The sequence below is a fragment of the Centruroides sculpturatus genome, unplaced genomic scaffold, assembly GCF_000671375.1.
Source record: "Centruroides sculpturatus isolate CEXI.00-Female unplaced genomic scaffold, Cexi_2.0 scaffold437, whole genome shotgun sequence".
NCBI lineage: Eukaryota > Metazoa > Arthropoda > Arachnida > Scorpiones > Buthidae > Centruroides > Centruroides sculpturatus.
The window spans coordinates 527159-599247 of record NW_019384692.1 but is presented as its reverse complement, the minus strand read 5'-3'; the positions used below and the strand labels follow the sequence as shown (position 1 = coordinate 599247).

Here is a 72089-nt window from a genome sequence, read left to right as displayed (position 1 = left end):
TTAATAAAAATCTAAATCATCTTTGCTTCAGGTTTCACATTGCCTTGCTTGAAATTGAATGATGATTGAATTGAAATATTTTAATTTTTGAAAAAATTAAAATATTTCAAAAATAGTTTATTTAACAAGATTACTTTAGAAATGCTTGATACTTTAATCAATAAAAAAATCTACATTTTTCTAAACCAGTGTTCTTCAACCTTGGGTCTGTGGACCGGGTTTTTTGTGGTGTCGGTCCACAAAAAATTTCAAAGATTGGCAGGAAATTTTGTAATAACAAAATATTAAGAGTTTAAACTTGTAATTAATATAAACAGTTTTTATTTATTTTTTATTATTGCAATTGTTTAAATAAAGTTACAACAGTCATGCGTATCACCCATGTCTAAGCAGTTTAAGTCTAGGAAAATTTATCTTTAGCTTTCTGCCTGTCCATGAAATATTATTCTTTTTGCCAGTCCACAGGTGTCAAAAAGTTGAAGAACACTGTTTTAAACAACAAGATTGTATAAACAAGTTTGATCAAATGCTAATATATTATGCTTACTAATGTAAAATATCTTTTATACTAAAGAGAATTATAACAAATATTTGCAATATTTTTCATTTTAAAAAAATTCCCAAATTTAAAAGAAATATTTTTTGAAGGAAAGAGAAATGAATTATGTATTTATACATAGATTAATTGAATAATACATATAAAATAAAGCTAGCTGATATCAAAAGAAAATGAGCATCTCAGTATTTAATAAGTTAATATTAAGCAATCTAAATTAAAAGAATTCTACAGTAATAACAAAAAATGTAAATAAAGAAAGCAAGATATAGTAGGAAGTATGAAATCATTAGAAGAAATAAGGAAACAATTTGAAGATTGCAGAGATAGCATATATGTACAAAATGGGTTTAAGAGGAGAAATAATTAATGGTAAGAACTGTGAAATGTTTCCAAATGCCTGGAAATGGTTCATAAACAATATGTATTTATGTTAAAACTACACTTTATTAAAATAAAGTGTAGTTTTTAGGGCTTTGGAGATGAATAAAAAACTAAGATGAAATGTGAGATTTGCATCCAGTGATTTTGTTGTTATTTTATAGTGTAGTGCTACAGCACTAATTGTATTGTACACAAATGTAATGTCTTGTTTCGGTTTATCTCGTATCAGATTATGGATCCGTGTATGTAAAATATTATTAATGTATAATTGTTTTACTTATATAAAACATACTGAGACCTTAATAAAAAAAAAAGTCAAAATTATATTTACAGATTATCCATACATAACTGTAATATATAGTTATCTGTAACATGTTACAATTGTATTAATAAAAAAAACTTAACCTAAATAAATTTTACTCATTATCTATAGACAGTTAAAGAAACTCCAGAAAAATATTCTACACAGGAATATATATACAGAGAATAAAATTTGCGACAACCGCAGTTTTTCTGCATATTATTTTTGATGAGGTATAGGCTATTACTGTAGTGTTGATTTTATTCTATTTAGTAACATAATTCAGTATATAGTAATAGTAGATTGGTAATATGATTTAAATTATTTGCTACTGACCAATGTTTTCAAATGAACTCATATCATTTGAAAACATGCTAATTATGAAAAATAATATTAAATGAAAACAAATAAATTATCTGCCATAATTCACTTTTTTCGAGAGAACCAATAATTAATGAAAAGGATTTGAATTGTTATCAAATCATTTTAAAATTTCAAAGATTTAAAGTCTGAATACATGATCTCACTTGATTAATATCATGGAAAACTTCACGAACTGATATTAATTAATTAATATCACATAGTAACTGTATGAAATGATATACTGTATACTTATGTTTGAAACAATTTTATTAATTCTTATAGTTAATAATTTTATTACCCAATATCAATTGATATTATTTCATGACATTTGTTTATTTTAAACCAACAAAAAAAAGAAAACTACTAAATAATACGATAACCGATAATAAACTATGATAAAATAATATTTTTACTACGGTGAAGCCAATATAATTTTATTTTCATTAATACTCTATAAATTTACTTTGTTTACCCTAAAATAAGCTCATCAAATAACATATAAAATGTGCATTTACCTGTGAAATTTGTAGCCAGTCTTCAATTAATTTATTATTACCGGAGAAAACCACAAAACTCGTCGGAATTTTAAGCGCAATATTAGCAAACATCTCCTTTTTAGATAACGGACAAATTGCATCGGACAGAATAGGCGCCTCAACACAAAACCGTCGCTCTTCTCTAACATACAATACTTCTCTTACCTGAAGTTTAACTATCATCTAAATACTTTCTTAGTGTTATTCTCTGTGTAACTCTACCCATATAATGTCGCTTCTAGCTACCTTTTACATACAGTCGTTATTAGAAAGTGAGAGTTTTAACTGTTTATGGCAAACATTTCTATTGCACGATTTATTATTTTATTGTCATCATTAATTAAATGCTTACTTTTTATACTTTATGGTGTTTTATTTTCCAACATCATTTTCTCTAATGTTGGTCCAACGTTATATATATGGTGGCGCTTTTCAGTGGTTTAAGAAGATTTTACTTATTTATTTTGATGGAATACGTAACTCGACACTTGGGCGATCTGCCAAGGAGGATGCCTCCCTAGAGACTTTGCACGGAAAACTGGTCCCTATTAAGATCTTAGTCACGTGAAGGAAATCCGGAAAATTTTACGCGACCAGCCCGTTAGTGAAGCACAAACCCGTGACCGACTACCACTACTCAGTGGTTTTATCCGCTCAGCTACTGGAAAGCGGTTCTGACATTACAAATTGGGAATGTTAATTATTTTCTTCCAGATCTCTATTTGCAAATGTTATTTCAACTATGATTTTATCAAGGTAGGTAGCAAGGCTTTTTCTGCTTGCTTAATTAGTGTAAGTATATATTCTTCAATTTATTTCTTTTACGTTTGTTTATGTAGGCCTATGCCTGTTATTTCATTTTAAAACAAACTTTTCTATCATAGTTGTATTATGCAAGATGGAACTTGTAACTAACGGAAACTACTGTTTACTTTGTAAATATTAAAGTGAAATAGGTAAGTGAACTTTAATAGTATTACTTTACAATAGTAATTTACATATTTTATTACATATTTATGGGCAACGATCTAGTTATATGTTAAAATGACTGATTAAAATTCATTTTGTGAATTATTTAAATTTAGCTAAACAGAATAAAATTATTTATAACTAAAAAATAAACATCGATTTCTCGCCAAGTGAAAAGTCACTGATATATATATATATATATATACAGGAGTCACAGTTATCAAAGGGTTAAATTTCTCTGCCCTCCTAACGCGTATAGTAATTGTGAATATCTGTTTGAAACATACCTTTTTTGTGCAAAATTTCAAATTTTTCTTTAAAGAGATTTCCGAAATATAAGGAATCGAAAAGAGCAAAAATCGTCAAAAAGCTGTATTTTCTTCTTTTTCTTCATCCGGCACTGCAGACGTTCGTAGAGAAAAACTACTGGGTCTAGAAAGCTCAAATTATAAACTTAAACCTCTCTCGTTATCAGTGAGAACTGATCTCGTTATCAGTGAGAACTGATCTCGTTATCAACTGGCAGAACTCCGAATCGATAGGTGAAAGTTCACGGGAGTTTCACCATAAGACTATATTACTTTTATCGCTTAAATTTATACTTGAAAGCATAAAATTGTATGGAAACAAATAATATTTTTTCAAAATGTTATCCAGAATAACAAAAGCTCTAATTTATGAGGATTAAAACTTTTAATAACGATTTTACTAACGGCGTTCGGCCTAAAGAACTACATCGTCTTCGGGTTTGATGTAATAACACAGTCATTATTTAAAAACTATTAATATCCAAACTAAAATATCTTAAATGTAAAAAATTGCTCCAAGTAAAAAATTATGACAATTTAGATGTCAGTCAAATGTTTTCTTCTGCCAGTTTTTCCCGTGGTAAAGATGAGCTAGGTGCTTTAAAGCGAAAAACTTTCATCTAAATTGTCATAAGTTTTATGTGGAGCAATATTTTTACAACTCAAATATTTTGATTGGATTTAATTTCATTTTGAATACAAAACAGTATAGAAACAATTAATTATAAAAGAAAAGCAAATTTAAATAAAAATATTAATACAAATAAGTCTTTCTGAATTATATAATCTGAGAAATTCTATAAACGTGTTTTCTGCTGAAATTTCTGTCAATAAGCAAAAATGTATGCAATTCTTAATGTTTTAGCTATTCTGAGATGCGAGTTTCACCTGAAATGTGAATATAAAGTCATTTGTTTTACATGAACATTACCGACACATGTCCTTATTGCACGAGGAAAAACATTATTCTAGTGTAGCGGATGGGGAATAGGTACAGAACGGGTACTATAAAATAATTAATATAAATGGTATTCCGGCGGAATTCCGAGAAATGATTTTCTGAGAAATAAACAAAGCAATAAACCTATTAAATTAGAAGGAAGTGGAATGCATCTATTATCATTTCCATCATTCCCGTATCGTATGTTTTTTAAAATCTCATGATTTATATTTAATTATTTTACATTTAACATTAACTCGACAATACCTAATTTGGAAACAAAATGATAATTGATTTAAACAATGCTGCTGTGAAAATATCTGTGATCATCCTGTCAGTTGACAGATCCTCTTCCACTTATTCTTTCTCTTTATTCCTTCTAACTTCTGAGTGATCCTGGTCTTTTGCCTCTTATGTTATCAATGTCAGTAGACATATAGGCTAGCTCTATATGGAAATCTAGATTTTATAAAGAGTTTCTCACCAGAAATTGGACATCTGATTTTTACGTTCTTAGTTGGGCTACAATATGAAAAAAATTACAGACCTATAAATTACAACTGTCAGATGTCTGTCTGTCTTTCCCTAACATCGAGAAAGGAGTTAGATAGATGAAATCCGAGACCACATACGGAAAGATAAGGGGCAGATGTCATGTAATTTTACTTCATAAATTTTCCCCTGAAAGGAGTTAGAGAGATTTTTGCCATTTTATAAAAACTAAAAATATAAAAAGCTTTTTAATAAAATATAACAGATGGCACCACCAAATGTTGCCGGGAAAGTTAAGCAACTCGTTGCTGGATTTTTTGTTGTATGCATCTGTACCCCAATTAGCGTGTACAAAACATACTAGAATGTTCCTGTTTTTTTAAACACTTTCCATGTGTTTGAAGGACTATGTTTATAGGACATTTCTGGATCTCTTCAGCTTTCAGAACAAGCTGTAAAATGTTGCTGTTACCTCGCAGAACGCTCTATACATGATATAGTGTTAATTAAATTACTTTTATGTTTCAATGCAGATTGTATTTCTTTTCCTCACATTTATACAATTACAAGGATTTTTTGGAATCCACATAAATCAATATATGTTATTGTCCATAAGTTATGTTACGCTATTTTTATCTATTTTTATACTTTTCCACAACAGTGTCGGATTAATTATCCGAATATCATAAACTCATCCAGGAATTATCAAAAACCTAGTTAAGTTTGAATTTGGCAGGTTGTAACACAACGTTGGTTCTTACATGGCCATTTTGTTTTGGTTTCCGTGGCACACACGTCGCACCACACGGTTCCATTGTGTTCTTTTCCTTTCTTCGTTTAATTTTCATCCTAAATATTACACTATATGTGGTATTCTATATTTTAAGAGGATTTATAATAATCAAACACACCCTGCTTTAGAAGTTTATTAGTTTGTATATGTTAAATACAATTTCGTTCTTAACTTTCCGTTTTTATTTTACATTTTAAGTATATATTTCGTCCATGTTCAGAATAACCGGAAATCCAGAAATCCGTATTAATTCTGATCTCAAAATTACAGGATAATTGCTCCGGTACTGTAACATGCCACCCCCTGTAAAGTGCATACCCACCCTCAAAATTACGTAACCCGTATCCTACATCGACCCCTTAATAGTACAAAATAATTATTGCGATATCACCACAATAACGGGATTCAATTTATAATCATCTTTTAAGTTAAAAAATCACATGATTTCCAGTTCAGATCGGAAATTCGTATTTAGGTAACCAGGGCCTCTGGTTTTACGCTTTCGACTTCTGGTCTTGAGTTTTAGTATCTAACTTCGTTCTCGAGGTAAACGAAGGATAGACAGGCAGACAACAGACGACAGCGAGAATGTATAAATCTACTTTAAACATTGCAGCGCAATAATACATAGCACGGGGTACTGAACGTTACATGTTTCTATTAATTGTGTATAAAGCGATGACACAAACAGCAATTTTTTGGAAAAAATGAATCATTCTACTACTCAAGGGTTGAGATTTTAGCATTACTAAATGCTTTTGTAAAAACGTAGATATTATATTTTAACTTTATAAAGTATACGTAGAAGAAAAACTTCAGTGAAATTGTTTACATTATTTGAACGTACTTCGGAAAATAAGAAAAACAAAGCACCAAATTTATTATTTTAAGCTGAGTTTAAGATTAAAATAATGCTATCAGGGCAAAAGCTTGTAACATGTTTGAAAAAAGGATAATATCTTAACATCAATAAGAGGACAGCTTAAATGATTTTGACATGTCGAAAGAGCAGATAGCATTGTCTAAACAAAACTTAAAAGAGTTTAAGACTGATTTTTGGTAGTAGAGAATACTTAGGCCGATCTGAAATTGATAACATGAAAAAACGAAAAAATGGTTTTATTTAATATCCTTATTGATCTGCTGGTTAAATGCAGCCAGACAAATTGGCCCAACAAGGTTAAAACAATTAGTTCTGAGTACCCCGATAATCCGTAAGAGGACTAACAGTAGAACATAAAGAAACAGAAAATGTAGCTAAGCTTTATTAAGTTTTTTCGGCTTTTAATTATTTCTCTATTACGTAATAGAAATATTGATTACTGAGATAATTAATAATTTGTAAAATAATCCGAAAAAGTTTATTTTTTTATTCAATAATTTAGTTATTAAATAAATAAATAAAAAACTAAGTTTTTTTAGTTTAAACTGTTTGTTTATAATAGAGTATATTTTCTTGAAAATCACAACTTTTTCTGAAAATTTTCATTAAAGTAATTCGTACTTAAAAGAATTAAACTAAACTAAATTTTATTTTTAAGACGGAATATATTTTATAAGCTTATTTTAAAATTTAATTTTTATTTAAATTCTTTTCTTTTTTATTCCTTAAAAACAAAAAACCAAAAAACTAAACTGGTTTATATGAAAGAGAATTAAAAGAAGTTGAAATATCTTCAATACTTTCTAATATTTAAAATCAATGAACCGAAACTTTCATGGCCATCGGCTCATTGATTCTAAAGTTAAAACTGTTAAAAGTTCATTGACTTTTTCATGATATTACATTTAATGCCTTTTTTTTTTATTATTTTTAATCTTTAACGAATTAATTTTAATTTTTGTTTTATTTAATTTGACAAAATTATAATGTTAATTATATATTTATTGCATATATAAATTGCATTATTATAAATTGATCTCGAATATTATCATAGAAAAAGTAGGTTGAAAATTAACTTGACGTACAAAAATCTTAATACTATAGGCTAATGCCTACGGGCAGAAAACTTTTGATAATAATCAGCAATTTCACAAATCTTTCTTGATCTTGGCAATTGACAGAAACGATTGGTTGAGTCTGTCGTTGTCGCTGTCTGTTTTCATTTTGCCGATCGTAATTTTCGGCCTTACACATCTTTTTCGTAGAATATTATCCTTGAAAAATAATTCTTTTGAAAATTAAATTTTTAAAAGTTATTATTTAAAATTATTGTGATGTTAAAATTGAGCGAAACAATTTTGATAAAACTAAAAGTTTATTTCTGAAAAACCATAAAAAGAAGTATAAAATTTTGTAGAATTTCAAAAAAATTGGCTAAAAAATATTTATCATTTATACTCACAAACTGTGCAGCTTAACGATGAAAAAAAGTTGTAGACAACGCTTTATAATAATTGTGCTGTCTGTAGAAAGAAAATGCGGCTGATTTTAAACTAAAACATAGCATATCGTTCACACGATGTCGTTACTGAAAATATGGTGAAAAAAGTGTAAGTGTATTGACTATTGCTCGAATAATAATAAAATGAAATAAGCTACCGACTTTATTACATTAATATGCTCTCGACTATATATTAAAATGAATATGGTAAATTGAACAATGATATTGAAGAAGTTACCTTAGATTATTTATCCTAATTTTTCTAAAATTGAATGATTTGTGACAATTTAGTGATTAAATATATTCATATGTTATAGGTTTTATAATATTGTCATGAAGCAAACGATGGAAAAGGTTTAAAACCAGTTTAGTACCATTAAAGTAATAGAAATATAAAAGGTAATATATTTGAGATAATATAAAATTAAATATTTCTATTCACAACGTAGAAATAAAACAATAACACCATACTGTTTTGAAACTACAAATAAACATTTAAAATTAAAAGTTGATATGGCTGGATGTGACTGGTCAAACGTTTATCTCTGTACGCAAAGTATGTTTGCGTCAATATTATAAAGTTGCTTCATAAATTATATTCAAACTTAATATATATTAATAGATTCGTGCTTTTTACTTAATTATAAGATGTCAAATGTTATATATTAATAATAATATTGTAATAACCGTCGATGGTTATATAGCTAGCTTATATACGCTGGAAGAGGAGATGGATTGGAAGTCCGGATAGCGTAACTGGCAACGTATCTGCACGATAAGCAGGAGTTGTGGGTTCGAGTCCCGCTCCGGGCCGGTTTTTTCTACCAGCGGTTCTAAATTATTTAAATTAATTTATTTATTAATATTAATAAGAGATGGCGCCTAACGCCTACCTCTAGAGACAAATTCGTTACGTAATTTATTTAGTAATTAGCCTAATATTAGCCCGATAGATTTTCGGCATATCGTTGGTGTTTAGTTATGTTATGTAACGGGTTTAGCGATGTTTGTTTATATTACGCCTTGCCGGGGCTTGCGATGGCCGGTTGAGTGCCTTGGTGGACGTGGGCACTGAATGTGTTATATATTAAATTAGTTTATTAAAAAATAAATAAAGGAAAACACCTTCATATGATTAAAATATAATAGTAATAACATTTTATGACATTTCATTGTTTTATCAGCTGTTTTACTGTATTGTAAGAATATTTTATAGAAATTGTGTTATATCATTACAAACGTAAGGGCATAAATCGCATTATAAAAATATATAAAATAGCTTTTATAAATTTATGATTAATTATCTTAATATTTTTAAATCGGATTTATTATATTCTTTGTCTTCAAAATTTATATAACTTTACAGTGATTGGCAAATATATATAATTTTATTGGAAATTGCCAGTCTTCGTTACTGTAATAATAATTTACAAGTCGTGTTCAGCTAGTTCTAAACCGGAGAAATGATTTATCCATCAATCACTATTATTAATCATAGTTTTCAACAATTTCCGTATTTGTTTGTATGTGTTTTTTGCTCATGATGTGAGCTTTCTCAATAATTATGATGTAAATGGTCTCAGTTTCTGAGAAAGCTGCTACTGAAAAAAAATTAGAGATAGCACATAAAAGACAAAAGAACACCCATTTTGTAGCGATGCAAATCATTAAAGAAGACTGCGCACTTTTGGGAATCAATGTGGTTTGTATGTTTGTCAGAGCCATTCGGTTTATAATACATTGATATGGAGCAGCTTAAAATTAAGGGAAACGGTATGAACAAATTGAAGACGGGTAGCTGTTGAAAAGATCAGCTAGTTAGTTCAAATATTTATGAACACATTGCAGTTTCAAATTTTCTCAATAGATTCTTCGCTTTGGCAATTATGGATGCAAAAGCTAGGCTATTTTCAATATTATCTGTGCGTAAGGCAATGCGACTGATTCTGAACTGAGGAGACAAAAATTTTTGAGAAAAAGCACAGTGAAGTTCGCATTATTGTAGGAGAACAATGCGTTACGCTCACCTCTACAGATCGAATGCACGAATTTCGCATCACTTTCTATATTTATTCATTACCCAAGAACGAAATGCTATTAATGAAAGAACTTCGACTATCGACGCTAATATTCGACATAAACTCAAAAAAAAAAAAAAAAAAAAAAAAAAAAAAAAAAAAAAAAAAAAAAAAAAAAAAAAAANCAGTTACCCTCTAACAGTAAGCACAAACTAATAAACAGTACAGCTGCAAGATGAAAAACATCATAGACGGCACATTTATTCTAATAAATACAGCACTTATATTAAAATGTACAGTGAATATTAATTTTAGATTATCTTTTAAGAACATAAATTTATACAATTTATTTTTGCTTTTGAATTGAACATTGGTACTGTACATTAATAGAACATTGGTTTAGATCAGTGGTATCCAGACTTATCAACCAGTGGGCCAAATTACATACAAGTTGTAAGTAGAAGGCCATAAATATTTTATATATTCCATACATATGAAAAATAGGCCTATTTCTATTATTTATATGTGATGTATCAAATATGTTTGCAGGACAGATTTAGTCTGGAAAACCTAGTTTAAACACCATGATTTAGATTAGTGGTGCACACCATGGTTTAAGTAATACAAAAATAAGTTCTGCTCTATTTACAAGGGAAACATTACTATTAGATAAAATGAGAGTACAGAAAATGTATATGACAATTTATAGTAATTTAAACGTGAAAAACAATTTAGATAAAGTTTCAGTTACATTATACTTTGTTACACTTGTCAAAACGAAAATCAGCAGAGCCGGTGGAGCTTAATAAATTCATAAAAGACAGAAAAAGGAAGAACCAGAAAAATATAATTCAAAGTCCGAATCAATTGCCAAACTAATTTATTTTTGGGTTAAATTAAACCTAATCTAATTAATCAATTATTAGAATTTATACACATGCCATCTTGCATAAAGTTTATTAATTAACATAAAGAGTAATTAGATCTGTTCTAACCCAAATGTCAATAATCGACCGATTAAACTTCTACTTATAAGGAAAGATACAGACATCATCAATCAGGAATATTTTTAAAAATGTCACAGGAAACATATAAAACGATAAAGTTATTTGAAAAATGGCCTTGGATACATAAATATATATACCTGTCAGTACTTGGCCTTCAACAAGTACTAGCTAGAATCTCAGATTTTGTATAATAAAAAACAAAATTATTTTAATGGAGTTTGAAATAATACAAAAAACATGAGTGCATATCATTAAAACTTTCACATATACTTATTATTCTCTCAAGTAAAGTTTCAGACAAACAATCCAAAAAATTGGAACATAAAAACATAGCTTACGTAAAGACATTTTATAATTTTATGCTCAAATGTTTAATCTTCGACATCATTCTGAACACTTAATCTTCGAACTAAGAAAATCTTATCACCAAATTTTAAATGAAAATCCAAGTTGCTTATTTGGATATTCAAATCTTTCATTACACGAAAAAACAGTTTCGTTTAACAAAACAGACCGAAACGCCTCTTCTTTGTGTAATAAAAGATTTGGCACCACCCGAATAAACAGCCATTTCTTTTATTTTAGTCCAGGTCATTACTTGTTTTGTCGCATCAAGAGAGGCCACTTTCTGGCAGCTCGCTGCTTTGCCTGTAGTAATTAAAAAATAGAAATAAAGCAACTATTGCTTACTTTATACTTATATGCATTTTTGTATTATTTTACATTCTATTAAAATGGTTAAAGCATTTTCATTAAGTCCGTGATGGATTTTTTTTTTAAACAGAATATCTTATAATATGGGTTTAATATTTTATATAGTAGATCCTCAGTTAAAAAGAAAAAACAATATGCACTAAAAAGTTAGGCCAGCGAGTCGGTGTTAGTGGTGGAAACATTAATGCCAACTCTAACAAGTCAGCATTATTGTTTCCTGTAGAATTTTATTCCTAATGTATATTTATTTTTACATTTATAATAGCAGTGTATATATATATGAATCACTCAAGTAACATTGTTATTTTATTCACATCTATACGTTATAACATTTTAATAAATCTCATACATTATAAGTTCATTATTAATCATATTTTAATTTAAAAAATATGTTCAATTTAACAGACTTTGGCTATAATGGATGTCTCTTCCTCTCAATTAGTCTGTTAAATAGAGGGCTTACTGCATGAATTTGTATAAAAGATCTCCTACATTCAACACTCCTAGAATCTTGAAGTAAATTTTAATGTAACAGATTTATGCAAGTGGATAAAAAAATGCACACGCAGCATGTTTTATATTATGCATAAAAGCAAGCCCTAGTAATTAATTTTATTGGTAATTTCCTCACATCTTTACTTCAGAATATTAAAATTATTAGACAACTGTTCATTTTATTTTTCTTTTATACGTCATTTATCATTATTTAAATTATTTTGAATTCTTAGAATCAATCGTGCAACAATTGGTATGTATCGCACCGACCAGAAATTTAAAAGGCTTTTGAATATTTTGAAGTAAAATAGAAGTTTGTTAATCCAGTATCTGATAATCTGGAATATATAGTAATCTGGCACCCTCTGAAAAGTAATCGATAATTTCTGTAATTTAGGATGCTGGTATTTGGCAAATCAGAATTTTTTCGAATGCACAGTGCCTTAAAATCTGCAGGCAATAATATGTTCACTTACACTTTGCATGTTTTTCAGTCTTAAAACGACCTAGTCATACACTAATTAATGTAAGAGAGAGCGAGAGAAAGAGAGAGTGTATGTATGTAAATAAATTGAAAACACATGGCAGCATGCACTAATATAAAATGTACAGTACATCAATGTCTGAAACTTTTGATCACATATAACTAGTAAGAAAACTGTGATTCTTAACTCGCATGCGGTTGTTCTAGACTCTTAGGCTGTGTACACACTAGGCGTTTTTAAACGCGTGTTTTAAAGAACCAAGAGTTCTACATAGGCGTGCACACTCAAACGCGTGCTTTTGGCCAAGCGCGTGTTAAGTGCGCGTTTATAGATTTTTCTTAAAACGCACGTTTTTCGGGCGCTTTAGTAGAACTCTTGGTTCTTTAAAACGCCTAGTGTGTACGCAATCTTATTACAGCTTCCGCTGAGTTTATATAAAGAAATTGTATATATGTAAGTAATAAGTTTTCTGACTATTACATAGTGTAATATACACAAGGATCGTAAATGTCATTCATAACTTGACCTCAAATGGGAAACCGAAAAAACTAGAGAGTTAAATGATTATTTATCCAGTTAGTCATACCAATAAAGTACAGTAAAACAATAGTAATATTTCTATTGAACAGTGGTAACTATATTATTTTAACTATATACAATGATGCAGCTCTGCAATAGGCATTCCAATGAAGGATGCAACTCTCATTTAGTTCTGATATGCAGTGTATGGCTCCTACCATGACAAGGTTTGACCACTCCTGGCATATAACTTATGGAATTTTACAAAAGTATTCTGGCACCTATTGGAACAAAGTAGTGCCAGATTAATAAACTTCTGTATATAAATAAATTTTATCATAAGAAGAATATTTTGTAAGTAAATTACAAAGTGATTTTTGTTATATATTTTTATAACAACACAGAATAGTCAAACACTTAATTTTCTAATCTAGCATTTTTGTTAAATGTGTTTGGCTTCTATATCTCAATGTTGCAACAGAGATCAAAACATTCATTTAATAAAAATATTCTGCTAGATTTAAAAGTTCATTATCATCATCATTTAGATTCAGCAGAAATGGCTTATAAAATAGTTGTCAAATAGAAATTTGAATAAAGAAGATTCAAATAAGAAATTTCAACTCACCAAGAACAATCAACCTATTTGAATGAGTTTCTTAGTTTTAATGTCATCAGCAAAGACTTAGTGTGGATTTGTAACATGGTAGTCCTGTGTGTAACAATATAAATTTAAATTATGAAACAATAATTTACAGAAAGAATTTAGTTATTTATATTCTTACATATCCAGCCTGTTATATTTGTTCTTATATGAAAGGCATAAACAAAATTACAGAAATAACTAAGATAAATATGAAACAATTTTCTTGCATCTGCTCTTATTATATTGATAATTTGATGAAGTGCATCAATAAAAATACTTGATTACAGCAAAAGGTTATTAAATTACAGTGAAGGGTTTATTGTTTTAATAAATACTTTTTCGTTTTTCTATATTTTCCCAAACATGTCTTTAAGCATTTTAGAATGAATTAATAATTATATATATATTATATAAAATGAATAATAAAATATTTAATTCAAATTATTAAATTTTTTTGTCTTTAAGTAATACTGTAACAAAGAATATACTGTATTTCTTACAGAGTTGATTGTAGTCAGTCTTTTATACTAAATATTTGTGTTTAGAGTAATACACATGTAATATCTTTCATGCATTGAAATAAAAAATTTAGTAATAAAATGTGATAAGTACTGTACAACTAAGATTTATGTTTTATGTTTTATTTCGATTGCTGAACATTTACGAAGATAGGCGGTTTTTGAGAGCTGTAGATTTACCACATAATATGTAAAAAGAGGATAATCGTAATAGATATGATGTAATTTTTTAAAATTAAATTTAAAGGCGTACTCATAACACTGCTCGATGAATTTCAGCGTCTTTTTTCGCTTCAGAAATCGAAATATACCAATTCCTAATAATCTTGATGTGTTGAGTTCAAAAATGATGTTAAAAACTGTAAATTAGGTATGGTTTTCGAGATAATGCAATTTTAATAAAATATACAATATACATATGATCTAACAAGTAAGATGAACTGCGTGCAACGAAGGCTTTGTAAAAACAACAACACACGATAATCACAATAATTATAATCACAGCGTAGCACAATATACAGGACTTCGTTCACTTGTGTTTTAATAGAATATATGGGAGCGAGGAACAGAAGGTATTAGTAATTATTGTGTAACAAAACCGCTTTCAGGCTTGTCTTGGAAGTGTCAATGAAGAGTCTACATTCGTATAATTTGTGGCTGTCATAAGCCCGTTTTCTTCATTATAGAAGACAAGATTACTATCCATTTAAAAAAATGACACTAAATCACGAGAATGAAAATGATATACAGTTAGTGATAAGTCTGAATTGCTGTAACATGCTGAATCTCAGCAGCTCAGCGTTATTTTTAGGCATTTCCATGTCTTATATTAGATCACTCAGTTTTCTTTAAACTATTTTATAAAAAAGGAATTATTCCTCTGTTTCCAGCAAGAAATCTGAATTTGTGCATATTGACATCTCAGCATCATTATTATGTTTATAGCGTTTTTTCCCTACAGACTTGTGTGAATAAGATTTTGGTATCCAATGAATTGAAAGTCCTTCACTGCGGTGTACCATTCAAATAGAAGATGGAAAACTGTGATGGCTTATGATCCATAGTTTGTTTTTAGAGAGACGTTCATTAAATGTAGGTACTATCCAAAAATAAGACTCATGTCTTTGATCTTTGGGCTCTCTCCATAACATGGGAACGGCAGTTCATGAAGAGTTGTTGCACAGTGATTGCAATAAGTGAGTGCAGGGCCCATTCTTATCATATCGTTTTTTCTTCAGTTGTAAGATCGGTGCCGATCTTACAACTTTTTAATGATATTTTTGTAAAGTAAATATCTGTTCTTTACAAACATTACAAAACTTTCCACATTATTCAAACACTTGCAGGGCATTTTTCTCAAATTATGCTCACTTTCGGGCAAACTAAAAAACGTGTGCAACTAGCATATTCATAAGTGCAAACTGACTGATTTCACAAAGAAAACAATGTGATAACTAAACTGTTGCTAGATAGAATCATTAAACAAAATCACCGGAAAAGTTAGTTTGCGTATTTAGAAAATGTATGGGTATGGGTGTATTCGAATTTTTCAGTTTAAGTTTTCTCACATTAAAATCTGAATGAATGCTTTTTTCTATATTGTTATTTTTAAAGTTTCTATAATGTCAGACAGCTCGTTATCACTTCGACTAATTTTGTTGCATCTATACATTCCACTAATAAATCTTTTTAACCTGTCTTTTGTTAATTTAGAATCTATACAGCATTGACCGTTTTCAGAAATTGTTTTCACGAAAACAAGTTCAAAACGTGCATGTATAAATGGGATGGTTCATCAGGTTGAGATCCCGCGAGTAACAGAAAACACTTTAAAATAAAGAACAATCATATAAATAACATATATATTATTAAGCATGGAAACTAGTCATGCACAGCAGATATACGGTTTATTGTCTAACAAATAGTCTATTTCAATTCCATTTCCTAAAAATAAAAATTACTACACACTTGCTTCAAGAAGAACAATCCTATTCAATTTTTGAGTTTGCTCTTTATAAAAGTAAGTTGAGGATCATTGTCATTACATTGCAAAATAGTTATCTCACATTCACATGACAAGTTCAAAAGACTTTGATATAGATAATTACATCAAATTGTGTCAAAGGTATTATTATTCAAATACTTAAAACTAGAGCCAACTGATAATTTTTATTATTACATTCATATTCAGAACTCTCGAATTAGTAAAATTAATCTGGTTTCTGGAGAATTTTGGCTATATACCAGTGTAATTGTTCTATATAAAATTGTTGTTCATCTTTTACTTCATAAAAAACAAAACTATTTTTTATTAAAAATTGCACTATAAAAGATTTTTACTATTAATATTATTTATTTTTTAGTTTGAAATTATCTCTTACTATTAACAATATTATATGTTAAGAGCAGCAATTATTTTATTTAATGGTAATCATGACCAGTTTCCTATAAATGCTGTAATAACGATATACATAACGTAAATGAAACGGTTTAAGTTTTAAATAGGAATTATGCGTTTATAAATAAATAGAAATTAATATTAATTCATTATTTTTACAAATATTTCTAGTTTGTGCTCTTAAATGATAAAATTATCTTCAGAAACTAATTTGCCCTTAAATCGTATTAGAAAACACTAAATTAAACTATATTTCAATTGAACTCAAACATATTCTATTGAAAAAGAATATAAACATATAGCGTAACAGAATCAGCTGATCCATTTGACATTTTGACACATGCCTAAGGCGGCCGAGTTTCAGAGGCTGCTAAATGTAAAAGTATCCATAATAGTATTTTATAAGAATCATATTTTTCAGAGAAAAGCTAATGCAATGAAGAGAGACGATGTGCACATCATTCTCTTATTGAATTATCAGATTCATTTTAGATTATATTAGATTAAATTTAAGAGGTGGTAAACTTGTGATAAATATGGATGCAAATATGGTAGGGTCGATCTTGTTTGTAAGAGATCAGCATAACTTCATTTAAAGTATTTTCGTGACTTATCAATGGAATTCAAACATCTTCAGCTTATTTTCTGTAAAAAAATACAAAGCTGATTTAGATACTATACACATCGCTTTTTAAAATCCAGATATATTTTGCAATGCCATATTGCTATAAAGTCCACCAGTTTCGAAAGATCAACGTACTTCATACACGAGATAAAATATTTTACGAGATATGTAAAATATATGTCAGTAGATTTCATCTTCGTATCCCTTTAGCTTTAGAAGACAAAGAATAGAATGATTCTTTGTAGGAAATGTCATACAATAAGTAATGAGAAACGATATCTTTCAGTTAATTGATAAAGATAAAATTAATATTAAAGATAATGCTAGAGTCAACAGCTCGATACAATGAGATATAGAAACACTAGTAACGAGAGGTCTATAGCCAGAATTCACTACTGTAATGACACCTACATTAAGCAACAGTATTAAAAGAAAAGTTGAGGAAAAGGGCGTGAGTTGAAAACTAATTTCTGTCTATGCTAATTCTAACATCCATAAAAGAACGACATTAGGAGAGGTTGTCATTAGCATCTCTACATAATGTCTTAACTGTATTCACAGATATAGCAAAAGTATTAACACCTTAAACATCTTATGTAATTGATTTCCGAAAGTTGCATTACAAATATAGATTAATATGAGTCTTTTCTATATATCACCGTTATTGTTTTAGGGGACTAAAACAATTTTATTGTCGCTCAGAAATACGTAGCTTCTGTATGTTATGTATATATACAGAGTAGTATGTACTATTTTAGATTTAAAATTATTTTATTATAAAATAAAAGCTCAATTTGCGAATACAGTATTTATTAAGTTCATTATAAAATGTTTTATTATACTGTAATTGGAACGTGTTGAGAGGCTTATTTAACGATTAAGTTGAAATCTATGAGTTAATATGATTAGATGTTCTTTGAAATGTTGCTATTTAATTACAAATTATTGTGGAGTAATTTCAGTTTGCCTATTATCTAACTATATCTATTATAACATTTTAAAATGTTATATGTTGTATAATAGTACTAGACTAAAAAGATTTCATTGTTGATGAGAGATATTTCAAAGCAAGTACAAGATATAAAATTTTCGTATTTAAAAACAGAAATAATTTTCTAAAATCATTTAAAATAAGATAATGTAGATAAATAAAAACTATATTATACTTTAAAACATTTAAAATGAATTCAGTCATAATAAAGATTTTGAGAGAAACATTAATTTTAAGAGCTCAAAATGTTAATATATTATTTTAAAAATTAAAATTCGTATAAATAAAAGTACTTTAAAAGGAAGGCAGCCATTTTAATTAAATGAGTTTATTGTAGAGAATCTACAATAAAACTCAAGAATACTATTCAGAAAGTTTTCGAAAAAAGCTGTTGAAATGAGTATTTTTACGTTCATTAAGCAATTTACTACATTTTACTGCATTACTACAAATTTTTAGTTACTACATTTTCTTGATTTTCTTGAACTGACTGTCATTCACTTACATTTTTTTTTCAAATTTTTAATTTGTAAGTCACTTGAAAACCGAAGGTGTTACTGCTACTTCATTAAGAACGCTGAGTCTGATTTTCGTTCGATGTGACAACGTTGACTTCCAGAAGATCGCATGGTATTGAGGAGATGGAAAAACTTCTCCTAGTGTGGATAAATGAGAAACAATTTGGCTGGTTATATCACCTCCGAAAGGATTATTTGTGAGAAAGCCAAGCAAGTTATACAGTATTTCTCACTAAGATAGAGTAAATCCAATTTTCATGTTATTTTACAGTATTTACGTATTTATTTTTCTTTTTATGTTTTAACTTATTATTTAGAACGTTTAATTGTGTTATTATACCTTAAATTATGTGTAGTTGCTGAAGTTTATCGTGGTAGTATTGTTTAGGGTCAAAGTACGCAGCACCTCTGCAATCTGAAGTAATGTTATACACGGAACTTCTTCTTCTTCTTCTTTATCTTCGCCTTTTCCCATGTTCATATGGGGTCGGCGTTTCCTTCTCTAGTAGGTTTTTTTCCATTTCTTCCTATCAAGGGCTTCTTCTGTCTTAACTTCCATCTACTTCAAGTTTTCTTCCACCTTATCTTTCAACCATCTTTGGTCTTTTCCTCTTTCCCCTTTCCGTTTAGTACTAGTTTTGCAATCTTCTTTCCAACATAATTCTCAATTCTTCATATACACGGAACTGAGATGCTATAATTAAGAACTTCCGTAGGGAGGGAATGAAAATAAAGCAAACCTCAGGAGTACTCCTCATGAGATTTGTTTCATTGTTCATTATTTGAATAACGATTTTATAAATCGTAGCTTGTTAAGAGTAAATATAATTTTAATAGTCCTTATACTAAAGTGACTATAATTCCTTCTAAATAGATGAGTCATATAAACCTTGTTAAGATATAACCTAAACTATTTGACAGACTCCACTATTTATAAAGTAGATGAAGTTGAAATTGGAGTTTTTTACAAATGTTTTTATTTATTCTCATGAAGAAAAATAAAGTTAGATAAACAGGAATAGCCCTGTTTAAAAAGCATGATTTTAATGAATTAACTATTTTATGATCTAAAATCTTATAAATTTCCCGACATAAAATCCTACAAACTCCGTTAAACTGAATCATGGAAAATTATGTACAGATATTTCAAACTGAAGTAAGCCATTTTATTAATTGTTATCTTAAAATAATCTAAGATGGTTATATGAGTTTTGGACCATCTTGTATACAATGGAATTCTATTTTTTTACTTTCTATTACATTTTTGATATCTAATAGAATTTTTTAATAACAACAACTAAATCCAGTTGTATGTCAAAAAGTTTAAAACAAAATTGATTTAAGAAACAAAAAGTAATCTAGCGAATAAGAAACTATAGAAAAACAACTAGTCACTGAACAGTAAAAAGAAAAAAAAACTAAATCATTTAGTGGATTTGTTTCCTTTTACAAAATAAAGAAATCTAAAAGAACACAAATGACTTGTTTTATTTTGAAATCGATATCAAGAAATCCTCAAATAATCAGATTTAGAAGTCAAGTAAATACAATGACAGTTTTTTTAAGTTTTCATTTAAAATTAAATTTTTTATTTAGAAAATTAAATCATTCAAACATTTTATTTTCTTCAGTTTGTCTGATTTATTATCTCAGATTTATGATGTTATCGTGTTACGAACTGTTAAATTTAAACGATTGAAAATTGCCTTAGGTTCTATTTAAATTTTAAATTGTTCGATTATGTTGATATATTAGCGTAATAAGTATAGATTATTATGATAATAAAGAATATGAAACAATGATAAAAAAAGTGAGTTGCTACAAACTTCATTAATCAGATCTAGCTCCTGCATAATTGTGAGGAATTATTCTAAGTTTAAAGATATCTACTTTCGCTAGCAATTACAAGAACAAGATCTTGAAAAATGAATTGTAAATTGAATAAACTAGAATATAATTTATTTGGTTTTAATTCACACTTACTTTGTACAATATCTTTCAGTTTCAAGTTTTATTTAATATTGATAATTTTGTTTTTAAGAGAATAGATTTATAGATACGGCAACAAATTTATAAAAATTTTAATCATAAATTTAATTTTTGGTTCTTTCTTATTATATCACAATTCTTTTTTATTTCATTTGACTTATTAGTTTTTTTTTGTAGTTTATTTGTAAATAAGTTCATTAATTTAATTTAAAACGAGGAATAATGTGAAAATTTAGAATAACTTCGCTTCCTCAAAGAGTTCGCATCTTCCTCTTTTTAACATATTAAAAGATTTAGTTGATACTTTCTGTCATTTAAAATATTTATTATTATTAAATGTAATATAAAATTAATTTACATAATATAGTATTGAGTAATTTTCAGAATAATTAAACTCTATTCCGATGTAATACTTCGAATAATATAATAAAGTTTACGAATAATTGTACTTTGTATTATAAATACAAATCTTTCTATTTTAATAATCCCGAGAAAAAGTTCCTTTTTTCATTAAAGTATTTTGAATGTTTGTCAATCAACCAATCCCTATTCAGAAGTTTGATATGAGTTTATAGTAGGTTTATTTTTGTGGCTTTCTAGGTTCTCCGCAAATTTCTACCAATTATTATTCAGGAGTTAACTAATAATTAACCATTCTTAAGCATTCTCTTTTACCATCAGGTCTTCCTGTACTTGTAGATGGGCGAGCGACAAGGAGGCAACTCACGAAACAAGTAAAGAGAACAGCATAAGTTCCTATGTAAGTTTTCGTGAAGTATTTTAATAAATATTTTTTTTCAATGTCGTTGGAATCGCTAACTCAGAATGTTAAAATACTCATTCTTTAATTGGTATTCTAATTTCTATTTGAATTTTATGTTTATTATCTCTATAAAATGTTTCTATTATCGAAATGAAGAAATCGGGAAATAACGAAAGACAACCAATTGACTTTTCGAACTACATTATAAACATTTTGCTTACTTAATCAGGAATTACGATCTTTATTGTCTTCTTATCTTTAAGGTCAACTTATATTCAGTTTTATACTTTTTTAAAAAATGAATAAGTTTTCCTTGGTTATCTTATTGTGATTATATTTGTTTTGTTTTCATTTTCTTTTGATCTCTAAACGGAATAGTGCATGGTATCGCAAGATCTACATTATTTTCTCTATAATAAAACTTCTACTTTGTTCCTTCATGCAATATTTTTTATAGTTATTCAATATTTACAATATTTAATTATGAAGTAGGACTTGAAAGCTTATCATTATTACTATGTTATATAAAAGAGAGGGAAAGTATGGCGATCGGTCAAAAAATGCCACCCCCAGATTTTTACATTTCTAGACTCGGGGACCTTGAAACGTCGAGAAATGAAAGAAATTTTGGTTATTTTCTGTATGTATGGATGCTAGTGTTTTGTGTATGTGTATGTAGATGTGTGTATGTTTGTGGCACGATTTTGTTCATCCTTTTTTCTTCTATATGCTTGCATAATGTTAGAATAAAGTTTCTAGAATAAATTTAGGCAAAAGATACTCGTGTCATTTGCCTAAATTAATTTGTATCGTTTGCAATGCTAATTTTATATGACACTACCGTATGAGACAAGAATATAGTTAGACTTTTAATACAATTTTTCTGCACAACTTTTTGCTTTTGAAACATGCTACTTTTGAGCTTGATTTCGAGACATAATAAACTAGCAAATAATCCCGGCTTGCACGGGAAACGATTTGGATGATTTGGTAAATATTATACGTTTGGAAATTAAGTTATTAGTATCAAAAACAAAAAATCGCATCTAAAATAGTACAGTAGAAGCCGTTCTTCAGGTTAAGCCTTAATCCTTTCCCTCTCCCCGCGGGGGATTTCGAAAAATTTCTTCTTAATGTGCATTTTAATGACGTACCCTAACTGTGTACTAAATTTAGGTAACTTTTTAGGTTCAGCGGTTTGTTTTCAGCGATGATGAATCAATCAGTCAGTCAATCAGCCAGAACATGTAAATTTATATAGGCCTATAGAGACAGCAAAAGCAGATACTTGAAATACTACTCTCTCTCTTTTTTATTTTCGCTTGTTCTTAAAACACTAGATTAATCACTATTGCTATTAATATAATATTATTGATTCCTACATTGCAAATTGATATAAAAATCTAGAAATAAACTTTAAAAACATTATTGCTTTATCCTCTCTAATTCAATTGAAAATTATAATATTTACCTGTATTTTAAATACAAATCTTCAAAAAGAGCATATGCAGTTTGCACAGGAAGAATCATTACTGAAAGCTAACCTTCTTCTGTATAATTGTATTCTCTAAGACTTTAATATTTCTTCGTGTAGGATTTATCATCCGTTACATAAGAATAATCTTTTTGTGCTTAAAAGATTTAAAGGGCAAAGTATATATCTATTTTATTTAATTTGTTTTTAATTCAACGTTTTATTTAATTGAAATTTGCCTAAATTATATATGTATATAATTTCTGAATTAAAGTTTAAGTATAGCTTACAGACTACATTAATATTCCATGCATATAATAAAAAGGTAAACATAAAAGAGTCAAAACTGGAATAATTTATTGTTATAATATATTCAACAATAAATAATTTGTTTAAAAGTTACAAATACTGGTATAATAAGTCTAAAATTTGAGATAAATAATAATAACCAACAATAGAATTTGTGAAAAACACTTTTAAAAATAATGATGTCTTTTAAGTAAACTCCATTCCGATGTAATACTTCGAATAATATAATAAAGTTTACGANAATATAAATCTTTATCTTTTGTTAATAAAATATAATGTCATAATAATTTAGTCTAAAAATTTCTATTTAAACGAATACAATCTTTATTTTTTAAAATAAATTTGAAGTATTTAGTGAAAATTATTCGTAATTATTCGAAAAATATTTTCTTATATTTAAAACAAACCCTTTTTATTAAACAAAATTTTATAATAAAATACAGTAATATGAAATGTTTTAAACAATAGTTAAAACTTTACTTTAGAAACATTATTTCACATACCTTCATCATTTGCCTTTATTTTATAAATGAATTGAATTAGAATTAGAAGAAATAGAAGAATTAGAAGAAACAAGAAGAAGAAGAAGACACGGTTTTGACAAATAAATAAAATGATATAAACTATTAAATTCTTAATAATATTTTGGCAAAATTAAAACATCTTATTTTATTATAAACAGTTTATTTCTTCACTTTATGATTTTCATTTAAAAAAAAAAAATATATAAATTGTTAACAATTAAAATAATTGCACCATAAAACGTACGCTCATATAATTAGGATAATTAAATGTGTTTATAATTAATTACGCCATTAAAACTTAATTAATGATAACAATTTTCATATCTTTCAGGTACCTAAATTTTGATTTATTCAGGAGTTAGTCAAAGTTCGATATTTGCTAGTAAATCTAATTAAAATATTTGTAAACACATGTATCAGATTGTGATTTAAGCTTCTATATATTATCTACATTATAATAAATGCAAGTCTTTAGTAAATCCTATATATTTACATTTATCTTTACATAATTATTAACTATGAGATTCCACAATGTTTAAAAATTTCAAAATAAATATAGAATATTTTAAAATTTAAATTAAATAAATTTGTGTAATGTGCTTATATAAGCATCTACACTGTATTTCTTTATGTTATTTAAAACCATTACAATTAAAATTACTTTAAAATTTAAGTTATTCTAAGGTTTAATAATTTAGATTTTTGTGAAGAAAATAATTTTTTTTTTCAAAGTAATAAATTTTATATAGCCACTAAAGTTATATTGAGGAATGCCGTTATTATTGATCATTTGCATCGTCATAGAAGAAAACACGAAATTTTTCATGTCAGTTCATAAAAGTTTATATTATTTATAATAAATAATTTATATAAGCCTCGATATAATAATATAAATAAATCAAATAAATTGATTATGGCATGAAATGTTTTTCTTAGAATAACTAGTGTTTTATATTAAGTAATAAAACAAACTGACTACATTAATTCTTATGTAGTAAAATTAAATTAACTTGTTTTTAATTTTTTTTTTGTTCTAAAAATATTCATAAATGAGAATAAGGTAGATTAAAAAATTAATAATTTACCAACATTTTATTCTTGTTATAAATATAAAACTGAAATATATTTAATTGAAATGGTTCCAGAAATTTATAGAAATTGACTATTTAGTAATAAATATTTTATGACAATCTACAAAAATAAATATGGTAATCATCAAACACGAAATTATCTTAACTGATCTTTTAATGTGTTATCTTAAGAATATAAAGCAGTAAGTTAAGTACAGTAAATCATTGTGGAAACTAGACGTGTGGACTGTGTGAATAGCACGACTGGGTAATGCCTCACCAAATATAGAATCTTCCAATCCATTAACTCTACCAATAGCATTGTGAGAACTGTTTTTGGTGTTTTGACAGTAACGCCATTTATGAGAAAAATTTTCTTTGCTACCATATGATTTGAATTTAAGACTAAAGAATTTTAGAAAAAATACAATAAATAATGAAAATTTATGTAATAATTTCCTATGTGTTCAAATAAAACTAAATAATGCATAATTATAATATATATGTTTACCATAAGAGACTGTGTTTTGGAAATCTAACAGTTACTTTGTATTAGTACTATCAAGCAGCATATGGGGTGGGTGATTGATTAAACTGTATATATGTATTGAAGGTTATATTTGGTAATGAAAAAAAAAACGATATCTATCAAAACATTGTTTAAATTGTGACATTATCAAGACAGTCACATGTCATACTCAAAAATATAAATTTTAAAATATTGAAATATAAGCTTTATAGTCTTAATGAATTTTAACTAATTTAATTGAATTACTAGTATATAATATGACATAATAAATTCTATTATTTACATTTAATTATTGTGATACAGTAATTATTTAAATGTAATTTAATAAGTTAATGCAAATTACATTAAATTATTGTATTTAATATATACACAGTTTTTTATATTATAATAAAAATCACAGTACTTACATTTAACAAGTTAATTGTATTATGTGCAAGTTTGTTTTGGAATTTATCTTCTCTAACTAAAATGGCTGACGTTGCGTTACATCTATTCTGCAATTCGTTCGCTTAAATTTCACTCTGTTGCACAGATATAAACTAATATTCTATTTTCTTGTTTTTATAATTGTATAATATAGATGCATTTCCTCTAATTTCCCATCGGTCTCAAATTGTCAAAGCATAATCTACAGAGAATAATTAAATTACTGTCAGCGGAAAAGGAAATTTCTTGCATAACTTTAACATCCTATATGTTATACTATCAGCAAATATCATAGGAGCTGGGGGAAAAACAATTTTTCATTATCTAGCATTAAAGTAGGAAATAATTTATGCTTAATTTTCTTATTTAAATAATTGAATTTTGAAACAGAATGATTGCTAGACATAGAATTCTTTATTTCTAATTTTGAATTAAATGTGATTGTGATAGAGAAATATTTGTATGTTTTACTTCTGCGAAAGAGAAAGAACCCCATTAAGAAATTTATCAAATAAATATAATTCTTTATTTTGGAAGAAGAGAAGAAATTTTTTTAAATGATGATGTTGAATACAAATCTATTATTTGAATAGTTATTGACAGATCAACGAGTGTTATTGATGGTTAATCTTCAGTCTCTAGCGAAAATTTAATATTTGAAGATATATTGCTCGTATAATTAAATATTAGATTAGAATCTTTTCTATTTCGTTGCCATCCCATTAGTACTTTATTAATATATCTATATCACATGATGGAGTACGGAATCACAATAGGCTTGTGAAAAATATTGTTTTGATGTATCGTAGTCATTTCGGTCAGAAATGCCAGTAAAAGGAAGTATTTCTAAAATTACTGAGGTTTGAATGTTTTACGCTTGCAACGCTGAACTATTTTAGTTCAGTTTTGTGAAATAATTTATTTTTGTGAAACATTTAAAATTTTAGAAAGCATTGATCCATTAAATATATAGGGGAGATCGGGGCAAGATCGGCATGTTAAGCTTTACTTAAATTTTGTGTAATAAATACTGCTGTAAACTGAAAAAAAAGCTTTGCATATTGTCTATTGGAATGTTACCTTACTATAGAACTGGTTAAAATCAGTTTGGAAATAAAAATAATTAAAATAATTACAACTTTACAAGAAGAGAGAAATTGACGAAGTTGCCCCGGGTATAGGGGCAAGATCGGCAACTTCTCTCTTTTTGTAAAGTTGTAATTATTTTAATTATTTTTATTAAAGTTGCCCCTGGTATAGGGGCAACAGTAATGGGGCAAGATAGGCACGTATATAAAATTATGTTATTAACAATGTATAAGTTGGAATTCACTATTAAAACAAAGAAATACAAATCCAACACCCATTTAATATTATTACAACGAAATGCAAGTTCAAAGACATATATACATGAATAACAAATGCAAACATGTTTTCATTTATCATCTGTTTGATTTTTATCCTTTGCTTCTAATGTGGCTTTATGTTGCCGATCTTACCCCGCTAGTCATGATTTCGAAACATTAAGTACAACCCTGAGAACAGAATGCCAAGCCACGATCTGGCCACGTGAATAAGTTGAAGTTACATCCTTCTAACAGGAAAAGTAACTTTCGTTATCATGGAATTATAACAAAACCTGCCAATTCAATATAAATGGAAAAAAAATATTATATGGAATTGAACGAAAATGAAAATTTGCTTGATAATTCAACTACGCTTGTTGGAGAACAATAAAAACACTACACTCAACAAGCCACCAATAAAACTCAACTGCCTAACCTATAACCAAAGTCTCCTTTTAATTTGTTTTTTAAAAAAAGAGCTTGACAAACTTGCCCCGCATGCCGAAGTTGCCCCGATCTCCCCTACAGCTAGAAATGCATTAGCATATCAGAGAGGATACGAGACAAAACAACGATTGATACGTAAGTTCAAGTGGATATCACGTAAATATAATCCAAAACAGCTATCTATCAAGCCTCTAATCCCATAAATGTAACCAGAGTATAGTTTCTTAAGAACTTTAAATCCATTAGTGGATTATTTATATTATATATATAATTTGTTTTCACTTTTTGTCTCTGCTCTGTCGGCACTAAGAGTATCGTTTTTCTATACTTACCGTATGTTTGACCTGGTCCAAAATGGGGGCGATTCGGTGATATAAACGTAAGTTCGTCGAACATGCAACCGCCATATTTTACACTGCACAAGTCATTATGAGTCATTTTATATATCTTAAATAGTTCTTTTAGCCGCTTAGTCCAATCCGCGTTTGCAGTCATAAAATTTTATTTTTTAATTTTCTGTGCACATTTATATGTATGTCGGTGGATGGAAGTGCGATCACTTAAGACTATTCTGATTTTATTCTGCAAATTTTGGTATACTTTTGGCTGAAACTAAATTAAATCAAAATAAGTTACTTCTATAACCCGCGACCAACTACAAGTGTCCACTTGTAGTTGGTCGAGGGTTCTCACCTTACAAATGGGCTGGCCAAGTGGAATTTTATGCGTATGCTATAACAGCTAAGCAGGGACCAGTATACCTTAGAAACTTCGTCCGTCCCTTCGCAGATCACCGACGTATTGCGTTACCGTATCTCATCAAACAAAATTAAACATCTCAAATGAAAGCAGAATATATTTTGTTGCATTACAGAAATGACGACTTAACGTCGAAATCCTTTTTTTCCTATAGTAAAGAATCATTATAAATGGAAAAAATACTATAGGCCCTACTATTAATTAATGTGGACCGTACATACAATTTAATACCCTGTGAGTAAAATAAAACTATATAGGGGAGACCGGGGCAAGATCGGCATGTTAAGCTTTACTTAAATTTTGTGTAATAAATACTGCTGTAAACTGAAAAAAAAGCTTTGCATATTGTCTATTGGAATGTTACCTTACTATAGAACTGGTTAAAATCAGTTTGGAAATAAAAATAATTAAAATAATTACAACTTTACAAGAAGAGAGAAATTGACGAAGTTGCCCCGGGTATAGGGGCAAGATCGGCAACTTCTCTCTTTTTGTAAAGTTGTAATTATTTTAATTATTTTTATTAAAGTTGCCCCTGGTATAGGGGCAACAGTAATGGGGCAAGATAGGCACGTATATAAAATTATGTTATTAACAATGTATAAGTTGGAATTCACTATTAAAACAAAGAAATACAAATCCAACACCCATTTAATATTATTACAACGAAATGCAAGTTCAAAGACATATATACATGAATAACAAATGCAAACATGTTTTCATTTATCATCTGTTTGATTTTTATCCTTTGCTTCTAATGTGGCTTTATGTTGCCGATCTTACCCCGCTAGTCATGATTTCGAAACATTAAGTACAACCCTGAGAACAGAATGCCAAGCCACGATCTGGCCACGTGAATAAGTTGAAGTTACATCCTTCTAACAGGAAAAGTAACTTTCGTTATCATGGAATTATAACAAAACCTGCCAATTCAATATAAATGGAAAAAAAATATTATATGGAATTGAACGAAAATGAAAATTTGCTTGATAATTCAACTACGCTTGTTGGAGAACAATAAAAACACTACACTCAACAAGCCACCAATAAAACTCAACTGCCTAACCTATAACCAAAGTCTCCTTTTAATTTGTTTTTTTAAAAAAAGCGCTTGACAAACTTGCCCCGCATGCCGAAGTTGCCTCGGTCTCCCCTAAATACACATATATACATTGTAACTAACATATATATGTTAGTTACACTATATAAATGATGTAACTAACAGAAAAGTTAGTGTACAGTATAATATACTAAATTCTATAGCCACTTTCTAACCGAAACTATACATATGTATATGTTTATATATTTAATGTATATACACGGTATATCAAACTTCATATACAAGTATCTAAATTCATTAATTAAACTTCCATTTAATCACATATATTTACTTTAAAAGTCTTAAATTTAAAATTTATATTTAAGATTTTAGATAATAAACGAAAAGTTTTATTATAGAAAATAATGCAAACTTATTTTCGAGTCAATTACGTAAAGTAGTTATTAAAACATCGCAGAAAAAAGAAAAGATATATAAGTTTTAATGATGTTACATGACAGCTTTGAGAAACACAAAACAAAATACTTTTATAAGTTTTCTTAAGCCTTTGGCTCAATTAGTTTCTTGTCAGGAAATTTTTTTACTTAAAAAACTAGTATAAAAATCACGCTTCAATATAAATAACTTTCAAATAACTCGGATTTTAACTTTTAAAATATCATATCTTTATTTTTTTCTTAAAACTTTATTTTCTTAGAAATATATGTCTTTCTAATGTTTGCAATTTCACTATCTTTTCGAGAGAAGCAGATTATATTAGATTTTCTTTCCTAATTAGAAATTATAATCATTTTAATATCCTATAAACATTTACTGTTATTATAGTTGCTTTAATTTTTTTATTCTAAATTTATAGCAATTTTTATATGAGATTTTCATTACAATTTTTTTGTATATAATAAAAATTTACTTTATTATCATATTAAATCTTATTTATTAATTATAATTGACCAATTTGGATATAAAATCTTCATATACAGTACGGAAGTTACCGTTATATTTCTATGCAGTATATAAATTAAAAAAAAATTATGAATAATCATATTAACGATCGTAAATTGTTTCAACATATTATGCACACTTATTTGACTTCTTATTTAAAAATACACAATGACATTATGTACGATTCAGTGAATACATTTTTTAATTATTAATTTGTTTAACAACCTCTTATGATCTTTTATTCTTATAACTCTGTTATTCTTCTTGACTTGTATTTAATTATTGTCATGCTATTTTTATTTGAAACTTATTCATTTTTATACAATATCAGTTGCTTCGTATAAATCATTAATTCTGTCTCTATGTACACAATTTGTGTAATAATTATCTTTTGTATAGAATTGGAGAAAACTGCAGAAATGCAGATGTTAAAATGAATAAGTAGTATGAAAGAATATAATTTGTATTGAATATTAAGCAAAATTTAAATAGCTCATTACTTTCTAATTTTAGTTTCAATGGTTTTTATATATATTACTGAAATATAAACTTTTTAAATTGCTTTATCGTCGTAAAGATAAAGCATTTCTGAGTGACATAATATCAAAAATGGAACATATAAATCAAATTTTGTTCGAATCTATGTACTGTTAGGATCATATTTATTTGGAAGACTGAAATGTCTGTCAGTTTAGCGAATTACAAAGATATGTTATATTAACAATTTATACTTATATATCCATTATATGACCGTAGATGTTTCAGACTATAACTTGAAGTTTTCCAGATAATACTTTGAGGTTAGTCTACAAAAATATTATTTCAAATCGAATTGTTNAAAAACTATAAAAAGGTTTATAAATAAGTTTTTACTATTTATTTTTATTATAATCTAAATAATTTGCATTTGTTGTTATAATATTCCAAATTTGTTTGAAAATACTTTACAAAAAATATGTATCAAAAATGAATTCATATAGAATATAGAGCGATCGGTCTAAATGTATTCGTTGACGTCATATTTTTTGAGTACTTTGGATGGGGGATGTTTACCTGCCAACAGATGTGAACGAACTCTATATGAAGTTCAACTCTCGTAGCAAAAATATGTTCCTAACAAAGTCGCTATGGCAACTATTATTTTTTTCTGGAAAAATTTCTGTTCTTTGTATAAACAAAATTTGACTACAGATTTTGATTAAAATTCTTATTATATCTTATGAGTAATATTAAATCAATATTGCTCCTAAGATAAATGTGTCGATACTCTCGACGCATACCAATTTGACCCACTAGAGGGACCTACCCAATAACCAAACAAAAGGTTTTATGACCCTTAGTCTTAACCTGTTCCTTTGTTAGAACTACTGTCTGTCGACACGTGCGGACGTTCGTCCTACTGCTATGTAAAGACTTTTGTACATTAATTCACAGATTAAAGGAAGATACCTTAACCAGTTTAATATGTTTTCATCTGAGTGTCTCTCCACTGATTCTGAATTTACCACAAAATGAAGAAAGTGCCGTTATTTAGCAAATAGCGCCTCTTCATTTCTATGTGTTTTTTCATACAAGATCCATGTGCAGGGTAAATATATAGAGAGATTTATTACATAATCCATATGCAAAATTTCTAAGACTGTATCAGAATTAGTAGATTAGTGTGCAAAATTAAATAATATAAACTCATATAATATAATAAATAATTCAGATTTTTCCATGATAAATCGTTTACAAAAGGTTATTTTATAAAAATTTTAATTGTTTAAATATAAAAATATTATAACGTTATATTTTATTTTTTAAATTTTTTAAACGAGATTTAAAATAGTAAACTTGAAAACTCTTTTTCGATTTAAAAATATACATATATTTAAATTATTTAAATTAAATCGATAAATGCGAATATTTTAAATTTTCAGTTTTAAAGAAAATATTTTCAACGTTAATGTATAATTTCTTAATTTTTTTTTATCTTAAACTTTTCACTAATTTCTCTGCATTCAATTATAATATATTACTTTCATATATTTTTAAAACACATTTTATGTCTACATTTATTTCATTCTGAAAGTGATGAAGCACATTTTTTCGAATGTTCGCACGTATTCTTTATAAAACAAACCAACAGATTCCAAATACTTCTTATCTTTTTCTAAAATAATCACATTTGGTTGCTATAGTCTCAGTTGAGTCAATAATTTCTGCACGAAAACATTTGAAATCCACGTTGTCGAGTGATAACTGACTTGAAACAATAACTTTCAACTTTGTTGAAGAAAAATGTATAGCTTTGCAATACAAACGTTCTGGAAATCAAGAAGGAATCCAAAGTGGTTTGACTAACAGACACTTCTAAAAGTAGTCGAGAAACATGTTTTACATTTCAACTTTAAATTTCTTCCCTTCTTTTCGTCAAAAAATCAAACAACAGATGATGTTTAACATCTTTTTTCTTGGAAGATACATATATAAGAAAGAATGTTTTAACAGAATTCTAACAAAAGATATGCCTACTGTCTTAAGGGACGAATTAAACTTTTTCTAAAAACATTCAAGTGTAAATAATGTTCTGCATTGTATCAATATATATATATATATTTTTTCGTTTTCTGTATAAAAATTACAATTGCAGCGAGTTCCTTTAAAATATAAAATTTTATCTGATTGTAAGATTTATTTAATACTTCACATAACTTCATTTTAATTAGTTATTATTCTATAATTATTTTAATTATTTCCACGATATGGAAATTGAAGACAAAGAGGAGTTTCCATTGTTTAATTAAATGTTCTACAAAGTTCACTTTACAAATCAATAAAAATTTGAATAGAATTCTTACTTCGACTGATACAAATTATATCAATTAAATAATAATATCTTATCATTAACAAATCAATATTTCTACAAAAAGAATTTCCGTTTTTTACTGTGCAAAAGTCCTTCATTTGCTATTAGTATAATTAGTAGAAACGTTATTACATTAAATCTTAACCGTGAAAACAGAATGAGACGAATAGATGCAATGTAAGCATATTAACTGAAACAATAAAATTCAGTGAAATATTTACTATAATAAATTGAAAAGAATGTACACAAATAAGTACTACAAACCATCTAGCTTGCAAACGAAGATAACCATTGGTTCAAGTACAAACCATTTACTTTCTTTCACTCATAAATGCCACCCAGGATTGCTGAGCATTCCTTATTGCTCTTTATTTATTGTCCATCTTAATTTATTATAGAAAATAATTCGGTACAATGCACTCGAGACGTTCGATACAACAATAAATGATAACGTTATCCAAACTTAGCAACGTTCTAGAATTATTGACTCCTCGTTATTTTTCCGTAGAATACGAGAGATACTTTTACAGGATACGAATGTTATAAATAATTTTCGTGTTTGGTTTCAAGTTTGTCTGACTCATTTTTTTACATTGAAAATATTAGAAAATATAACAGAATTGTTGTCAAACTAATTAATTTGATGGTAACACGTATGAAATTATATTAATTTAAATGTATTTAAATTTTACTAAACGTATAAAGTTTAAATAATATAAATTAATTTTTTTAATATATTTAATAATAATTATTTATTACATCTATTTTATTTAATGAAATATTTAAACTTTTTCATATAAAGTTTAATATAATGAAAGAAGTTTTGATAAAATTGTCATAATTCTAATATTACATTAAAATGTCTTTAATTATAAAGTTTATATTGTATAATGAATGCTTGAGCATTTTTATATATACACCAATTTAATTTTTTATCTGGAATAATTCTAGCTGAATAATTATTTAAATTAATTTGAAATAAAAAATTAGAATAGAAGAATTTTGATAACAATTCTTTTAGATTTATTACAAGATGATGAGATTAAAATGCAAGTAAGATAAAATTTCTAGATTAATAAACATAACTGGAATTAAATGTAAGTTTCAATATAAGCTATTTAAAATATTAAACAATCTATATTAGTAAATTATTGTTAAATACTATATTTATAATATTAAGTCAGTAGAGTACATTGATATTTTATAGATAATTATAAATAAGTGAATAAATATAATGAATATAGAATCAAATACATAAATTACATAGAAAATTATTTAAAGAATATTCTATTTTATATTATACAATACAAAATATTTTATAATATAAAAAGTAAATAAAATTTTCTTAATATTTTAAGGATAGAGATTATAATGTATATAAAGAACGAATACAATAGCACTTTGTTTTTAACAGTATAACATATAATATTTTAAGACTGATAGATTTTTTAACTGATATTATTATTATATCATTTTTAAAATGGAATTTCCATTTATAATGATATGAATATACCACTGTAAGATAGAGAAGAGTAGTAAATCAATAACTACTTTAAGCAAACTGCATAACAACGTAGAACTGTCAACAACTGTTTCTCGTGTCCTTTAACAGATAGTCAACCGTGCAAACGGATGACCTTACGACCTCATTGAATGTCATACTTGTTTAGTTTATTACATAACTTTTCCTTTCATCAAAATCGCATTCATCAAACAGATTTCTGACAAAGTAACGTTTCTTTCGAAAACTTTCACTCAATAAACCTTGTTTGCGATATATAAAACGAGTAAAGCTGTTAATTATAATCCTTTCATTTAATACAGCTTAATTATTATATAATAAATAATTTATAGTTGTTTTTTAATATAAAATTTTTTACAAACTTAGAAAAATGTAAATTTTTTTTTATTTATTCTCGGAATTTTAAAGATAATTAAAAACTTTCGCTCTAATAGAAATTAATTTTTCTCCCACTGAGTTAAGTTGTTTCAGTGCTTTTTTTCTTTTTATTTTCAATTTTCTTAAGAAAAAACATAAAATATTTTTATACTTTAAAAAGAAATAAGTAAAGAAGAATTTTGATTTTCTTACAAAAAATAATAAGAGTGATAAGAGAATTAAACATTCTTCTGCTGTTGAAGCAAATAACGTAAAATTTTTTATTATATTATTAATAAAATTATTAAAATATTTATAAAAAGCTCTTAATTAATTAAAGTAGATATTTTTACCGCTTATATAGATAAATTTCTTTAAAATTTCCCTAGTATAAGCTGAGTGATAATGATGTTTTTTTCACGAATTTATCTGATATAATTTATCCTGTAGTTTTCAGATTTTAATAATGATGGTTGACATGATTTCAAGTAAGACTTTTCACGTAACAAAAGCAATTACTAGAGATTTTAACTTAAAGCCTTTTTTTTATATTATTATTATAGATTAGTTCAATAGTTAAAGACGTAACGTTTAAAAAAAACGTTAGAAATTCATAAACTATAATTGTTTTCAACATTTTTGTTTAAAAAAATATTCTTTAAATTTAAATATATACCGGTATATCTATATTTTAATTTACATAAATCAAAGTGAATTTACATTTGATTTTAAGTATTTAATTAATAAATATATGATTAAATTCATTAAATATAAAATATTCGTGTTTTAGTTTATATATATGTATATTTATTTGAAATTATTTTTTAAAATGAACTCAAGTTGCCGTATAATTTTTTTTAATCAAAAAATTAAGTAAAGATTTTGATTGTAGAATGTAGGTAATGTTTCTCAAACTGTAGTTCGTGGGCTAATTATATGTTAGAAATAATTTTTAACTTGAAATTAATATTACTGGATTTATTCAAATCAACCATATTTTGTTAAAATATTCTTTAAATTTTAGAAAATGTTTTCGAAAAAGAAGTTTAAAAAAATACCAATTTAAAATGAATTTCTGATGTAAAATACAGAGACTGTCCTGCCATCTGTTAGTAAAGTTTTAAATTAATTCATTTTATGTACATGATAATATTTTAAATAAATAAACATTATATTCATATATGAGTTTATAAATAGAATATTTTAATTTAATTTTCTTAATAGATTATTTAATTTCAAATACAGTTAATTACATTTATTAGGTAAAATGCTTCTGGCTATCTTTTCTGTTATCATTCTTTGTTATCTGTTAATTAGTTTCACTTTCAACGCTATAACTTTCCTATCAGTTGCAATTTATATTGAAAAGTACAACTTCTATATAGTGTAGGCTATCAAAAAATAATAGAAGCATTATCACTACAAATAGGGCCTCGGAGAAATGAAGTGAAGCCTAATCCATCTTAGATCCTTCAAAATAGGATTTTTATTTAGTTATAAATATATCATTTTTATCACTTATTTAAATAAAAATTTATTTACATTTTTCTGGTATCAAGTTATTTTACAAAAAGATCTAAATTTTGGGTTTTTCTGTTTCTTAATAAATTTGGAATGTTTTTTGTTTTTCTTTTTAGACCCTTTTCTGGTTTTATCTCCCTTCTGAGAATAAACTTCTTCATCTAGGAAATCCAGATATAGAGCTTTCTTTTGAACAGGCTGAAGTAAAGCATCCTTAGGAGCAGAAAAGGAATCTTTCCTTCTTTTATCTGATTCAAATATAGAGGTGCTGGCAAAGCGCCTGCATTTGACCTCGCCTACGGAATGAAGAAATCTATTCATCTATTAGTTTTTAATGGACGAAATAGGAGTGAACAAGAAAACTTATTTTCATGCTTTTAAATTGTTAAATTTATTTCTTAATTTCATCTTAAACAAAAAATAACAAACTTCTTTGAAATGTATTTAGGATATCGCTTATTACTAAGCAATACGGTGATCACAATCCGCTTTTCTTTCAGATATAAATAGATTTTATTCAAACGTAAATTACCGGAATTTTGTTTAGGGGAGATCGGGGCAACTTCGGCAAGCGGGGCAAGTTTGTCAAGCGCTTTTTTTTTTAAAACAAATTAAAAGGAGACTTTGGTTATAGGTTAGGCAGTTGAGTTTTATTAGTGGCTTGTTGAGTGTAGTGTTTTTATTGTTCTCCAACAAGCGTAGTTGAATTATCAAGCAAATTTTCATTTTCGTTCAATTCCATATAATATTTTTTTTCCATTTATATTGAATTGGCAGGTTTTGTTATAATTCCATGATAACGAAAGTTACTTTTCCTGTTAGAAGGATGTAACTTCAACTTATTCACGTGGCCAGATCGTGGCTTGGCATTCTGTTCTCAGGGTTGTACTTAATGTTTCGAAATCATGACTAGCGGGGTAAGATCGGCAACATAAAGCCACATTAGAAGCAAAGGATAAAAATCAAACAGATGATAAATGAAAACATGTTTGCATTTGTTATTCATGTATATATGTCTTTGAACTTGCATTTCGTTGTAATAATATTAAATGGGTGTTGGATTTGTATTTCTTTGTTTTAATAGTGAATTCCAACTTATACATTGTTAATAACATAATTTTATATACGTGCCTATCTTGCCCCATTACTGTTGCCCCTATACCAGGGGCAACTTTAATAAAAATAATTAAAATAATTACAACTTTACAAAAAGAGAGAAGTTGCCGATCTTGCCCCTATACCCGGGGCAACTTCGTCAATTTCTCTCTTCTTGTAAAGTTGTAATTATTTTAATTATTTTTATTTCCAAACTGATTTTAACCAGTTCTATAGTAAGGTAACATTCCAATAGACAATATGCAAAGCTTTTTTTCAGTTTACAGCAGTATTTATTACACAAAATTTAACTAAAGCTTAACATGCCGATCTTGCCCCGATCTCCCCTACATTAGATTTCTCATTTATTTTAATTCAATAATTTTCATTTCGTTAGATTTTTTCAAACTATTTGTAAAATAAATTTAAATTAAAAATTCATTTTTACTTTAGAGATTTAAACTATATACCGGTTTATTATCAGGAAATGTAAGTTTATAATAAAAAGTGCCTCTTTAAAATTAATATTAAAAAGTTTCGATTAAAGGATAAATATTTTATCATTAAACTCTATTCGGCTACAGAAATTCTGATGAAATATTGATTTGTGAAGTTTCTCTTTATTTTAGTTAAAAATCCATTAATCTATTAATCAAATTTCATGTTGAATCACATACAGAATAATTCTAAGCCTTTATCCAAGTTTAAAAATCTAATAACTTTGGATGTAAAAATGATAAAAATACATTGTAAACGGCACATAAAAGGTTTATTACTAAAGTTTGGTTCCACATCACAGCTGTTATGGATTTCAATTGAGCAATAAGCTTTTTTTCTATTTTCGCCATTTTCAATCTGTTGAAGAAAGTGAAAATAAATTAAAATTAAAAAATACCAACAACACTAATGTACAAAAACTTTAGGAATTAAGATTTTATATGGCATTTACAGCACTAATTTATCTTGTGAACATCGAAAGGTATTAAAGTTGCATGAAAAATCGTAATCACCCGTAATTTCTGACTATCCCTCAGATTTAAATTTTGTATTTTGTTCAATCGATTTTAAGTTAACGTTTAAAATCTTCTTAAAATACTAATTGGCGTTTTTATGTAAAAAAACTCTGATATTTAAAAAATCAAAAAAATAAAAGATAAATGAAAAATAAATTTACAGATTCATTTTCTAAATCACTCTTTTAAAAAATTATTTATTTTTGTTTTGATTTTTTCTAATGCATATTGAGCTTATTTACAATATGTAAATTATTTTAGAAAATGTTAATTATGGAAAACAAAAAAAATTTTTGTATTGAATATGGATATTGAAATATTTGTAAAAAGCTTCAATAATTTTTAATTGAATTAATACTTTTTACATTAAACTAAGAAAACCTTGCCAGTCTGTGTTGATCGCGATAGAATTCAACTGGAGCGTTGCATTTTGTAATTAAAAATTTTTAATTAGTAAATTTTAAAATAATATTATTACATATAAATTATATTTCGATTCACCTAACCCCAGCACTCACGCGTGTTTGAATTTGTAAGGATATGTATGTACTTATAGATTGTAAAAATGATGATGTAAAATGTTCCTGTCTACACGGTCTAAAAACAATACACAGTTCCTTTATAACATAACAACACAATTTGAACTTTAATTTCTCAAACAAGCGAGCAACATTCAGCACCCGACAATTACAGTAGACCCCCTTATAAAACAAGTTGATATAATTCGGATTCGTGTATAACGGCGAAAAAATTGCGACCGTATTCGTATAAACACGCTAAAAGAGACTCCTATATAACGGTAAAACGTCATCGCCGACTCGTGTCGCGACAGGATTGGTCAAATCTAGACAATAGCGGATATTGCACAAACCATTGAGTTTAAACGAGCAGCAGACCTACTCATTTATCAATATTATTTAACGGCCATAAAAATTATATTTATATTAATGATGTCTCCAAATTTCAGCAAATTTTTCGCAGAAAAATAATTTATCAGGAAACGCGCGCCCCCATTCGATGCGCCGTCCACGACGAAAACAAGCTTAAGCAATGGTATCGTCGAACGGTGCACACTCGGTAAGTAATCCTACAATTTTTTGTTTTTAGCATAGTTTATACGGATTATTCCCAAAATATTACACGTGTTTTGAAAATGTTGAGTCGAATTAGTCTAGAATCGGTTAATTTTATGGAAGGAAACCTTTCAAACAGCCGTAGTCCGTAAACTGCATACGTGCCGGGCTGTGATTGGCTCATGTATTTAAGGACTCGTAGAATATCAATTTCATAAAGAACGGAACGTATCTACCGTGTTATTGGGGGTCGACTGTATTTTATAATCACAACACTGGTTCTTGACCAGCCACGCAGCTACACACACTGGTCAACACCCTTGTCAGCACACCAAAGGGAAGAGCACAATTTCTCCCTCTCTAGGCGGGACAATCTCACCCTGCATTCTTAGAGATACGATTACATCAACCCACCTGACACGTGTGACAAATGACAATTCAACGCCCGATAACATACACACACCTGCCATGTGTTACAATTTTGTTTAATTGTATATCGAACTTAACATAGATGTTTGTGTGAGAATGAAAGAGAAAGCGAGAGAGTATGTGTTTTGTAATTAGAAGAAAATGGCTGAAAATCACAAGAGAAGGCAATACTTATAATTGTCGGATCCTTGCAATTTTTGGGCAAGGATCGCGATTCCTACTCTTGTCGGGCACGGGTTGATCCTTACATTCATTCGGCCTCAATTGCTTTGTTTGCTTTTTGGCGCGAATTTTCCGTTAGGCGCGCGCAATTCTGTTTTTATTCATTTATTGCTGCTAAATTTTGTTAAGCGCGCTAAGTCGCGTCTGGGAGAATGAATGGAGATTGTCACTTTGACCCCATTCTAACTGGAAAACAAAATCCTGGATCTCCATATTTTATTTTTTTATTATTATTCCTCATCAAAATTAATGGAAAATGGGGAAGTTTAATAAAATTCGATCGATCACATTTTGAGAACGAACACAATTCTGTAAGCCGCATACAAGAGGCTTCGCCAACGCGCCATTTCAAAAAATATTTCATACTTCACTATATATAACTCGGAATTGGATTATATTTAGAATGTAATTTATGAATATCTTTAAGATTACTTTTCTTGAAAGAGATTAGTAAGCTTGTTCTTTGTAAATAAGATACCGGAATCAAATTCCAATTCGATAATAATGATGTTTTCCTTCTTAAGTTAAAACAAATTGACAAATTCTTTTATTAGAATGTGTGAAATTTCCCGATAGGGATTTACCTCCCCTTTATCCCGACAGGGTTTAACCCCCCTTTTTATCCCTATCAAGATGAGCGAACGTAATGTGGATGTGGTTGTCGAACAATGACTTGTGAGACAGTTTCCTTTACAATACAAGCTGTTTATTTGGAAAGACGATGATTACACAATTTCGGTCGAGAATTTCTTCTCTTAAACAGATACTTAGAAAGTTCAGTCTATGGTCACAAACTTTATCCACACGATCTGATGGCGATCGGACCAAGTTTCGATGGCAATCGGCGGTTCCGGGAAAAAAACTGGCTGGAAGTCGGCGTAGAGCGGCGGAACGTAGGTGAAACTAGGAAGATGAAAACAAAATACAGGGGAACAGGCACAGAGGAAAAACAGGTTGAAGAAGAAAGAAGCGACTACCTTAGTCCTTGAATCTCTGGTTTATAAAGGATTTCCCCCCGAAATTCTGAATTTCATTGGTCCCGAATTTCTCTCTCCACGTTCCGATTGTTCCCTTTCCTGTTTCTAGGTGAAATTACACAACGAAATCGGGCACGGAAAAGTCCACTCTGCGTTAATCAATTTGACACCTTCGTTCGACTTGGTCCGAAAGTGTTGGTCGAACTTGAAAACTTTCGCTCGTATCTCGCGCGATGATATTTTCTTTCCAGACATCTAAGAATTATTTTGTGTCTTTATAACTTACAACACGATAGTTTTTCTTTTAAAGAAATGCTACATTTTCTTGTTTATTTCTAAATTCTGTCATGTCTAAGAGCGTCAGAGTCAAAGCTCGATCTTTCCGATCGACATTCTAAAGAATTCCAACCCGTTAGTTCACGACAACTCGTGAACTAACGGGGTCGACCGTACTGTTTATTTGGTACTTCGCGACAGGTCTAATTCGTACATTTTTTATAACAAAATATTTTATCAAATGAATTGAATTTTTCTTACGTTTAAAGAGACTCGGACTCTATCCAGGACCTCAAAGATGTAAGAATAAAGCTAACTGTAGTCTATGATATTATTGAAATTGACTTTTACTTTATAGCATATTTACGATGAGAATAAACAATTTTTAAACATTAATGAGAAATTTATTTAAGATTTTTTACTTTGAATTTTAATTTTTAATAAATTAATATGAAGATTTTGTCTTTTAATTTAAAGCATCTCTGGCTTAGATTAAAAATAAAATGCTTAAATCTCTTTTCTATGCTTATGAAATTTAGTCTCTTAGATTCACACATAAAAAACAGATTTATTAATTAATTAAAGATATTCACTGAAATTCATAGTGCAAAATCACATAAAAGAATGTGATGCGGCTTTCATGCTATTATTGCATTAATTTGGAAAGTTGTTAAATGTCTTCTTGAAGAATATCTCTACGTATCTGCTTATATTCCTTCATATTATGATAGACCACACTTTGTACTGTACTCTCTAGCTGCGTAAAGCTTTATATAAGTTAAAATGGGGACAAATCAACGACCTGGCTGGTTAGCCTATTGTTTTAATTGTTTCAAGAGAACGCCTTGATAAGTCTAATATGAGAGCGAGCAGTGAGTCTTGTTGAAAAATCCAATTTTCAAATGGACTTATAAGATATCCCACTGAGTTTACCTATGATCCATATATATATATATTGCTGATATTTGTTGTACCGTCCATGTAAATCAAGTCTGATTAGCTATTATAACTGATAGTATTTTAAACTAGAAGTTGCAAGAATGTTGTTGAACAAATACGAATTAACTCCATTATGTCATATAACCGATTTTTATTTTTAATTCTTTCTTTTTATTATACTCATTCAAACAAAACCGAGAATCGTTACTGAATATAACTGGACTCCATTCATTTGTCCACGATAGACGATCTCTACACTATTTAAGTCTTAACAGTTAATGGTATCGAGTTAATGGCAAACACTTCATTGGGACTCAATAGCGACATCCAACAGATACTAATTCATTGCCAAATGTTTGTCAGATAATTTTTATTGTGGTCTCCGTTCAGAGTTGCGTTTCAATAGTTTTTCTAGTAGTTAGATTCATCCTAAAATTTGGGTTTTTATTTCGACAGTTTGACAAGACTGAAATAACCGTTTTGTTCTCATTACTGCTGGCGTATTCTTTCCAATGTACAACATTAGGCCTATCTGTGAATTACATTGCTGGTGTAATTGTCGTTTATTTTTGTACTTTTATAATTACAGTGCTTTACGAAAAATTTTTCAAATAACAAACTATTAGCATATTAATTTAGTTAGCATTTTATAATTATAAGAAGATTCTTGTAATTAAAAAAAATAACCAAACTTTTACTATACCAATATACTTCTCATTTTAATTAATGTTTGTCGTTATTTCACTATCACGAAATGAAATCGTATTTTTAGATCATTTATATGTAAGATTGTGAAATACAGATGAATTGCTTTTTAAAGAAGTTAAAACAAGTAGAATTCGCTCTTATCTTACTCAAATTTCAGATATATTTTTAAGTCGTCTTGGGAAGAACGGGATTCTTATAAATGACCATAATATTTTAAAAATGCATTTTCTGATAATTTGATAAATGATAATGTTGTCAAGAATGATTCAGTATTTAAATATTATTATTCATCTGAATCAGTTTTTATTTCTTGATAATATTAATAAACTTTTCAAAGAGGTAAGTTTTTCAATATTATTCATTTCATTCTGATGTTTCATAGCCGGAAAAAAGCATCTGATAACAATATTTCACATTGCATTTCAATCCTGTATCAGTTTTTACTAGAAAGGATTTATCGCAAGCCAATATTATTTTTTTTCAAAATGGAAAGTGTAAACATAACTTCTGCTTAAGTGAAATAAACCACTAAGCCACTAGTCATATTCAGTATTTTCTATATAGGCTTATCTACAATACATTTTGAGATATTACTGCAGACGGCAAGCGTTCATTATTTACTATAAATTTCAGCAAATTATATTCAAAATTAACGTTGGGAACTTTTTAATAAACGAAGAACTAGAACTGCAAATACAAAAAAAAAAACCATTTTTATTACATAAAAACAATGGTTCTGTCAAAATTTGTCGCAGAAATTTATAAATAACTCCAAAATTATTTTTTGTTTGAATCCATACCAGAAACTATAATAATATGACCATAGAGATCCACTTCACTAGCTTTATCGAAAATTTACATTATGAAATATTCTATTGATAATTTACAACAATTTTTACTAGATCCGGTAATATGAATAGGTACAATTTGTTTGCAATTTGTAGTAAATTCCACGTATAAGAACAATTTCCAAATGATTTCAAAGAAATTTCCTAGTTAGGTTGTCAACAAATCTTTTTATTGTTTTATCAAAATCGTGATTTCCATTTTATTTATATTCAATTTTCAATTTTTTCACATGCGGCCATGGATTTAATGTTTGCTTTGTAAAATATGAACACCTCTTGGAGTACTCCAAATTCCTTAATTTCAAAAATGGTTATTCATTGTGCTGTAGTATATCATGAATTAAGAAAATTCATGAAACCCAAAAGTTATATTCTTTTCACAGAAAATAACACACCATAATTTGTTGCTGAGAAAAATAATTGAAAAACTAACGTTTTCAGCCTGATTAACAGGCCATCATCAGGTCCAAAAAACGAAAATGGGACAGATACGTTCTATGTATAGAATACAAATATTCAAATCAAAATTTCGAACAAAAATTTTTAAAAATATACAAGAGAAACAGAAGAATATATAAACTTAACACAAAATAAAATAAAAAATATAATAAATCTTTCAATAAACTAATTCTAGCTTGAGTCTTTAGTGAGCTTTTTAATCATGTACTTCCACGCTGACGACAGGCTCTCAGCATCTCTCGCGTTTAAATATCCCTCACATAGCCTACTCCTATATATTTCAATCTTCTGCCGTCATTGATAAAGTGGGGGAAGATACAGGTTTTATAATTTTTGCTTCGTCCCATTTCACCACCGAACCTTGGACTTGCGACATTTGCAACAAAATTGTAGCATTGGATCCTTTTCTTACGTTGTATCTATGCTCTTTTAGTCTTACTCCCAAGCTCCTGTTGGTGACGCCGATATAGTCTTTCTTAACTTCTAGTTGGATGTTCTCATAAGGAACTTTATATACACCTGGTTTTTCTTCTGTTTTTATTCTATCTGTATCATTCCTCAATATTTTATATAAATTTGGGGCTCTTTTTAAAACCATTCTTGCTTGTTTCCTATTAGCAACTTTTTTCATAACACCGTTCAAATTACTATTATACGTAAACTTCAACGCCTATTGGGAGCGGTATTTAAACCTTTTCTCTCTTTGTTCCTTTCATATTTCTTGAGTAACTCTACAATGGTGCTTTTCTTGTAACCTAGGGTCCTGGCTACTTGCAATATCATATCAGTTTCTTTATTCCTGTCACCGATTCTATCACAATACAAATAAGCTCTTCTTATCAAAGTTTGAAATGAGGCCATTTTATATCGATATGTATCCATGGACTGTGCTGGTATATATAGCGGGGTGTGAGTAGGTTTAACATATACGCTGATGGACAAATGATCTTCCATGAATTTGATATTAATGTCCAAGAAATGCACATTCAAGGAACTTTTTTGCTCTAATTTTAACCTAAGACCATCTTTGTTGTTATTGATTCTATTCAAAAATTCATGTATCCTACTATTATTTCTCCATAATATAAAAATGTCATCCACATATCTAACGAAATGTATGATATCTTCCTTAAAATTACGTAGAACTCCCCTTTCTAATCTTCTAACTACTAACTCGCAAAGAATTCCAGAGAGGGGACTTCCCATCGGAACTCCTCTTTTCTGCCTGTATATTCGACCACAAAAAGTAAAACAAGATTGACGGCATACCAGGCTAGCTAGTTCCTCTAGGTCCCCTTTTTGGACCTGATGATGGCCTGTTAATCAGGCTGAAAACGTTAGTTTTTCAATTATTTTTCTCAGCAACAAATTAAGGTGTGTTATTTTCTGTTTACTATTACTTGCTGAGCACTTTTGATGTTATATTCTTTTTTTCATAACAAAAGGTAATTCGGTCTTCAAAAACTCCTTTTTCAGATCACTGTTTTATGCTCGATGAACGAGGCGATTAGGGCTTCAGCTTCCTCATTGGCTCAGAATCGAATTTGGGTGAGCAACTTCCTAGGAATTTTTCACGGGTAATCTTTCATAGATATGTCAGGGCCCCGTTCTTCACCGCCTGGCAGCCCTCATTGTGGGTCTCATGGAAGCCACGATAGTTATGAAAACTAGCGTCCTTCTCCGTGACCACTAGACAGAATAAGTTAATTCGCACCAGAATTTAACATTGCAATCTTTTAATAAATGATGAAAAACTGCAAATACATAAATAGCATTTTTAAAAGCTACTAGCTGTTACCAGCGGCTTTGCCCGCGCAGATTTTGCAAGCAAACACCATTTATATTCAGTATTTCAACAACCATAGTAATTGTTATATAACATCTACTGCTGAGAATGATGAAAATTGCCGAGAATCAAACGAACTATTTTCAATTTGATCAATTTTCTGGAACGTTTACAATCGTTCTATAATCGAACCAATATTTAAAACGGTTCAAACATTTTTAAAATCGAAATACATAAAAATATTTATAACAATGTGTGAAATGTTATTAATTTAATACACCTAAGTACTCGATGAAGACTAAATTCTCTTTTTCTCCCGCCCGCGGGGGAATTTCGAAAAATCTCTTCTTAGTGTGCATTCTCATGGCATACCCTACTAAAACGCAGATAAAAACAAAAAATCGCATCTAAAATAGTACAGTAGAAGCCGTTTTTCCGGTTAAGCCTTAATCCTCTCCCTCTTTCCCCTGGGGGATTTTGAAAAATCCCTTCTTAGTGTACGTTTTCATGATGTACCCTAACTGTGTACCAAATTTCACCTCTTTAGGTTTAGCGGTTTGCTCTGGGCGATGATGAATCAATCAGTGACTCAGTCAGTCAGGACAAGTAATTTTATATATTTAGATAAAATAATGGCTGTCAGATCTTGTCGCAGAAATTCCATATTCTAAATAATACGTAATAATAATAAATAATAAATTCTAGATATACCCATTGTCATAAAAATTAGTGCATCAAGGAGTTGTTGGAATCGAACGAAATTGTACACGTATAAGTAAAATGGTGATATAAGTAAGTGATTACAAAGTGATAGCAAAAGGATCATTTATTGTAGGAGAAAATATAAATGAAAGACCGTTCTAGTATCTTGTTGGGCCATCTCTAGCGTGAATACATGACGTGATATGGACAGGCATGGGAACATACAGGTGCCGTACAGTGTCCTGCAGTATCTCAGTCCACAGTTTCTGCAATCGGTTCTGTACTTCGTCCAAACTCCTAGGCTGTTCAACTTTACGTCCCAGGTGATCCAAGACATGATCGATCGGTAAAAATGATCGGTCAGGCCAGGGAAATGTGGCAATGTGGGAGAGAAAGTCTTGTGATACCCTTGCTGTGTGTTGTCAAACATTGTTTTGTTGGAAAGTGATTCTTGGGAGCTCTGCCATGAGAGACAACACATGTGCCTGCAGGTAGTCACTAACTATTAAGCTGTCAAGGTCCCTTGGATCACTACTAGAGATGGCCGGCTGTCGTATTTGATGACACCCCAGATTGTATGGGTGGTGTGCCACTCCAAAGCATAGGCAGGATTGAAGCATTCACCATGAGGCCTCCAGACACGAACACGGCCGTCGCCATTGCCCAAACTTAATCTAATTCGTCGCTATAGACGACCAGGTTCCATTTCGTTGCGGTCCAATCTCGTCGGGAGTGACGTCACTCCAAACGGGGGTGATGGTGGGTAGCTGTTAATGGCAGCACACATAATGGCCGCTACGATACCAAATGTTCCTCACTCAGACGCATTGAAATGGTATGGACAGACATAGAGGCCAGTAATGATAGCGCTAAGTGTGTCCGGATGATGTACAACGATACGATTGATTGTGTGCGTGCTTGTCGATGTATAAATGGTCCTTTTAGGTTAGTGATCTGCCGAGGTCCTAACCTGGACGCCGAGTGTGTGAGCTGTCTCTTCCACTGACCCCAACAAGAGACACGAAGTTCAAAATGCATACTCTAAGAAATAAAAATGTGATTTTCTAAAAATTGCCCTGTTTCTAATTGATGGTGTAATAAGTCCAGCGGAAAAGGTACAGTTGTGTTTAGTGATGAATTCCAATTCTGTCTAAACTAATGTGATAATCAGCAACGTGTCCACCAGCGTGTTGAAGAAAGATCCCGCCCTGCTCTGATTTCAGAGTGCCACTCAGGTCCAACTCCTGGTGTCCTGATTTAGTGGGCTATAAGTTACGATGGCAGGACCGAGTTGGTGATTGTTCAAGGTACAATGACCGCTCGCCAGTATGTGGACAGGGTGATCCATCCGGTAGCCATACCTATCATGAACACCATTCGAAACGGTATCTTCCAAACAGATAATGCCCGTCCTCATGCTGCTGCCATCACAAGACAGATCTTGCAAAGTATCGCAATCATGGATTGGCATGCCCGGTCTCCGGATTTATCCCCTATAGAGCATGTATTTGGATGCCATAGGTAGAGAGATTACGTCTCATAGCCACCCAGCGCGCACTGTACAACAACTGACTGCACAAGTTGTGCAAGCATAAAGAGATATACCCAAACAAGATATTCCAGCACTTATTGATTCAATGCCTGCAAAGATCCAAAAGTGTATCCTTGTTCAAGGTGGGCATACTGCTTACTGAAACATGTACCAAACAGCAATAAAACTTTGCGTAATTAATTTTATTTTGTGTTTATTTCTTCTGGGTATGCCCCTTTAGATATTTACCAAGTTTTGTGAATTTCCACCAATTCCATCTGGGTGTAACATTTTCAATTTCTGCCAGTGTATATAAGAAAAGACATTCAGGTTTATACAGTACAGTATATTTTAATGATATACAGCACTTTCTCAAAACCTCTTTATTATCAGATTTAAGATAATTGCATTTTATTTTATTTGAACGAAAGTTGTAACTGTTTTTGATAAGTCAATCTTCTGAAAAATGTAATCTTATATTGATAGATTATTGTCACTCATTGTCAAACTGAGACGACCCCATTACATTAGAGAAAGGATAGAGCCAAGGCCTATGAGAAAGCTATTAAGTCATCGCCAGCTGAAAATTTGATACAGGTGACGGATTGAAGAGCATGGAAAAACAGTGTGAAAATTGACGAAAACTACCCGAAGGAGCAAAATCCATAAAATCAAAATGTGTTCAAGATTAAACAGACGAAATAGGGAAGGTGAATAGAGTTGGAGCTAGACTAGTAGCTATGGGTTGTGCCCAGCGACCAGAACGGAATATGATCACACATTTTCGCCAATGATGCAAAAATAAACATGGCCATTACTAATTTATATAGCATTGCAATTGGGAATAAAGGCAGAGGCACACGACGTGAAGTCAACATTCCTACATAGGAAATTGAACGAAATGATCTACATGAACAAACTGCCTGGATTGAATACTATGGATAGAAATGGTCGCTTACAACGAACCTGATAAAGTTTAAAAGAAGCCGGAAAATGCTGAAACTACTACTTACACAAAGTGTTGTTAAATGCGCGGTGGAAACATTCAAAATTAGATTCTTGTCTGTATTACACTGTGACAAAACAGACTATCATCTTACTGGGAACATACGTCAACGACACGATTTAGAGCAGCGATTCCCTACTTGGGGTACGCGTACCCCCAGGGGTACGCGATAGGTTGTTTAGTGATACAGAAAAAAGTTAGTTATTATTGGACACAACAAAGAGAGTAACAAAGTAGACAGCACACTCTACCAATGACTCATCGAGAAGCTATTGTACCTAACAATGAACTCAAGATCGAATGTATGCTTAAGTGTGCTATTTGTCAAATTCAACCAAAACCGTCGAGTTATACACCTAACTTCTGTGAAAAGAGCAATTCGATACCTAAAGAAAATGGAGAACTATGTAGTACTCCATTACAGAAGATGGAATCGACAACTGACAGCATACACAGTCATATTGTGGGAGAGGACGCAAGATGCCAAGTCCTTTACTGGATACCTGATAATGTGCGGAGATAATGTATTACATTGGTAATTTAAAAAGCAATCGCTTGTTGCAAAATCGTCAACAGAATACGAATTAAATGCGTTTACAAGTGTACTTGAGGAACTAATCTGGTTCAAGGAAATATTCGATGAGATCGGACTCGATGTGGAGAATGAGATGGTAATAAAGACAGATAGCATAAACATTATCATAATGGCAAAAGCTGCACAAGCAAAACTAAGAACAAAGTACTTGAACAAAAAAATAATCTAGCAAAATATTTATTGGGAACTATCAACGGTAGAGCGGAGCATGTACCATCGAATGAATGTTAGCAGTCTTTGTTACAAAAGGTAGGAATGTGGACGACATCTGTTTGATAATGTCAAATGTTATTCGTGAAATGTCATACTTATGGATAATCAGTGTTGTGACCATCTAGAGGGGAAGTGTTATTTATGGCAATAAATAACGGTGTAGATGCGCACACGATCGCCACCTTTCGTGGTATACGAACTTTTCCCATAGTTTCTTGGGATTTATGTTTCTCTTTTTTTACCGGAAGAGTCATTTACTTCCGATAAAAAAAGTTAATGCGTGTTCAGTGTATGCACCTAGAGTGAGGCGTGGTGATTTTTTATTTTGATTGGTTCGAATTGTCCGTCATTATAACAGTACTTTAGTGCTCATTTTAAGAATTTTTAAAATTTCCTGCTCAAATGCCTAACTTCCCTGTCCATAAAGAATAAGAAATTTGAAATAATCGTTAGGAAATTATGCATGTTAAAGTATTTAAATAATTTAATAAACTATAAATAGCAGCATGTTAAAGGAGAAACGCAATATTAATAATAATAAAACAGAAAATTGACTATTGAACACAAGACTGTGTTATTAATTAACACCAAGTGTTTAATTAATAACACAGTCTTGTATTCAATAGTCAATAAATACAAAAACACGGTTTCAGAAAATAAAAACAGAAAATATTTATTTTTAGAATGGAATGACACTCAATTAATACAGTAGAACCTCGATTATCCGGACTAATTGGGGATGAAGATAGTCCGGATAAGGAAAGATTCGTATAATCGAAACAAATACTTTAATTTGTTTTTTAATAATAATACAACACGCTTTCTTTTCGATGACATATCGGTAATATTAAAAATAAATACTGTATTTAAATCGTGATCAAATTTTCAAGAAACAAATGTTTGTATTGAATTTGTACTACTACTGACCAGAGCTAACAGACTACCTATTGTTTAAAGGGCTCTCTGGTGGCGCAAGAAGACGAATTTTATAAAATAAAAAGCAGTTGAAACTGCATTTTTATGAATAAAAATTTGACAAACTATTTATCGTTTTATGACGAGTAACATTTTTTTCGTCGCGTTCGCGGCTTTTAAGTAATGCATAAACCGTCGAGACGCGAGGCCTTTCGGACCGCGAGGCATAGGCAGTGGCCCATGTTATCCATGCCTTACGCCGCCCTTGGTCATAGAAATGATATAATTTGAATATAAATTATTTATAAATACGTATGTCAATTTATATTTTTATTACGACGTAAAATATATTTATGAGTTACGACCTCTGTGCTGGGTAAGACATTGTTGAAACAAAAAAAGTTATGCATTCCATCACATATATAAACAGTGTCGTAATTCGCCAAGTGCAAATCAGCAAATTCGTAAAATTTTTGTTTAATTTCAACAATCCGGATAATCGAAAATCTGAATAACAGAGGTCCGGATAATCGAGGTCCTAGTGTATTTTTAAAATTTAAACTAAAACAATATTTTTATTTTCTCTTTGGTTTCTCTATTTTCTAATGTATTTTAAAATTACTTATAAAAGAGTAATTTGTGAAAAAAATCTTGTCAATAGATAAAATAATATTCAAAATGTAAATTCCATAAGAAAATAATACAAATAGAGCCATATAAATTGTATCCATTTGGGTGTTCGGTTATATTTTTGGAACTTTGAGCTTGAATAATAAAGATGCACAAAATAGAATTAAAAATGTAAAAAAATTATGCTTTTTAGTTTTGTTTTACGCATACTTAAGTATAAATAATTATTTTTTTTCTGTTGAAAATTTAATACTACTTTGTGTCATTGGTGCACAAATAATTTAATAAATACAAATATAAATATTATAACATAATAATAATATTTACATCAAAATTCTTTTTTATTCATTACTATTTTTTCCTTTGTTATATTAAAAAAATTCGATTTTATTTTCAAATTAATTAACACGATATTTTTAAAAGTATTCTTAAAATATTAGTTACAATTTCATTCATCAGATGGCGTAAGAAACATTTTCTCAATATTCGTGTTTTCTAGGCATTTTGTAAATTATTATTGATAAAATAGTATTTAAAATATATTTTTATATGGGATTTACGTATTTATAATTATTGATAAATTTAAAATTGATAAATGAATTTAAAATATTGTAAACATGATGAATTGATTATAATGATTTCACCAAGGGAAGGTGCTATTATAATCTATGCGTTTTTATTATGTGTATATAAATTAATTTTAGATAATAAAATAAAACATTAATAAGTAATTTTTGGTCATTCGTTGTGCTCACTGTTGCAAAAGTAGTGAGAATAGTTTTCTACTTTCAGAAAATAGAAAATATATTCTATAGTTTCCAATTTTAATTACATTGTAGTGTTATATAATTTATTTTTATATGTATAATACTTTAAAACATGATATAGTAAGATAGAAACGATTGTAATATGAAAAATTTACAAAAATAGGACAAAAATTTTCACAATTTACTAATCTCTGATATTGTGTCTTTCATACACACATCTAGCCTTTAATATACTAAACGTTTATTTATAATCCCAGTGTACGCTATGTAAGACAATCTATGATAGAAATGTATATGAAAACCCATTTTAATTTATTGATAAAGGAGTTAAAATTATGCATAGTCTATATAATTTAATATAAAAGCTCTATAATTAAATTTCTTATTTTAAAATGTTGTATTTAAGTATCGTATTTCTTTCTTTCTTTTTCTTTTTTTATGCCTTTATGGTAATTATAGAGCTATGGTAATAATTTCCTGGAATATAATCTCAATTTATGATATTGAGCTTATAGAAAATGGAAAGGATGACATTACCATAATTATTTAAAAAATAATTGCCATAAAATGGAAGTTGTACATAAATTATTTCTCAAAAGGTAGTTTTTCACTATTTTTTGTTTAATTTTTTTTATTAATACTCTAATATTAAAATTTAGATTTTATTATTTTCAAATTAATTATGAATAAATACATTATTTTATAGTAATAATAATAATTTTTAATGCCATTGTTTTTATAATAGTTTTCGATATTTTTTAAATTAAAAAAAACTATCGGAGTTTAATGTTCTTGCATTGAAGACCTTTCTACACAACTTTGTCAATAGTTCAAGTACAGCAGTAAACGATTTAAGAGTAATGTAACTATGACGCAATAACAATGACGTAACGATGACGGTAAATGATGTTGTAACGACGTAACGAGAACATTTCGGAAACAAAAACAAAGAAAGAAAATAAAAACAAAGTGCTGAAAGGAAACTTGCCACAAAATCGAGCTTGTGTTTTCTACAAATTTCTTTCCAAATTTGTAGATATTAAAAAGCATAATAACACATAAATATATTTTATAATAAATATTACAAATTAGTACATTAGCGCAATTATACGTAAGCTAAAATTAATGTTTAAAAGAACAAAATTAAAATCTATATGAAGGAAGAACCGTTTAATAAAAAAATACATTAACAATTATTATAATAACATTATTATCAATTTGAAGAAAAATCGATAAAATATTATATTGGAAAGTAATATCTGTGAAGTTATTAAATGTGTTATCATGAAAAATTCCTTACTCCTAACGTTATAAAATATGATCTGTTTAATGGCGTAAAAAGAAATATCAGAATGGAATTTTATTTATCGAATTTTACTTCCAATCTGAATTTTAAAATTAAAAAAGAAAAAGGAAAAAAAAAGTTAAGATTGATGTCTACAGAAACATATTTACTCATTAAGCTGATGCGTTTAGATGCAGTCTGCTTTCCAGATAATGGCTTTTCTCTGCTAATTATTACTTTTAATCTCCAGAAACTTTATAAATTTTTCTCTTATAAAAGAAGGTTAGAAAAGAAATATACAAATATTCTAATTAAAAAAAAAATTGAAACTGTAATCAGTAAAAACATGAATTTTATTTTAAGAAATAACAATCTAAGACAATATACTAATAATTTTACTAAAAATGAGTTTAAATCAATTTTTTATGTAAATAAACTATATATTAATTATTTATTTAAATCTATTTTTTATAGCCTACAATTAGTTTTAAATTAAATTATTTGTCCCAATATTAAAGTAGCGCGTTATATAGTATTTAATAATCAATTTAATAACCATTCCAAATATTCATATTTATATAAAAAATGTAACTTTGAACATTATTTTAAATATACTATTGTCAATATTTATTAATTAAATTAATAAAAGAATTGCATTGTTATCATCATTAAAGAAAATGTGATGTTAGTAAGAAAATTCAAAACGAGATGGCGACAATATACAACGTATTGTCTACTGGTGAATTTCCTAATTTTATTTATTATTTAACAATATATTAACAATAACTTATGCTAATAATAACAACATTTTAAAAATTATATATTAAAATAAATATTAAAAATCGTAGTAATTCATAGATAAGAATAACTCAAAAAATAAAAAAAATGTACGGTATATTGATATTTTTTTAAATTTTATAATAAAAAAATAAGATTAAATATTAATTGATCATTAATCTATTAAATAAAGTATTAAAATATTTCTTAAATCATACGTATTCTGAATTTATACGAAACTTATTTTTATAATATTAAATTTTGTAATTAATTGATAAATGTATAATGAAACTTTTATGGTATTGCACAGAACAATAGTAAGCAGTTTTTTGTACGAAGATTAATTCCAAAATAATAAAAAAATGTTCGTGAGTCATATCTTGAATAGCCATCAAAAAACTACTTATTAGTTATTATTTATTACTTAAATTGTCTGCTTTCTTCAACTGAAAATAGTTAATGAAAATTGACATTATTTTTTTATCATTATAGAATTCATATTAAAAACGATTTATAAGGTAAATGGAGATAAAAAAAAACTAATATTTTGATTTTATATAGCGAATTGATTATTAAATTTTTATTTTACGATATCCATTTTGAAGAAAACACGAAAACGTTAGTTACAAATATGCATACTCCTGAATGCATCATTATAAAGAACATCGGGAATACGTTCTCGTGTAAAATTTACTTTTTTATGTATAAACCTAATTACACTTATACACGTATAAAAACGTTTGAGTTATTTATCTCTATAACTGTAACTGTAAGAAAATAAAATAAATACATAATCAGTAAGTATTTATTACAAATTATCTTTATGTATTTATTTTAAATTTTGAATTAAAGGTATTACATATATACGCTCTAGTTTCTGAATGGACTTTTTCTCTGGAAAAGTTTACCGTCTATTGTGCAAGGATTGAATGCTAGAAACTTGTCATAAATAAGTGGAGCGTGGAGAATTTCGAAATTTGCTCTTGAGGTCATCAGTACATAATAAATCATAATCTTGAGCTTCACGAAGAAGTTCGATGGACAAAGAATTGGTCGTCATTAATTAACATAAAAGTAATTGATTCGTGTTTACTCTAAATCTTACCATCACATAATCGAGATTTCTCTGTATTGAAGTTATGAGAATACAAAGTTAAAAATTGATTTAGTATATTTTTTCTTTTTGTTTATTATACTTGTACAGATATTAATAGCATTTGAAAGATTATTATTAATACTTTATTCAAGTTTCTATATTTTATCTTAGATTTATTTAACTTGAAATATTAAATTTTAATGAATAATTTAAATCATCTTTATAAGATACATATTTATAGAAATTTTTATTTAAAAATTATAAATTAATTATAAAAATGCATAATAAGAATTACATAAATTATATAAATACTGTAATTTATTCAATTGTTTCGAAGATTTACGTAATGGTGGTAATAAGAAGACGTTAATATTTAATAAAGTATTATGTAACAAACTCGGAAATCGCTCATTGACAAAAAGTTAGGAACTGAAAAGGAAACTTCACTGATGTGAAAGTAATGACGATGATAAGTGATTACAATATCAATACAGTGATTACAATATTATAGCAAAGGCACAATTTCCTGTGCAACAGCAGCACATTTTAAAAGCCTCTAGTTCCAGCCTTGTATGATTTCTTTTTCCTGGATATATTGGCCGATACGAACATTCAAGCATGCAGGCATGCAGGATGCCTGAATGTCCGACCTGCGATGTCTGAATATTCTGGCTGACTATCCTGCTACAGATTTGCTTATAGATGTTGCAACTGCCAGTTCAAATCCTTTACATTCGTAGTGGCAATAGCTGGCTCCCATTTGGTTCAACAAATATTCGATGGGTGACAAATCTGGAGACTGTACAAGCCAACGAAGTGTGGCAACATGATGAAGACATTTTTGTAAGGTACTAGAAAGCTATTTTAAAACACTCTGCTGGTTTACATGTCATGCAAGCAGATCACAACCTTTCTGAGACATAGCCGTATGGATTTTTTTTCTTTTTTTTGTGAACGCATATACTTATTTATTTTGCATTATCACAATAAAAATCAATCACATATTATTTTGATATACCGCAAATTCAAAATAAAAATATTTCATTATAACAAATGAAGAAATTATAAATTAGTGTATTTAAAATTTTTAGATAATACTAATATATATATTATTTGAGGTAAAAAACAAAAGTATTTCAGAAATATTAATATTTCATATAATAATATATAAGTACATAATATAATATTAAACTTTTAGTAAATATGTAATAATAAGTAATTTAGTAATAGTAATAATAAGTTATTAATTAAAGAAAAAATTGAAATACAGTGGTACCTCAGGATACGAAATTAATCCGTTCCGAAACTGAGATCGTATCATAAAAATGTCGTAAGGTGAATCATTTTTCCCCACACGATTACATGTAAAACCAAATAATTCGTTCCGACACGAAAAACACACTCAAATTAAAGCTAAGTAGTACGTTAAAAAAAATAAATAAATATAGTAAGGGAAACGCTGAAAAATGCGTTTTGTAGTCGTACATGTATAAATAACCATAATAGAATAATAATTGATAAAAAATGTAGTTTTATGAACTTTATCTTTGATGATAGACGACGGTGGAGGTGTAAACTGGTGGCAGAAGAGAGGGAGAAGGGAAATCATCTAAAACTTAACTTACATAATATAATGTAACAATAATTTAAAAATAACTTAGAAAAAATTAAAAAAATAGTGTTGTTTTATATATATAAATATATTTTAATTTTTATTCACTGCATTTTGCTTTCTGTCCTTCACTTCCACCAGCACTTTCACTGGATAGAGGTCACTTGGTAAAATTCTATCCAAAGAGGTTTGGCTTTACCTACTTTTTAAAATATTTCTAAAATGACTTAGGCAAATGTCATTACTTCGAGCAGCAATACGGTCAGTGTGAACCTTTTCGGGATGTTTCTTTTCAATAAAATCAGTCACTTTCTGATAATACCTCAAGATTTCCTTCATCGAGCGAGATCGTCCACGACGAAGCAAACACGCGGACTAAGACCAATGGACAGAAGTGAATAAAAAATGGCGCTGCGAACTAATGTAACGTCGTTTGGTGAGTTTTTGTTCGTATCGTGGAGCAAAAATATGTTCGAATTTCATGTCGTAGCCTGAAAATTTCGTACGCTGGGGCGTTCGTATCCTGAGGTACCACTGTAAGTTATATAACACGAAATATCATAAATAGATAAGAGGAGATAAAATAACTATTGAATGTTTTCTATGAAATGTGTTTCTGTTGTTTTGATGAATAATACAGAGAAATGTATTGCATTGTTGAAATGTGATGTGTTATAAAATGGTTTTCGCTTTTTCGCTGTAGAATATTTAACATTGCAAGTTTATTGTTTGGTTACTATAACTCAATTTCTAAATTATACAAAGTACAAATGGTTTAAAATATTTGGTTTTGGTATTAAAAACAACATTTAAATTACGTTTTTTTCGGAAAAAGTCTAATTTTTTGCTATTTTTGATATAGAACTATAATTACATTTGTTGTACTCATAAATTACTGATAAATTACATATGACTTAAGTATATAAGGCGATCTAGGCCTTCCTGTTTTGGGAAAACTCAAGAATATATTTAGGAAATTTAACTTTATCGTTATTTATATCTCTATACACCATTAATGCAATATTATACTGGACAGAAATGAATTTCATGTCTTCCCCACTTCTTTGGCAGTATACAATCATAAATTGTTTTCAGTATGTTTAATACAATTCATTTATTACTGCATTTGATTGGTTTGAGAACTAATTTTACCTAAAACAAAGACATTAAAGCCATTTAGAGTTTTGATATCACTTAAATAATTTGTTAAAGTAACTATACTTCAAAAACAATTATGTTTATGTACAAATTTTAAATAAATATTTTTTACAATTACTATTATTATTATTTATTAATATAGTTTTACAAAATTTTAAATAAACAATATTAATATTATCCTAAATGAACATTGGTTTAAAATTAATTATTCATGATAGACAATTTACTACTTATATACAAGATTTCAAGAAATAGAAGTAGTAGTAGACAAGTTTGACCAAGAATACCAGTAACTGATGAAGATATAATNTGTAACCTATAGGAATGGAGGAAGAAGACAAGAATCAATTGCGAATTTTTCAAGAATTTTTTAAAAAGTTTCTGTTAGTTGGTTGAAAGTGAAATCACTTCGGAAGCTTTCTTGAAAAGTTGTAGAGTCCAGAAGATAAATGAACTTTTCACACAGTAGAAGAAGAGGAATGTGATAATCATTCTTTTCACATACCCTACGATGAATTTAAGCTGTTGAATGGACCCGGAAAAGTTTTAAATTTCGCTTCTAGATAAGTTTACTAAATAAAAATGAAATAATTTTTACATCTAATATGGCTTAAAGTATAGAAAAATCTGTTGAAAATTGAATTTTTAAGCTCAAACAGATTCGTCTCAAAGGCATTTTTTAGTGTTATGTGTAAGAGTCAACAAAAGGGAAGTGTGTGAGAACGATCCATAAAGTTGTTTATATAATGTTTTTAAAGAGAATTTTACTATCTTATATAAACAAATTTTATTTATTACAATCGTTATTATAAGTAAAAAGGTTTTTCTGCAGTTGGAAGAGGCGAGAAGGATATGCAAATGAGTAGAAATCCACTCGCAGATTGAATGCTTTTTTTTTCTTTTTTCCTCTTATTGAATCGTATAAATCCTTTTTGATTCATCTAAAATATTAAATTTTGGAACGGAAATTAATCTTTCTAAAGAAATTTTTATATTCTTTAATTAAATTTCTACTAAAAAAATGAAATTTCTTCGAGGTTTTGTGATGCATATATGTCATCAATTATTTGATAAATATCAGGAAGTTAAATAAAATATCTCTTTGTTTAATATTTAAATTAGTTTATCGAATAATTTTCTGTCAAAATTATCGATTTTTCCGACATTATAATGTAAGAATTCTTAAGAGCGCATTAGTTAAAATTTCTAGGATTTACCTAATGATTGCTTTTCCTTGTCGCTAACGTAGAAGATGGAGATGAAACTGGATCCAATGATGATAATACGTAAATATTTAATCAAATATAGCTTCTGTAGATAATTACGATGATGATGAAAAATCATCTTTTCTTCTCTAATAACTTTTTTCATGCATTTAGAACAGACGAAGCTGAGATAAAACAAAGTTACAGTTTATCTTATGATTGGTTTCTCTCGTTTCTACCACAGAAGATGGAGACGAAACCGGATCTAAAGGTGTTGATAAGTAAAAACAATGTAAAAGATTACATTTATATATGATCAAGATGATAATGATGAGGGGAAAAAATGAAAATTACGATTTATTTGATGTTTCTAAGACGGAGGATGGAGAGGTAACTGGATGTAATAATGATGATAAGTGAAAAAATAGTTAAATATAGTTTTTAATGATGATTAAGACGATGATAAAAAGTGATTTCTTCTCTTTAATCATTTTTTTCATATATTCGGAATGGACGAAAATGAGATAAAACACGAAAGTTATGACGGAGAGATAGGGGAGGAAAGAGAAGAAAACGTAGCAAAGATAAAAAAATAAGTTATAAATATAAAAGCCGAATTGAAAAAGAATAAGATATAATACAAAAAATATGACGGAGAGATAGGGGAGGAAAGAGAAGAAAACGTAGCCATCGTATAAAAATAAGTTATAAATATAAATTAACAGAGAGAGATAATGAATAGATAAACGCGGTCCAGATAGAATAAGAGCATTGCACTTATTATAATTATGAATTTATAAATTTCATACAGAATAGGAAGTGTGGTAATTTAAGAATCACATTACTTATTTATATTTTGTTTATTTTACAAATTCTTTGAGATTTATCGAGATAAAACTCGTTTTCAGATTTTCTCTTCTGGTGAAAGTATCAATTTTTTTCACTGTTAACATACAATCACGTAAACACATATTTCATAAAAGGTAACAGGTTATTTGCTGATTTTTTTATTTGAATTGTGATGTTTTTATTTGAGACGATAAATTTACTTGGTTCACATTCTACCATGTAAGATAGAATGAACTGTGTAACGAAAATAAGAAGGAAAATATAATAGGTCTATATTTTTTTAAAATATATACATATAACTATATTGAATATAAAAATATTAACTTATATATTTTTATATACAATATAATATTTAAATGTAAGCGAATAAAAATAATAACGAAAAAATTTTTATTGAATTATAATTATTATATTGTGCTATTAGTACAAGAAAAAAATTTTTACTTTTTAAAATATTTTATATAAAAATTGGTTCCTTTAAACTGAATATATAGCAAACGTTGTGAGCAAACCTCCAAAGGATACTTTATTCGTTCTTGTCCAGCTTACACTATAGTGTTGAAATTTTCACTTTTCTATTGTTAACTTCTTATTTTAACATTTAAGAAATGTTTTTCGGTCTTATTTATGAGCCATTTTCAGATGTCTTTCGTTTTAGAAAAATCCAATTTCAAGTGCTTTTAAAAACAAATTTGGAATATCGAATTTTTTACGATTGATCATGCATCTTGGCAGCAAATTAAGCAAGCCCAATTAAAAGCCTTTGTAGAGCTCTAATCAGAAGACCACACACACAACACAAGTGTGAAAGACTTGTGTTGTGTATGTGACTTGGAAGTAGCAAGGATTAAAAGGGTAGCGAAATGACTAGGATATTCAAACAAATAAATCATATGGATAATGAGAGGACAGATTTAAACTTATAAGTTCTGAAAGAAAAATTGTATCATTGAATGACAAGCAACAGGACTAAGAATAAAAACATATATGTATATAAACACATATCCAACTTATATGAGCATATAAGCAGATCCACTATACAAAGCAATGGAGCCAAGATTTCAGATAGAGTATGATCCTGGATTCTCCACTGAAAAATCTCTTATCGTGATTCAATTGATCATGTTCGGTATCATAATATAAATCTTTGCATTTTATAGTAATATTTTGTTAAAACTAAAACGGTAATGCGATTTTGGCAATGATAGGAATTCTTCAAAAGAGCGGATTTATCTCCCAGGGGATCCTATATTATATTCCGATTTAGACGCTTTTGGAAGATTTAAAGTTTTCAATAAATATTTTATTTGTTTCTTATAACAAGAAGTTTCAAGTTAAATAAAACTATGTCTATAAACAAGTATTGGAAACTTTTGTATTTTTCAACATTTTTATTCAGAAACTGTAGGTCACTCGAAATTGGAATCCTAAACCTCAGTATCAATTGCCATTGTTTAAAGCCGCCACTGGCATATATCTTCTGCATTTGTGCATTTTACAATGGAGGTCTGTCAATTTACGTATATCGCGCAATTTCTCCACGGCCTAAGTTGATATGTCTCAAATTAAACTTAAGTTTTTTTATAACTTCATTAAAGAAACATATATTTAATTATTTATAAGCTGGTATTAATTTCCTGTTTATTTTTTACAGTAACAACATTAAAAATAATTTGTATCATCTTTAAAGATGACTAATTTATATAACTTAACGAATTGAAAATTTAAAAAAGTATTAAACGATTAATTTGACTTAAATTTTATCGATCCTGATTTTACAAGCACACAAAATAGTATTAGTGTGTGATAGAGCACACTATTTTATTATTATTAATTATTATTGATATTGATATTTCACTTTATTTTCAAATAAAAAGCATGAAAATAATCTTATTCAAGAAATTTCAATCTTATTCCATCTATCAATATTTCAATTATTTTGAGAATATGTTGAAAAACTATTCATAAATTTCTCTGCTTAGAGACGTTTCTTTATAACTACATACTGTAATGAAATATTTAATGTATAATTTTAAAATAAAAATTGAAATTTAGTAATAATTTAGGAGTTTCAAATCGTATGATTTAAATGTAAATCATACGATATGAACTGGATAGGACACATTCTTACAGGCTGAAATTTTCGTTTCTAATTGGTTTTGGGACATGTAAATAGTGATTTTTCATATTCTTCCCTACTGTTCCTTGCAAATATTTTGGCGTGATGCCATATCACTTGATAAGTGCTATTTCAAGCTGTCCTAAGATATCAATAAAAATCTTACGTTAAAGTGAATAAATTAAAATGTTTAAGTTGTATCGTTTTGTATTTAAGTTTTCATAAATGGGAAAAATTATTTTTAAATAATTCACAGTTAAAATGAATAAAAGAAAACACATTTTATTAAAATATATGATTGTCCGTAAAATTCTCTTTGTACTCGTTAATATACTTGTTATGCTATATTTTATTTTAATATCTATAATACAGTAGAGCATCGATTATCCGACCCCCGATTAACCGTCACATCGGTTAACGGACGTTCTAGTCGGCAAATTTCAAATGTCCGCTGGTGATGTGGCGCTACAATATTTGCCTATGTCTTGGCTACTTTAATATTATTTTTGTTAAATTTTTGCGTGTTTTAGCTGGCAACACGGCTCGACCATTGATGGGAGCCCTATATTTAAACGAGACTTAATTTTCTAATTATGAGTGGTTGTTTGTTTTGTGAGCAATAAAATAATTTAAAATAATTTTTAACTACACAATAGCGACAATTATTATTTTTAAAAAATTTGTTAGGCTTAACATCGATGAAAATTCAACGCGAAGTTGGTTAATAGCGATATACTAATATACTAATTACATGGGATATACTAATATACTATACTAATAATGTATTTTTTCATTATTTTCGGTTATCCGATTTTTTCAGTTATCCGACTAACCTGAGTCCCCAATTGAATAAAATACAGTAGAGCATCGGATAATCGATTCTCTACTGTATTTTAAAATAAGAATTATATATAAGGATTAGGAGTGGATGGATTTACAGTACATGGAAAATGGAATGTAAAAAATGTTGGCCTTGTTTAATTTTAGTGGCAAAATTCGTAAATGAAATGTAGGTATGTCAAATTTATATCTGTATGCAAATGAAGCTAATTTTACCTTCGCAATAAATCTGCGTTTTCTAGATATCTTGTATTATATATTCCACATAACTTTTAAAATATTTTCTTTGAAATTTAAAATACTTTGTACGTTATATAAAGCTGTTTTTTAAATACTATGCATTTGCCTATATTTTAGTACAAAACAATTTAAGATCATACATATAACTTAGGATGAAAAATCAAATTCAAGTCTCAATAAACACTTGCAATCAGTAATATTTATAATAAAGCTAGAACAATTTCATAATTTTGTAAAAAAAAAGTTAGTTTTAGGAAAGAATATATTCGAATCAATTCTTGACAGATTTAATCTGTCAAGAATTGTTTGTCATTTTCCGTGTGGATTAAATTGTTTCTTTGGAGAGAATCGGCAAAGAAATTGTCAAAATTTATAAATCTGAATATTTAAAATATCAAAAGATTAATTTTACTTTCTGGGCATTCATTATCATTATACTTTTTTATATTCATTTACTCAATCATTTTGTCAACGCACTTCATGCTGCAGGCGTAGGTGTTGCACTGGGGTCCGCTCTTTCAGGGGCATTGCAGTAAATCAAAAATGTGTAACAAATAAAAAAATTGAAAGAATGCTTGCTCCGGAAGATAAGGGTATAGGAAGACAAACAGAACAAAATTTCATTTTGCAACAAATAAACAAAGTAATATATATACATTTTTTTTAATATAACATATACATATATAACGTATATATCCACACACACATATATGTATATATATTACTGTGAATGACCGATATCTGGTGAATGTCAACATTTTCCGGTGAATGTCAGCATTCACACAGTCGTTTTGTGTATGTACGAAATATTTGCTAAATATTATTATTTCTCACTTACACCGGCAAATGTCGATGTATTTCTCACTTACACCGGCAAATGTCGACATTCAGGCACTGATGGCGAGTGTTCAATAAAAATATTTTTATTACGTTAAGACAAAAATGCAACTTTTTAATATGTCAAAATAGAAGAAAGCTTAAGTAACAGCACATGTAAATAAACTGTTGAACCTAAAACAAACAGTACATTCTAAATAAATTATGTGATTAACGTTATACAATCTTATTTATTGCATCAACTTTAACTGGTATGGCATTTTGAATTGCACAAGATTCCCTTGCTTTTACAACTGCATTTATTCGTGGAACACTTCTTTTTGCAATGATAGCGTGTATAGCCTTGCCCTCTACTTTTCGAATTAGCTGCAACTGTTATCTCAGTGATATTTCTTGAGAAGAAATCTCATCTATGGAAAGTAACTTTTCTTTACAAATTACAAACTGAATATGGGTATAAAGCTGCATGAGAGTACTATTTTTGTTTGCTAATTTAAAAATGTCGGAGTCTTCTATTCCAACAACAACCGCCAACACATTTCGGGCATCTGTACGTCCACGGTCGACATCATTGACTTGTATTTGCACGGTATCACCAATTTGAGCAGTAAGAAACGGCGAATAATTTAGCGACAGACTGTCGCCTCTCTGTGAACATCTGCGTCTCGGATGTCGTTTCGACCTCCACCGATGCTTATCTGTGCTTGTCGACATATACTGGCGATTGTTCGATGCATAATAAATATAACCAAATATTCGGTCTTTCACTAACGTATTTTGTATGTGTCGACATTCACCGGAGAATATCGACATTCTCTAATTTCGGTCTTTCACAGTAACATTTATATATGTTTGTAAGAAATATATGAACAAAAAGAGGTGGTAGTGGTCGGAAAAGTTCGGAAAACAGTGATCTAGCTCCTAAAGTAATATTGCATATTCAGCATTTGTCAAAACTTTTCTAGGTATAAAATTTATAAATTCGAATAAAAATTTTTCATGAAATGTAAATACCAAATATTAACTTTACATTTTTATCTTTTAAAAATTGACAAACTATTTTCACGCCATATTTTTGTAATCTTTAAATTTATATCGTACTAAATAATGTTTAATGTTCAAATATTCACTTTATTCTTAACTGACGAAAAGTTTTCAAAATATTTTGACGAAGATATTTAGTTGCAAGCTTAGAAAATTCAGCAGCGAGTTGCATAACTTAACGACAAGAGTTAAAATTGTGTTATGCATGTGTTATGAGATGTTATTAAAAATAACTTTTAGATTGTTAATTATTATGAAAAGGCAAAAGGCTTACATTTTAGAGTAGAGGTGGGTTTCCTTCAAAAAATTGTAAATGCTAATAACGAGTGAAATCTTCATTAAGTTTGACTCCACTCGAGATATTACACATCACTTCTCTATCTCTCCACCCCTCGACCTTTAACTACCAAAATTTAACATATGTATGGCTTGAAAACACAATTCTTCCTGCAAAATTTCAGGAATTTTTGATAAAAGACACAGGTGTTATTAAGCTTTAAAAAAGGTAAACAAAAGCATGCCCCCATACGCATATACTAACATTCATATATGCAGAAAATCATCAAACTTTTTGCATTTATCGACGTTTCGATGTCCCGAGTCCAAAACCGTAAAAATCTTCGAAGGTTAATTTTCACCGATCGCCATACTTTCCTTGTGTTATATATAACAGCACGGAAAATAAAACTCTAGTTAAAACAGAACTATAATTATACTAATATGAAACAATATATAATTCTAAGTAATTATTTATATACGAATATTTTAATATATGATTATTTTAAACTAAATAGTATTATCATCTATGCTTATTAAATTACCGTGTATTGTTTGTTTAGAGCATTGAAAAGCTAAAGGGCCAAATTATAAAAAATGTTCTTATTATGGTAGGAGATCGAGGTTCGAATTCCATTTTTATAATTTTTCAAAATTAATATGGTTCGAGTGACCTATTTTATTCATTATAGCAAAAGAGCAAACGATATTCTTGTAGGAAAGAGTCTGTACGATCTACAAATAATTCTTTCGCTGAAATAAGTCAACTTTCAATTTATACTAGCTCTTACCCGCGACTTCGCCCGCAGAGGTTTTGCAAGCAAACCCCATTTATATTCAGTATTTCAAAAACCATAGTAATTGTTATATAACACCTACCGCTGAGAATGATGAGAATTGCTGAGAATCAAACAAACTATTTTCAATTTGATCAATTTTCTGGAACGTTTACAATTCTTCTATAATCGAATCAATATGCAATAACAAATTCGAATTTAAAACGGTTCGAACATTTGGTTAAAAAATCGAAATATATATAAATATTTATAACAATGTCTGAAATGTTATTAATATAATACACTTAAGTACTTAATGAAGACATAACAAAAAACATAACAAAAAATCGCAATTAAAATAGTACAGTAAAAGCCGTTTTTCCGGTTAAGCCTTAATGATCTCTCTCTTCCCCCGCGGGAGAATTTCGAAAAATCTCTTCTTAGTGTGAGTTTTCATGATGTATCCTGTGTACCAAATTTCACCTCTTTAGGTTCAGCGGTTTGCTCTGGGCGATAATGAATCAGTGAGTCATTCAGTCAGTCAGGACAAGCAATTTTATATATATAGATGATACAGACTTAACTTTCGATAGTTTGTTTTGTGGCCAGAATAATGGCCTCTAATTATTTTAAAACATTAGGAAAATAAATTTTGATGGCATTAGTACATTAGTCTGGTATGGCATGATATTGAAACTCATAGGCGCGTTTGCAAGAAGTATTTTAGTGTTGTAGAAAGAGACTTAAGCCACATGTACGATTTTGGGGGATATTTTAAATTTAATTATTGTTTCTAGTTTGGTAATGTCGGATGACTAACGTTGAACTTGGCAAGAAATTTCTTGACAGTCCATTCAAACCATGAATTCGGTCAGTCGCATCATCAGTAGAAAACCGAATAGTGCGTGTAAAAGTGTCCTAAACAGACATATTGAAATTCGTCATTTTCCTCTTAAAATCCTCTTTAAGCTAAATTCTGCCATTTCTAAGGAATAAAATGCTGCTTATAGAACTAACTAAAACCTCTAACCACTTCTAACTGTAATCAAAAGCTGTAAATAAAATCTGTATCGCGTCGTAGTAAAATTTGCTTAATCATGAGAAACAAACGTGTTTCTCACTAATTTTAAACACTGATGACATCCGACATCCATGCTCTCGGGACCAACAAAGGACAAATTTGAATAGCAGAAAATTTATTCCTATTGCAGTAATAACAATAGAAGAACTATAAGAAGGTCTTTCTGCACTTTTCAGCTGGGCTACTTTATATTCTCTGTACTTGACATTTTCGCTTTGCTTCTATTTATCTCCTCCTCTAAGTTTATTGCCTTCTTAAATAATGATAAAATTCATTTATATTCTTCATTATATTTAACGAAACATGAGTGGCTAACTTAACAACATATTATATTTAATACAACAACATAATAACAAAATTTTTATATACTCGTGTTTATGTGTAATTAAAAATAATATAGTTGTGAAGTCATAACTACAAACCTAATTAAACAAACAACGTATCTTCAATGTAAGCTTGCAATTTCAAATAACAATATTATTGTTAATATTAATTAAGTAGCAAGTAAGCCCGGCGTTACCCGGGCAAAATATAACAACAGACATTAAGATTATTTCGTGCTTTTAAACTTTTTATTATATTATATTATAATATTTGATTTATATAACTACGAAGGTACTAATCTAACATATTTTAGAAATTCTTTAAATTGTGTACATTAGAAAAATAAAGTATTTTTAAAATGTGTTAGAATGATCACTCGATGTGATAAACACTTACGTAAGATAACCTTTGTAGTTATATATAAATCGAATACTATAATATAACAAACATTAAAACGAAAACAATATAAATAGTTTGGTCATTTTAGTCTATCATTGCCATGTTTATCGCGATACTCTGGTGGTACAAAATGGCACAGTTTCATTGGTCAAGTAACAAGGAATTGACAATACGATATATTAAATTTTTAAGATATCGTATTTTTTAATGTTAGCTGTAACAAACTGTTTTATTTACAGCTGAATATCAAATGGCAATCTACCAACGAATCAAATTTCGCGAAAAATATAGCAAATATTTAAACTCGGGACCCTCGAAAACCAACTAAAATATTTTGTGCTAGCCGGCAATCTCGTATTATGCAATTTTCGTATTCGAATGTCATCATTCATACCGCTGAGTTCATTAGGAAGAAGGGACTGTTGCAAAAGGGGGTTGAAATTAATTCGACCAAAAGTAGTCCTAGACCTCCCGGAAGAGAGGATGGTCAACGACTACTAATTAATACCGGTCTACTATTAACATTTGAAAAGTGATCCGTGTTGGATAGGTTGTGATGGCCTCGCACGTGATAATAGTTGCTACCTTTAATGTCCGAAAGAGTTCATATAAGATTTGTTAAATATAAAAATCCCGTAAAATTGCAAGAATAATTATTGCTTATATGTGATTCTATTAAAAAAAGAACCGGTGAAACCAAGCTAAAAAAGTAAAGCTCAGCAAAAACATCTAACTAACGGAAAGTTTTGAAAATTGTGGCATAAGCATACTGGAAGCATATTTGACAGTAAGACACAAATATGTAAAAAAGTGCACTTTTCACAGACTACAACTACAGGAAGTTTCGGATGAAGCAATCTCACCTTGATAATAAGTAGGAAAAATAAGCATCGGCACAGAAAAGACTTCGAGCTTTGTGTCTTCAAATCGTTGCACATAGAGGAGAGGAGGGTATTATGGAATACTATTTACATTTCTAAAAATAACTTTACTGGTTTTTGAATAAAAATCCCAAAATTATCATGAGTACATACTATAAACAATTGTAATGAATTGTCACTTGTAAAAAAAATACTGTTTATTTTGTTGTTATAAAAACACGCATTTAAAAAAACTCACAAATGGAGTGTAATATGGAATAGGTGGTTTAAACCATTGAAAAACTAATTAGACTTCATAAAACATAGTTATTCTTAACTATAAAAACCATATTTTTAAGAATATGTGCATGTCATTCATGCTTCGAGTCTATTTACTAAAGTCACAGATAAGCGACGACAACATTTTCTTTTTCTGCTCCGGTACAATCAAGATGAGCCCAGAGAGAACAGCTGAAGCATTGAATCCAAATTTTCCCTCGATCACCTTCGGAGAATTTTCCGTTACAGAAGATACATTCAGCATTTTCGTTTTCTGGTTCTTTAGTTGATGGCATGAAGTCCATTACAGATGATACATCAGAATGAAACGATTCATCTGAAGTCATCTCTAGTAGGTTTAGGTTTAGAAGGTCGGTCTAAGTTTAATTTCTTAACAGGTGGTCTTTGAATGTTCGGTTTCTTTTGTTGTTTTGAAGCTTCTGGTTCTTTCTTTTTGTCTTTTTCTTTCAGTTTATCCATTTATCCTAGTATTCCATAATACCCGGCACGCCATCTTGGAAAATGAACCTTTAAACTGACGGGCAAAACATTGTAAGCTAAAAAACGACTACAGTATAACAAACTACAATTCTTTTAGTGTACATTGTGCTTAACATCAATGTTCAAGTCACATGTGTACTAGTAGGTTAAAATGTTTGAAAACTTGCCTGCAAAAACTCTTGAAAATCACAAAACACACTTTGTTCTGTAGCGAGTGGTACGACTACAACAAGCGGTCAACTCTCATTGCACTGCATCGTGGGAGTCTCTCTTGAGTAGTTCGTGGTATTCCCACGTAATAACAGCAACAGAGCCGAAACCTCGGTATTCCATATTACCCGATTATTCCATAATACCCTCCTCTCCTCTACGTTAATTTGACTGAACTTTAGAACATCTTTAAACAGTTCCAGTGAAGAAAGCTTGGGGCAATGGGTTTATTAGTTAATAAGGGAAGATCAAATCAAGGGAAGGGCAGGGTATCCAGTTTAGTGATAGTTACATATGTTCACATAAATATCACGTTTATTCAAAATAATTAGAATTTGTTTGGTTTATTTGGTTACGACAACGCGACACCTGAGCGATCTGCTAAGGGGATGCATCTCAGGAAGATTTATGTGAAACTGTCCTCTATTTAGACGTTACTAACGTGAAGAAAACCCAGAAAACTACATGTGACCAGACCGTTGGCGATAGGTGAACCCATGACCAGANAATCACTGACTTCAGTATATACCTAGCAAGAACAACGATCTCCTGCTAACAGTGGCGCCGACTAGCGGCAAATATTGTCTCTAGCTAAGTTTGAACTATTAGTCGAAAGACCAGTTAATCTACCGACTCTGCCCATGACCGATGTTCGGTGGGTTTATCCACTCGGTTACTGGAGGGTATTTATTGGGATGCATTTTGAAAAATTTGTAGACTTATAAATTCACTGTCGTCTGTCTGCTGTTTATTCCTAATCTTGAGAACGGTGTTAGTTAGATGAATGGCGAGGCAAGAAGTCAAGTTCAAAAATCCACTTGTTTCACAAATCACAAACGTTTATATTAACGATTAAAACTTACATACAATTACGAATTTCACAAAACTAAAACAATTACAATAATCCAGATATAGCCACGGTCAAATGTCAATTAAACCACAACAACAGGTCCATCAAAAAGGACTCCTTGCGACGTATTCCTTCAGACGTTGGTTACCGCACAGCGAGACGAAACAATCTTCTAGGCAAGCTTAGGCGAAGCTAAACAAATTTGAGTTCCCTGGATATGTCTTAGGCGAACTGAACTTCCCGCCTAATCTCAATCCTTTTATACGGATTGAGACGAATGTAATTCCACCAATCATCGATTAGTAGCGCTATCGGACGTCCACTGGTCGTACGATGTTTTCTAGCCAATCCGCGGTCGAGTTTCAAAACTATTGATATAGCCGGATCCGCGTCTCCATGACGACATCCGTTGCTCGTTTGAAAACAGGAAAAGCGCGG

General features: G+C 28.9%; 1 protein-coding gene and 1 long non-coding RNA gene across 2 annotated transcripts; one reads left to right on the top strand and one right to left on the bottom strand.

Annotated features, from left to right (window-relative positions):
• The first annotated feature begins 34479 nt into the window (after positions 1-34479).
• LOC111627351 lies at positions 34480-37310 on the top strand. The gene is made up of 3 exons (XR_002756984.1): positions 34480-34546; positions 35779-35816; positions 36966-37310. It is a non-coding gene; the product is annotated as an uncharacterized LOC111627351 (long non-coding RNA).
• Positions 37311-45551: 8241 nt separating this feature from the next.
• Positions 45552-46094, bottom strand: LOC111627350. Its single transcript, XM_023370911.1, has one exon. The coding sequence runs from the start codon at positions 46092-46094 to the stop codon at positions 45552-45554; it is 543 nt and encodes a 180-aa protein (XP_023226679.1).
• Positions 46095-72089: the final 25995 nt, after the last annotated feature.

Coding starts and splice junctions, on each gene's coding strand:
- LOC111627350 (XM_023370911.1), bottom strand. CDS start 46,094: ATGGGAAGTCCCCTCTCTGGAATTCTTTGCGAGTTAGTAGTTAGAAGA.